Source organism: Electrophorus electricus, chromosome 15, assembly GCF_013358815.1.
Source record: "Electrophorus electricus isolate fEleEle1 chromosome 15, fEleEle1.pri, whole genome shotgun sequence".
In the NCBI taxonomy this organism is placed as follows: Eukaryota; Metazoa; Chordata; class Actinopteri; order Gymnotiformes; family Gymnotidae; genus Electrophorus; species Electrophorus electricus.
The window spans coordinates 9,332,330-9,396,716 of record NC_049549.1 but is presented as its reverse complement, the minus strand read 5'-3'; the positions used below and the strand labels follow the sequence as shown (position 1 = coordinate 9,396,716).

General features: G+C 42.6%; 1 protein-coding gene across 1 annotated transcript; it reads right to left on the bottom strand.

Moving 5' to 3' along the window:
- Positions 1 to 4,948: 4,948 nt before the first annotated feature.
- Positions 4,949 to 39,156, bottom strand: zgc:153039 (uncharacterized protein LOC767698 homolog). Its single transcript, XM_027014897.2, has 13 exons — positions 38,566 to 39,156; positions 33,606 to 33,740; positions 32,890 to 33,027; positions 32,405 to 32,710; positions 31,204 to 31,311; positions 31,019 to 31,130; positions 24,451 to 24,608; positions 23,482 to 23,564; positions 18,426 to 18,550; positions 10,052 to 10,244; positions 9,254 to 9,428; positions 8,823 to 8,969; positions 4,949 to 8,671 (listed from the first exon to the last, which is right to left on the bottom strand). The coding sequence occupies exons 1-13, from the start codon at positions 38,783 to 38,785 to the stop codon at positions 7,746 to 7,748; spliced, it is 2,826 nt and encodes a 941-aa protein (XP_026870698.2). The 5' UTR covers positions 38,786 to 39,156; the 3' UTR covers positions 4,949 to 7,745.
- Between the last annotated feature and the right edge of the window lie 25,231 nt (positions 39,157 to 64,387).

Genomic DNA, 64,387 nt, shown 5'->3' with positions numbered 1-64,387 from the left:
ATAAATGTGACATTGCAGAAGCTTGTGGAAACGATGCCAGTGAACACCTGCCATAATCAAAGCTAAAGGCAGTACAACAAAATATTAGTGTTTGTGAATTTTTTTGGCCAGGCAGTGTATATTAAAATTAAAAAGAAAATGCTGGTTATTGTGCAATTTATTATGCAACTATATGCAATTACTAAAGATAACCTTCTTGAAATATTTGCATATATAACTATGAAGAATGACCTAGTGTGCATGTGTGTGTGTGTGTGGTTACAGTCCCATGCACACACACCTGGCTGTAATGGACGCTGATTGACGCTCTCCATCACATTTATCATCATCTCCTAACATTGTGAAATTATATACGTTTATTCGTATTTATTCCTACTGTTTTCATATTTTAGGATTTTCTGTCTCTAGCTCAGCAGTCTCAGTGATCACATATTCTTTCCTCTCTTGGTAACTAGGGCTGTTTGAATCTGTTTTTCTCTGAGTCTATGTGTGGTCAGAATACGTCTCTGCTCCATATCTTGGACAGGAACAAGATATTTGGCCAGTCTCTATTCTTATTATTAGGGTCAGGAAGCAACTCCATTTGCTCTGTGAAGTAATTTGGCTTTTCTGGTGTTCCGGGTTTTGCTGTTTTTAACAATGTGGCTTCTTCTGACTGCTGTTTGGGAAGCAGTGCAGGTCAGAGTGTTTGTGTCATTAAGGGCTAGGTAGTCTCATTACCAGCTGACAGGGGACTCGTTTCAGTATTGACTTCTTGAGATCATAGTGGTAGAGATGTGGGATTTGAGAGAGATCCAAAATCTAAGTGTTCTTTTTTCAGTGTTCATGATTATTGGGAATCTGCCCAATTCTGTCCTGTATACATCCATTGGTGTTTTCCTTCGGACATTAAGATCATTCTACAAAATTCAACACCCCACTTCAGTGGGTAGAGTGTAGCATATAGTAATATAGAGCAATGTAATATGTAGTAATATAGTAATATTGAGTAATATAGAGCAATGGGTGGGATCGAAGATCTTTGGCCAGATTCTAATCAGAATATGAGTCTTGAAGAACTTTGGTTTGATTGAATACAGGCTCTACAAGCCTTTTCCTTGCTTTAAACCCAGGCCATTATAGGGTTTGGTCTAGAGCGGAGGGCCCTAGATTAAACATGTATCTGCTCTCCTGAGATCTGTCTTATTATTTTTTTTACTGGTTACTTTAGGTTTATGTGGGTCTTCTGCCAGCTCCCATTTCTGAGGGAACACCTCCAGCTCTCATTTCTGAGGGTACACCTCCTGCTCCCAGGTTTCAGGGTACACCTCCAGTGACCAGATCTGAAGGAACACCTCCTAATCCCAGGTCTAAGGGGACACTTCCAGCTCCCATTTCTGAGGGAACACCTCCAGCTCCCATATCTGAGGAAACACCTCCAGCGACCCGGTCTGAGGGAACACCTCCTGCTCCCATTTCTGAGGGTACACCTTCAGCAGACGCAAATGCTTCCCTTTTTTCTGTGAGAACCAGAAGCACCAGGTTGTCAGCATAAAGCAGAAATGTAACTTCGGTTTGGTTTTGAGTGAGGCTGGGGCCAGCAAAAGATCTAAATGACCCCTTCACCCACACTCCCTACCCCTCACCCACGCTCCCACCCTCCCTACTCCTTGCCCACACTCCCTACCTACCCCCTCACCAACACTCCCTACCCCTTTACCCACTCCCTCCCTCCCTAACCCTTCACCCACACTCCCTCCCTAACCCTTCACCCATGCTCCCTCTCCCTTTACCCACTCCCTCCATCCATAACCCTTTACTCACACTCCCTCCCTCCCTAACCCTTCACCCAAACTCCCCTCCTCCTCCCTAACCCTTCACCCACACTCCCTCCCTCCATACCCTTTCAACCCCCAATCCCCCTCCCTCCATAACCCTTCACCCACAATCCCCTCACTCCCTAACTCTTCAACCACACTCCCTCCCTCCCTCCCTAACCCTTCACCCAAACTCCCCTCCCTCCCAACCCTTCACCACATCCATCCTCCCTAACCCTATCAACCCACTCCCCTCCCTTCACCCACACTCCCTCTCTCCCTCCCTAACCCTTTACCCACACTCTCTACCCCTTCACCCACACTCCCTCCCTAACCCTTCACCCACATGCCATCACTCCCCTATCTTCACCCACACTCCCTCCCTCCCTAACCCTTCACCCACACTCCCCTCCCTCCCTAACCCTTGCACCCTACTCCCCTCCCTCCCTCCCTAACCTTCACCCAACTCCCCTCCCTCCCCTAACCCTTCACCCACACTCCCTCCCCCTTTACCCACTCCCCTCCCTCCCTAACCCTTTACCCACACTCTCTACCCCTTCACCCACACTCCCGNCCCTCAACCCTTCACCCCTCCCCCCTCCCCAACCCTTCACCCACTCCCCTCCCTCCCTCCCTAACCCTTCACCCACACTCCCTCCCCCTTTACCCACAATCCCTCCCTCCCTAACCCTTCGCCCACATCCCCTCCCTCCCTAACCCTTCACCCACACTCTCTACCCCTTCACCCACACTCCCTCCCTCCTCATCCTTCACCCACTCCCCTCCCTCCCTAACCCTTCACCCACTCCCCTCCCTCCATAACCCTTCACCCACTCCCCTCCCTTCCTCCCCCTTCACTCACACTTCCCTCAACCCTTCACCCCCTCCCCCCTCCCCAACCCTTCACCCATCCCCTCCCTCCCTCCCTCCCTAACCCTTCACCCACACTCCCCTCCCTCCTAACCCTTCGCCCACAATCCCCTCCCTCCCTAACCCTTCACCCACTCCCCTCCCTTCACCCACACTCCCCCCTCCCTAACCCTTCACCCCTCCCTCCTCCCCTAACCCTTCACCCACTCCCCTCCCTCCATAACCCTTCACCCACACACACCTCCCTCCCTTCCTCCCCCTTCACTCACACTTCCCTCAACCCTTCACCCCCTCCCTCCCTCCCCAACCCTTCACCCACTCCCCTCCCTCCCTCCCTAACCCTTCACCCACACTCCCCTCCCTCCCTAACCCTTCGCCCACAATCCCCTCCCTCCCTAACCCTTTACCCACTCCCCTCCCTCCCTAACCCTTCACCCACTCCCCTCCCTTCACCCACACTCCCCTCCCTCCCTCATCCTTCACCCACTCCCCTCCCTCCCTAACCCTTCACCCACTCCCCTCCCTCCATAACCCTTCACCCACACACACCTCCCTCCCTTCCTCACCCTTCACTCACACTTCCCTCAACCCTTCACCCCCTCCCCCCCTCCCCAACCCTTCACCCACTCCCCTCCCTCCCTCCCTAACCCTTTACCCACTCCCCTCCCTCCCTAACCGTTCACCCACTCCCCTCCCTTCACCCACACTCCCCTCCCTCCCTCATCCTTCACCCACTCCCCTCCCTCCCTAACCCTTCACCCACTCCCCTCCCTCCATAACCCTTCACCCACACACACCTCCCTCCCTTCCTCCCCCTTCACTCACACTTCCCTCAACCCTTCACCCCCTCCCCAACCCTTCACCCACTCCCCTCCCTCCCTCCCTAACCCTTCGCCCACAATCCCCTCCCTCCCTAACCCTTCACCCACTCCCCTCCCTTCACCCACACTCCCCTCCCTCCCTCATCCTTCACCCACTCCCCTCCCTCCCTAACCCTTCACCCACTCCCCTCCCTCCATAACCCTTCACCCACACACACCTCCCTCCCTTCCTCCCCCTTCACTCACACTTCCCTCAACCCTTCACCCCCTCCCCCCTCCCCAACCCTTCACCCACTCCCTCCCTCCCTCCCCAACCCTTCACCCACTCCCTCCCTCCCTCCCCAACCCTTCACCCACTCCCTCCCTCCCTCCCTAACCCTTCACCCACACTCCCCTCCCTCCCTAACCCTTCGCCCACAATCCCCTCCCTCCCTAACCCTTTACCCACTCCCCTCCCTCCCTAACCCTTCACCCACTCCCCTCCCTTCACCCACACTCCCCTCCCTCCCTCATCCTTCACCCACTCCCCTCCCTCCCTAACCCTTCACCCACTCCCCTCCCTCCATAACCCTTCACCCACACACACCTCCCTCCCTTCCTCCCCCTTCACTCACACTTCCCTCAACCCTTCACCCCCTCCCCAACCCTTCACCCACTCCCCTCCCTCCCTCCCTAACCCTTCGCCCACAATCCCCTCCCTCCCTAACCCTTCACCCACTCCCCTCCCTTCACCCACACTCCCCTCCCTCCCTCATCCTTCACCCACTCCCCTCCCTCCCTAACCCTTCACCCACTCCCCTCCCTCCATAACCCTTCACCCACACACCTCCCTCCCTTCCTCCCCCTTCACTCACACTTCCCTCAACCCTTCACCCCCTCCCCCCTCCCCAACCCTTCACCCACTCCCCTCTTCCCAACCCTTCACCCACACTCCCCTCCCTCCCCAACCCTTCACCCACTCCCTCCCTCCCTCCCCAACCCTTCACCCACACTCCCCTCCTACCTCCTCATGCCTCTAATCCTCTCCCACTCACCTTCTCATGCCGCTTCCCTCACCTCCAGTCTGTTGAGGGTCAAATCATTCGGGATCTGTCCTTTCTTTTGCCAGAAAAGCCACATTGATTCCTTTAAACCAGCATAAGATCCAAATTACTCTCATCTCTTAGCTTACCTGCGGCAATGACTCAAGCACACGCAGCTCTGTGTGCGTGTTATGTAGCCCTCACAAAACTCCCATAGCCCTCTATATCTTGCTGGCATTTTTTCCTTTTAAATTGGGCCATCTCTCCTTTCTTCCTAACTTCGTCTTTTCTTTAAAAACAAAGAAAAGACCCATTCATCTTTGCCAATTCTAGAGCAAATGAAAAGCAAAAAAACCCCCAAAAAACAGCAATTGAATTTCCACAAGAAACAAAATAAATACACAGATGGCAACAATCATTCTTTATTTATTTAGGATTACAAATATGAAAATTTTAATAAATACTTTGCACAAATCATCTTCCAAAAGCAAAAAATAAGCAAATAGCCCACCAAAAAGCCCACCCAATCCCATTGGAGTGAGCCAATGTACATGGAAATGTCTCATCTCTATAGGCATCCCTTTAGAAGCAGAGGTGATGTGGTAGTCAAGAGGGTAAGAATAACTATCTATTAATATTGGAGGTAATACACGCACCTGCTTGCACACGCGCACACAGCCCCCCCCACCCCCATTGCACTTTGGTTTTATAATCGATCATTTTACTGCAAGACATTCGAGAGGGGTTTTAAGCAACTAGTTATCAATCAATTTTTTACAGGATAAACGCGCCTTGCCAACACCCAGCCTGCCACCACATACTTGCTTAGCTGGGTCTTCCTGACCTTGAGTATGGTCAGGATCACCACCGGTCATCGCTCATGTGGACTCTGGCCTGCCCATCTGTTACACCCACAATCCCAGCACTATCTACAAATTTCTTCTGCATGTGTGTCACCTCTCACATACTCCACTCACCGTGGCTGACGACATCTTTCATGGGGAAGAACCAGATTATTCCCATCCCAAGAAATCAATATTTCACATTCTCGACTAAGAGGAGTTTCTCCCCAAATCTTTCGATTGACCCTGTGCACCTAATATCCAGAAGAGACATGAAAAACAAAGGTCCCTGTTATTTAAGAACGCACAGCCCTGACCATGTGGAGTTCGGCTTCAGGAGGCTATGAGTAGAGCAGGAGTTTCAGCCTGTTATCTGGTCTGTTTAAACTCTATGGCCTTTAAGAGGAGTGCCCTACTAGCACATCTCTTCAAGAGCTGAATGGCACAAACACCACAGGTCATCATTAGCGGAAAAGAAACCAAGCAAGAGCTCTTGGTCTCCATCAAAGTGAGCTGCAATGCAGTCAATCGAACATGAACTACACCAATACATAACACTCACGACCACTGTTAATGGCATTAAAGGCCTCGCGATGCGTGAAGCTGATGGCCTCCAGGGTGCCTCCAAAAGGTTACACCCGGTAGGGACTGCATCTATAGCTTACACGAGAACAGACCGAAACACTGTCTCAACTTTCCTCTTCTCTAAAGTCATGTACAAAATACAACTTGGCATTCAGAGGCGACCCATGCTCCACAGCAGAAGTCCTAGCCTGGCCCTCCAATCAGAAACTGGTCCTGGAAATACCCATGATCTTCAACATCAAATTACCCCACAGTGATTAGCAAATCCAGGACTGGATTGGAATTCTGAGTCTGGAGTTGAATACCTCCACTCTGGTTAGGTATAATCTAAGGAGAACTTGTGATCATTTAAAAGGACAAGTTATCAATCCAGATGGCAACATGCTCAGATTAATGATAATCTGTCAGATTTTATTTATTCACTTCTTTTTATTTTACATGCATTTCAAAAGGATAAATGTGATTGATATACACTACAGGCTAATTGCTTTTTGCTATATTATTTAGCTATTCACAATTAGTTTTGTGTCAGCACCAAATTTCATATAGACTGTTCTTGTTCCTTGTTTCTGCAATTCTCAGCAAATGAGTATGAGCTAATAATAATAATATTATTATTATGATTATTATTATTATTAGTAGTAGTAGTAGTAGTAGTAGTATCACCACCATTACTACTATTAAATAAAAAGTTCATTTTTACCACGATTTCAAACATTTTTGGTCAGCTTCAAAGGAGACGGATCAAAAAAAGAAGAAGCTGGAAACGTAGAACACTATGTGCACAAAACTTGTAATTCTATAGTCTTGGGTCTGAATTCAAGAAAGGTTTTACTCTGAGTGACCCTGCTCTGTGATGTGGGAGAGGTGGAGTTTCCAACGTTTAACCGTGTAATAGCTGCACCTTTAACACTCATGTGCAAATCAGTGTGGCGTAGTCAGGTGCTAACAACGTAACGTGAAGAAAACTTTAAATCCCCTCAAAGTGACAATGGGTCCCCCTGCCTCAGGCGGCTGTGGTACTCGTGTAAGGCGGCTTGGTCTGGGTCTCCAGACCCACCTCCCAAGACCTGCACAGCCAGTGGGACCACCTCTGGGCCTTTAATCCAAAAGCCCTCATTACAGCAAAAAAAGAAAACATGTACCATATAAGTGCACTTTGGACCAGATGCGCAGTGTATTCTGCATCACCCACTGCTGGAGACACGCTGACAGTTTTTGACTGGAACGTCAAAACAGAATTTCTAAATAAATCATATGGTGATTATTTATACAATATATTGGCTAAATGATGGTATGTTTCTAAGAGAAGAATTAATGAAACAAGAAGCAGGGTTCAAAAGAGGTCACTGACTGATGTCCACATCAAATATTTATAATATATGCTAGGGACTTAAAAGGAGGCCAAAGGTTAGTATCCCTGATCAAGATCTGTCTTTATAGACCAGTATTCTGCTAGTCTTTGCATAGTCATCCATTTCTGTCTCTCTGTCGCTCTCTTTTCTCAATCTGTCTGTCTCTCTTGCTGATGGAAAGGAATGATCAAGTGTCAGAGCTCCAAAATTGGCACAAAAACATCCATAAATTGTAAACAAAAAGCAAAAGGAATGAATGAAAAATGTAGAAAGAGATGAAAAAGTTTGCCTTTGCAATCTGCCCTGTAGCTACTCCCCCAATTCTATTGAGTGAATTTGAAAGAGCTTAGTATTGGGCTAGAAAGACCTTTACATTTTTTTTTTTTTTTTATCCACACCCGTTAGGAGAGCACAAACAGGGGAGTGTTTATTCCATCCTTGATTTAGTCCCAGGTCAAAGGTCAGTGGTGATGACAGGCGTGACCCCGTGGATCAGCAGCGTTGGCCCAAGGTCACGACTCAGCAGTTCCAGCTGGTGCAGGTAGTCGTGGTAGCGGCTCGTGTCTGCAGGGGGGCGGGGTAAGTACAGGAAACGCACAGCTGGAGGCTGGCAGGGCTGCTCGAGAATGAGCTTATTAACAGCATGCAAATACTCGTCCGACAGGCGCATGGTGTTGCTGGGGTAGCTGTTTACGTACTCCTCCTTTTCCGCTTCCTCCTCCAAGTCTCCCCCCTCCCTCTCTCCTTTCTCTGCCATGCCCCCCTGCCTCTGCCAGTGCAGCGCCACCTGCGCGTCCCAGGAGACGGTGTGAATCTCCGCCTTCATCCGCAGCTCTTTCAGGAGCAGCCTCAGCTTCAGCCCCGCCCCCTTCACGCTCCGCCCCGCCTCCACGCAGAGGAAGAGGCGGAGCTTGGCCTTCTGCCACGCCCGGGTCATGTTGAGGATGCAGGCCAGCTGCAGCAGGAAGAGGGAGCAGGTGTCTACGTAGGAGCTGCTGTCGGGCCGCAGCAGATTGACGGGCCACACGTCCACGAACACGGGCCCTTGGCGGGCGCACGCGCGCTCGAACTGGCAGAAGTAGCGCGCCAGAGCTACGTTCTTCAGCATCTTCACCGTGTCGGCGATGATGCAGACATACTCCTGGGCACCCAGGGCCTTGCCTCCGCAGGGCTGGCTTGGCTGGGCCCCACCCTCCCACGTGCCACCACCTCTCAGGGGCGGGAAGTGGAAGAGGGGGTCTTCCTGGTCCTCGGACGAGGCTGCGTCGTCCGCGGGTCTGCCTGCGAGTCTGCTCGCGAGAAAGGAGCGGTCCTGGAGCTGGTCCTGAGGAAGGACATCATCGTAGAAACCCAGGACCAACGTGTTGGGTCTCATCCCGCCTGCGTTAAAGGAAAGTGAGAGACAAAGATTGTGCATGTTTACAGGGTTTGTTACTGATCAGTTGGGCTCTTATTACTGTAATGAACACCAACAGCTTTGACCAATCATGACCAGCAGGTGGGTGCCCTACAGGGCTGTGTGTGTACTAACCGAGTCCAGAGATGAAGAGGAGGTGTTGTACACCGTGTCGTACAGAGTCAGACAGAGTGAGATTAACGAATGCTTTAATGTTCAGATGATCCACCAGAGACAACCAGGAATCATACTGAGACTGTAGGGGATCAGAAGGGAGGATTGCTATGGCGAGAAAGACAGGGAGAAAAAGGGTAAGACATTTAAGATTCAAAGTTGTAGACATCCGGGATTTGAAATGAACACTTGTATAGGTCTAAATCTGCACGTGCACACACAGTCCAGGTATGGAGATGTTCATGTTACAGACAAACGATTCTCACATTTCACACACAAGCACAAACACTGCCACTATTCCTATGACAATGACGCAATAATATAAAAACACAGGCCTTACAGAGGCAGCATTCGAACACTGCACAACCACGCACACACCGTGCGTCTCTTACCCAGTTCTCCAATCTGCACGTGACCGAGCACGTACAGGCCGCTCTTCTTGATGTCGTTGATGAAGGTGACGAGGCCGACGCTAGCCCGAGGGTTAGCTACCATCAGCAGCACCTGGGGCCTCCAGAACTTCACATGATCCTTACGCACGTCCAGCATCAGCAGATACTTGCGCACCTGAGAGAGAAAGAGAAAGAGAATCCCTCAATAGCTGTCATTTCTGTGACACTTTGGCAACACTGGAACTGGCGTCAGGCAAACGACGCTTACTGCGCTGAATTAAATCAGGACTGATGGAGAAGAAGAAAGAAAGAAGCGAGGCAGAGAAACAGACAGTGCAGCAAATTCCCAAAGGCCGCCCTTATGCGCGTATAGAAGTGAGAGCGCGAGAACGGAAAGGATAACTTTTACTGAATGTTTGTGTATGAGCGTGAGACAAAACAGAGAAAGTACAAAGTATAAATGTGTGCTTTGGCCCTTGTAAGTATTACTGGGACTGTTTTGCAGTGAGTGTGCACGCTTGCATGTATGCGTATGTGGTTATATTGTGTGTGTGTGTGTGGCTGTATAAGAGAGTAATAAGTTAAGTGGCTGTAATAATTCTGCTTGAGCGCACAGCCTCTTAGATGCGGGGCTGGCGCCTGACTGCCTGCAACCGTTTCCCTGGCAACAGTCCCTACTGGCAACTCCCCAGAGGGAGGGGCATAGTCCAGTAGTTGGGCCAGAATGTGAAACCAAGTGTGGGATGTGCTCCCCAGCTGCTGGAAGAACTCGGTGTGTGTGCGCGCGCGCACTTGTACCTGGTGGAATATAAGTGCTTGGCTGATATAACCCCAGCTGCTGGTAGGACTCAGGTAGTGGATGACTAGTAATAGCAGTAACATGAAGGCGATGCTGGCAGATGCATAGATGGGATTAATGAGGAACATCATCACCGCACAGCCCACAATTCCCAGCACACATGTATGCCAGGTAAAGTACCGAAACGTAGGCCTAGAGAGAGAGAGAGAGAGAGAGAGAGAGAGATTTAAACTAGTCAGAGAACATCAACCATGATTATAAACGATGTTGACATCTTGTTGGCATCCTGATAGCATCCTTGGCAGTCAGAAGGTCCCAAAAAGGCTGGGCAGAGCCAATTTACACCAGCTTGTAGTTGTGTTTAGCCCAGAGGGTAGGACTTCAGATGGGTGTGGAGTTACTGTGGGTTTGTCAGACTTTTGTTACAACAGGCTCTAGGATCCTGAGATGAGCCTTAATATCCAGCTAATTAGAGCCTTTATCATAAATCAAAAGTAGAGACAGGTGTGAAGGCCCAAACTACATAAGTAGAAGACTCCCAATCAGACCACACAGACAGACAGAGAGAGGTCAGTCAATGAGATGAAGGCCATGTATCTTGAGTAGAGAAGTTAATGCACTAATGGAAGCAAACAAAAACAAAAACACCAGCACAATTAACCTTCAACTCAAACCTTGATGCTCATAGACCAACATCACACCCCCACCCACCCCACCATATCTGGGTTCAGTCTAAATGGGAACAGGGTCAAAGTAATTAAGTTATAAACAGAAACAAATCAAAGCAGTGCGGCTGTGCACGAACAGGTATTTAACTCTCTGTAAGGAACAAATGTACCTATAAAAGGTAAAATGTTAGATGAAAATTTCAGGATTGTGAGGGGCATTTAGCTGGTTTCTACAATAAAAACACCCGTGTTTTAAATAAACCAACATTAGCTGTAGGCATAACAAATCAACAACAGTAATACACATGTCAATGGACAAACTCCATAGGGAGTTGGGGGTGTGTTTGTAAGATGTGGGTACAATCTCCCAGATGTGACTTGTAAAAGGAATGTGTTCACACTTACATATGTACAATTAAAAGGTACAATTTAATGAACTGAATATTTAATGCATTAAATGTATAATCCCTTTTTTAAAAAACCCCCCCACAAATGGTGTGTTTGCATCTGAATGACATTTACGCTCGTAATTAAGCATGTGTGCTCAGGTTTCGTTTCAGGGCTTTTATGGTCAGTGCTTTAATTCCATTTAATTATCTGACATGCTGAACGCATTAGGCATTTTAAACGCTGCAAGCAAGAAATAATCAACAAGAACTGCAGCTTGCCAGCCAGCTTTTAGTACGGCAACTGAAAAAGGCTCTCGAAACAGTGTCCTGAAACACCTCCTCCATGTATGAGGGTCTGGGCCCACTTCAGCCGCTTAGGTGCCGACAGCCACAAAGGGGAAGCTGTTCATAACCGGGATCAGAATGGGTTCACCAGAACTTTCCAAATCACTCTATAAGTAATTTATATAGCGCCTTTCACAGACTCATGGTCGCTTTACAATGTCAAAGATGGAGAGGGGGAAAAAAAAAAGGACATTAACAAATACGAGTAGAAAGAGAAGTTATGAGAAGAGGGGTGTTTAACGTTTTAAGAGCAGAGACGGAGAGATTGAGGTAGTGTTTCATAATTTTGGGGCCACGACCCTACCATGACCCTACATACTATCTAACATACATTAGCTGAGTATGAGTATATATAGTAATAAACAGAGTGCGAGATTTAAGTGATCATTTAAGTCACAAATGTGAGAAAAGTCAAAAACACCGAATCTGATTTTGTATTCTCTCCAGTAAATAAATAGTTTTACCCTTATTTTAACTAATAATAAACTCAGATTAATGACACCCACAGAAAATATAGACAACTTATTATAAAATGCTTAAACTGCTGTAATTAGGAGTTAATATTCATTAATATTAATAGCAATGCTTTCATTTCAAGTCACAAAAACATTTCAAACCAATCAAACTGGAAAGAAAACAGCATGATCCTGCAAATCATTGCTATAAAAATGCATATATATGCAAATGTGAATGTCTATGGGTTAAGACTAATTGGTATTTAAATATATGGGTGCAATGAATGTACTTGGGCAATAATGAACTTTAAGGTGAATGTGTGTATGTCATAGGAAGAAGTCAGAGTGACTTACCACCAAAAGTACTGCACAAGTGTGTCATTGCGTATGCAGAGCTGTAATAGCTCTGTATTTCTGACTGGCTTCAGTTGCCGTGCGTGCGTGCCTTTAATGACAGTGTGCACGCTGCTCTATATGCTCCCATCCACACATGCATGTAGAATACATGCACACCTCTTAGCACTTAGAGAATATTAGCACATGGCCGTAATTACGCACACATGCACCCAAGCACACCAATCAACACCCATGTTCAATACCATGCTCTCCCTCATCTCTGCTCTTTTACGGACACCTGTGTCCCACCCCCTCGCATCCTCTCTTCACCCCCCAGGTCTCCTTCACCCATCTCAATCTGCAAGGGGGGGGGGGGCAATTAGATTAAAAGCCATCAGATCTGCCCTGCTCTCTCCTTCTGATCTTGCTCCTCGGTAGCACAAAGTCTTTGAGTGATGTCACCCTGCTGATGTCAGCAAGACAAAGTTCTGTAGCTGCCAAAATAAACTCGGACGCCCACACACGGACTGAAGTTTTGTGGTTTATTAAACAGTGTCTAATTAGGGCTGATAGAATGTGTCGGGGACCAATTAATCAATTTAATTGCTTTCATCAGTTCAATCAAACAATTAACACTTGAATAGCCATGCTGCCAGACGCCCTTCTGAAAAATAATCACACATGGTATCGCATGTGTACTGCCAGCCATACACGGGGAAGAGATTCTAGCAAAGCGATTTCCGAATGTGACCTTTCGCTTTGATTTGCCCCTGCATTTCCTTCTTGCTTCCTCCTGTCTTCTCCCCTTGATCTTTCTCTGATGAGGTGTTAATTGTGATTGATAAGCCAGTCTTGTTAGACCACTCTCATGGGACACTTTCTCCCTCTCGCTCATATGCCCTCACGCTTTCTCTGTCCATCTTCAGTTCCATCCTATTTTCTCTACGTATTAGAGTCAGATTTCCCAGACTAAAAGCGATCAGTCGTAAACTTCATTAGATGTGGTTCCAGTCAGGGCTCTGATTGGACGCTTTGTCGTGGGTAAAGCTCTGGGCATTCGTATGAGAGACACAGTGGCGTGTGACCTCTGAGACGCCACTCAGCCTACACTGGTATGAGGAGCTCGAGATGGAAGCGGCTACGTATTCCAGACAGGCCGGTGAGAACACGACCCCATGCTGAGGTTTCCCCATCATGCTGGAGTCAGTAAGGTCCTGCCATTTGGGTCTTCCAGAAAGCAAGAAACTGGCACTCATCTTGGCATGAATTTCGCAAACCAAATGAGCATCTGAATGGAGCTGAGCTCTGGTGAGGAGACTGCGTTAGAAGAAGGTTCCAGCATTGTTCAACCTTCATCTATAGTTAATGTATTACTACACCTGAAGTACTAGGGAGAATAATTTCAACCCGTTTCCCTGTACTTAGGAAAGAAGGGAAGAACTTAATGACTCAGAACACTCATAATGAAAACCCAGGGGAGGTTGTTGAGGAAAACTTGCAACTGAGTATAGTCTTATGATGACCTTAAGATGTTATAGTAAACCTCAAGGCCTAGGCACAGCTCAGACTTGTAACCTCAGGGATTACAGAGTATGCATAACTGAAATGTGTGTGTGCACGCGCATGCATGTGTATTCGCATGCTGAGGTACCCTTCAATGGCGCTCAAACTGAAATGAAACAACCTTCCAATACTCATACTCACACACACACACACGTCTGAGTTCCCCTCAGACCCTACAGCCTCCTAGGGCTCTCAAACACAGCAAAACAAAGAAAATGCACACAAACATCAACCCCCACACAAAATACTTTTAATGCAGTAAAGCCCTCTCTTACCCAAAGGACAAATCTGGAAAACCAAAGTCATTTGCTGATAAAATACTAGCCAAGAAGGAGAGAAGAAAAATGCATGCATGTCCCTCACACACTACATAATCCACCACCTCTTACAAACCCCTTTCAATCCCAACACACTCACAAACATCTCTCCCTTGCCCAATTGCCTCTGGATTCCAAACACCCTCCTCCCCCCATTATAATCCCTGCCCAGCGTGTTGATGGCAGGTTTGTGGTGGTTTCTGCTAAATTAGCTATGTTAATCACAGCATGCGTCTCTGGGGACCCCAATGCTTAATGGCTTTTAATTTCTCTTGCCTCTGCACAGACACAACAAAACAACAAATAGCAACAACTGAACACGCCCCGACACCAAGCACTCAACAGCTAAAGGCCTGAACCATCAGAGGCCCTGCTGGCTCAACACTTCCAGCCAATCACAGGCCACGGAGAAAGCACAAAAACCCAATGGGGAGAAGGCTATAACTTTTTTTTTTTTTTTTTTTAAAGCGCACACAGTTCTCGCTCTTCAAAACCCTCCAGGACACACACACACACACACACACACTTAACCTTTAGTTCCTGGTGACAGTTTAGGAATAACACTATAGCTGAATACACACATTATGGGGTTCATTCATTCACACACACACACACACACACACACACGCACCCCCATTCCCTCACATGCACACTCTTGCTAGCACACAGACTCACTCTCCCACACACCCTAAAGTCACACATGCATGTGATGCAATTTTTTTTACTTTCAATTTGTACCCCTTAAAGATGAAGATCTCAAATCCATCATTCTAAAATCAAAAAGATGAAGGCCTGTCTGGGGCACATTGCATTTAAATGCATATTTTTATCCAAAACAACAAAATAATTTCACATATATTTGTCTCTTAATGGTATCATAGCAACACGGTCTGGAGCAAAGGGGCTCAATGGGAAAGATGAACGCTAGCGTGCATTGGATTCTGTAACACTGTGACTGGACCCAGTCTAAGATAGCAAGCCTCACTTTGGACTATCAGCATAAAATGTGGACCACATCATTTAAGTGTCAAGAGCCTTTTGACCGACATGTAAAATGACCAACCAAGAGACTATGGCTTCTGCATGACTGTCTGAGGGGTGGTCAACACAAACAGCATAACATATGAAAGACTGACCAATGGAACGAAGAGTTGGAAGCCTGGAAGACGAGGGTTTTACAGAAGGTTGGCCAGTCGGCCATATCTGGCATGTCATGTAGAACCCAACATTATTACAATGTCCCAATAATTTAATAATATCCAGAAAAGTAATACAATTGTACGCTTGGTCAAAAATTGTAATAAAACCTAATTGTATTACATTACTGGGCATTTATTACATTTTTAGGTTAATCATTTGTTGTTGGACAGCATCGTTTTCATTTTGTGTGTTAACACTAATTTGAGGCAAGTTAGTTTTATTTGTACCCATGGGTCAGAATCCATTGTGACGCATATTTTGAGAACAAACAGACAATACTCCTAGTAAATAAAAATGAAAACATATGGTTCCAGACCTCTGCACAATATCATTATTACAAGTTCATCTGAGCAACTAGAAAACAACAGTCTCCAGTCTCCAAAACAACATTTTGGAGTCGAAATACCAACAATCAGAACAATACAGTCAAAACAAGGATCAGTAATGGGAAAGCAGAAACAAGGTCAAACATACCAAGAACACAAGAGAGATGTGATTACACCCACGCGGCTTTAAGTCAAGGTGTGATCACAGGTAAATCAGCTATACGTGTGAGGAATCCAAGGGCTTTTAAGTGTGGTCTTGCTGAGTGGCGCTTCAGGAGAAAAGGAACAGCTGAGGGTCATAATTAGGGGACAAATCCAAATCCACAGGGGTGTGATTAGACAAACAAACAAACGCATGCACAGAACATTTAGAAAACGATGCCGACGGGCAGAACGGGGCGGCATGCAGCCCCGACGATGGGATTGAGTGAACATCTGAATATACCCAAGTAAATATCTATGTATTCTTGATACGTCTCATGACTCATCCCAATTTGCACGAACCCTAACCTGGCCCTAATCCTAACCACAACCTCAATCCCAAACCTAACCCCAACCCAAAAATCCAGTGGCGGTTCTAGACCGTTTGTTCTCCAATTAAAGTATATTAAACAATGCATTGCATACATTAAATCAAATGTTCTACATCATTCCATATTCGATATTCATCAAGGCCTATTGACTTTTTTTTGTCATCAGAAAAAGATGCAATTTTTACCATAATGGAATATTCACATCAAATTTGATGTTAAATTCATTTAGCTTATTAATATTCATGATTGCATGAATGATTTTAGATTCATATATATATTCCTTCATTTATAACATTTTTTATTCATTCAGTTCTCCATCTTTCATAAATATATGGATTTCACCATGTTTTAACATCAACTAAACAAAACAGAACTGAAAGAAAACTATAAACCTGCATGAGTTTCAATAAGCAATAGAAGCTAGCTGCCAACTGTGGGGTGAACAGACTAGGACACACTTAGATAAACAAGAAACAACTTAACAGTGTTATAAATGTACTCACTGCTATGCTATGGTCCTCCAAGTATTCTCTATAACTTCTACAATTTTATAGTCAGTGTTTCGCTTTTATAGCCTCTCTGTTTCAAATGGTACTGAATGTAGATAGCAAGATGGTGGCCCTAGAGATTGTGGGCTAAAAAGATTAAATGTAATTGAGAAACTTTCCAGGTAGTCTGTGTGAATCTACAGTTTGGGACAAGATCAAATCAGCCCACCTTTATTTTTCTTATGACCTTTAGGTGGTGCTATTGTTCTTAGGTGCAAAGAAGCCCAAAAGAACCTGCTTCAAGGCATTTCTTAACAGTATACATGATGGTACGGATAGCAAAAAATGATGGATTATTCAGATGTTTTTATTAGTTGGAAGACCGGGAGTGCCTAACCCCATCAACCCATTTATATCAGGTGCACCTACCAAAATCTAAATCCTAACGTTTATTTAATCTAAAGAAAACACTACTAAAACTAAAGTGTCACCAATATAACAAATTCCCAAAGATATGGTATTACAAATAAAATCAACCTGAAAATGTAATACATTCCTAATAATGTAATAAGGTATTATATTATTTGTAAAACGTTATTACAATAATGGTTAAAACAGTAAACCCAATGTAATAATTTGCCTAAAAATAATTACATATTTAACTAGTACAAACATTTATTACATTTCTAGGACTATTATATTATTACAAATTCCAAGAATACTGGGTTCTTCTCACCTTAGGAAAAAAATAAAAAAATACCGAATATCATTCAAGGTCGGGACACCCCCCACACTTCTGTGCATCATTTAACCCTGGGTCCAACAGGGAAGGTAGAGTGATGAGCAAAAGATTCTTTCATAGTGGCCTCACAGAACCCCAGTGTGACTCATTTGTAAGCAGTGCATGCACACTTCTGTGATTGGCACTGCAGAAAGCCAATAAGAGTTGTGCTATAAGATTCTCCAACTGCTGAGCATGCATTCCTCAGATGGTTGGTGAGAGGGGTCCTTCCTGGCTGTTACTACAGAGAGCCTGGTCAGTATGTGATGAAGACAGCAGAAACTTCCACTTCACTGGCTCTTCATTTTGCAAGAGGAAAACGGCGCTGCTCACTTTTTGTTGAAATCGAGCACTGCGTTGCCTTCTCTCCAGAAGATACTGGTGCCAGTAAATCGCAGTTCTGAGACAGTCAGCATTATACTGAGGCCAAGCACACCATGTCTGGTTGATTGTATGGGATCATCCCTTTCAAATTTCATGCCATGTCATAAAGAAACTGGGCAAGTGTTTCACTGATTGGCTTTGGGTTAGCAACGAGAGGGGCAACCAATCGGAGTCCGCGTCATGGCACAGCCCATTTCCCAGACTGATCCCCAACAGCAACTTCTGATGCACAGTTTCCAAACAATGCAACCACTGAACGCAAGAGCCACCAACAGGTGTAGTTCGATTTATTATTTGCATTTATATTTTACCTTCTTTGCACCAAGTCAGACATGAATGCGGCTTTTCTTCGATTTGTGTCCAGCTGTTACGGACTTTAATATAGTTTATAAGTATAGGTTTGACTCCCATTATAAAGATTAGCATTCAGGAAAATCCTCTACTATACAATGCCTGGTAGTGCTTTTACTACAGGGTGCATTTGCAACAATAGTTCAATGGAAGGTCACTCAAACACGACCGTGGGAAGGAGACGTCCGAGCTTCTGTAAACCTCACTTTGAGCAGACCGTCATGACCTTTGGCTTACCTGAAGTTCGGGGCTGAAGCCCACTCTAGAGCCAGGCAGGCCAGGTCCACAGCAGCATAGACCAGCAGGAAGAAGATGGTCACTATACTGGCTATGGTGTTCAGCTTCCCAGAGAACAACACCAGCTGTGGGGGGCAGGGGGGGGGGGGGTTGAGGGCAGAACACAGGAGAGAGGAGAGATTAGTACTGACTGAGTAATTAATTAAATAGCCGAGTTGCTTGACAGCATGGGTTTCAGAGCTCAAAGTGACCTACAGGACTACACTTGGGTATGCGCCCACACACCTCCCAACCCCCCCCCCCCCCCCACCACCTCTCTGTATCCCATTTTATTTATGAATTTAACTCTCTCCCTCAGACATACGTCTGTACATTGTTAGAAATCACATTTATAACAAACCAACCAACCAAAGCAGTCACCTATCCATCACCCCTTACATGCACCGAAGCAGTTAGCAGGGATACACTAGAGCTCCACATGTTCTTAAAACAGGTACCTCCTAGGAATGGGAGAACCAGTTACTACCTGAAATTACACTTAAACATTTAAATGCTACATGTAAAAATTGGGTTCAATGTTTTGAGCTGAAAAACTCTTCCAGAATTTTCTCCAGGTACACAGCTTTGTTAGTGAGAATCTTGCCACCCATATAGTTTTCTGGTTCCACACCTCTCCTGTCTTGTTTCAGGTATTTATTACCAGTAGACGCACATTTAATCACATGCTGCATGTCCCCAACTCCCCCACACACACCTGATCCTTGATCCAGCTCATCAGCCGGGCTCTCACAAGCATAACCCGGATGAGCTGGGCCAAGGGTGTTAAGGGCAGGAAAGCTGTAAACCACTTTAGACTGCATTTTCATGCATGCAGCCAGCTGTGCTTAAGACCGAGAGCTGAAGACTGAATGAAAAGCAGTAATGAAAACGAACAAAAACATGCTCATTTCTGCCAATTAGCGTGACCAGGATGAATAAAGTAAATAATAAGGAATAGAAACTGGGTGTGTAAATTTGATGGCTATTTTGTCATCGTTGTTACTAGTAAATGCAACCCTCAAAGGAAATGAAGGAGAGTACAAATCCTGGTGTTACACTCAGTCACTTTTGGGTACAGGAAAACTGGCCCACACCTTAACATCTCTTTAGACCAGATCTTGAGCAAATGGGGTGTTTGGGAAGAGTTGTCATGGCAACGCTTAGCACATACCAAAGTCATTGATGGCAGTGCTCATGCTAAACAGTCAATAACACGTATACACACACACGGGAGTCAACAACATGTATATACACACACATTTTCATAAATTGAGCCCGATGAACCCTGGCATTGTCATCTCGGAATATGCCTGTGCCATCAGGGAAGATAAAAAAAAAAAAAAAGAAATCCATTGATGGAATAACCTGGTCATACAGTATATTCAGGTAGTCAGCTGGCCTCATTCTTTGTGCACATAACATTGCTGACTTGACCAACTGCAGCAACCCCAGATCATAGCACTGTCTCCAAAGACTTGTACAGTAGGCACTAGGCATGATGGGCACATCAGGGTAAGAAGAGAGGCGGCTGAAGTGTTGCACCCATCACTCTGGAACAGGGTAAATCTGGACTCAGACCACAGGACCTTCTTCCATTGCTCCAGAGCCCAATCTTTTTGCTCCCTAGCAAATTGAAGCCGTTTTTAACGGTTAGCCTGACTGACAAGTGGTTTTCTTAAGGCTACACAGCTGTTTAGTCCCAATCCCTTGGGTTCCCTTCGCATTGTGCATGTGAAAATGCTCTTACTTTCAATATTAAACATATTCTTCCCCCAGAGTTCTACTTTTGTTTTTCTACAGTTTGATTTCACCACACATTTAAGTGATCCCTGATCACGATCATTCAAGATTTTTTTAAAGGACCACATTCCTTCCCTGAAGATGTTTCCCCACTGTCCTTCCACTTTTTAATAACACGTTGGACGGTTCTTAACCCGATTTTAGTAGTTTCAGTAATCTCCTTGGACGTTTTCTCTGCTTGATGCATGCCAGTAATTTGACCCTTCTCAAACAGATCAACATCTTTTCCATGACCACAGGATGTGTCTTTCGACATGGTTGTTTAACAAATGAGAAGCTACTCACTGCATCAGTTAGGGTTAAATAACTTGCCAGTTGAAAATCACCCATGCAGTAATTATCCAATGGGAGGCCCTTACCCATTTGCTTATTTATTTATTTCAGGTGGTGACCTTTTTTTGGGCCAGGCTCTGTTGCGCGCGTGTGTGTGTGTGTGTGTGTGTGTGTATATATATAAAAAAGTGTGAGATAGAATTTCATGTTTTCTAGCAGTAGAGGACATTCTTGCTCTCTCTCACACACAAACTAAAGAAGTGCTGAATCATCTCCCATTTATCATTTCAGGCTAAAAGCTCTCTCCCAAGGCATTATGGGTATTTAAATCTTTTTGCATTGGTGTGTGCACACGCGCGCACACGCCGAAACATTTTCCCCCATTTTCCTATAATCAACTGTCGCATAGCTTTGAAGGGTGCAGGCACAGAGACAGTGCAGGGCCCTGGAGCCTGTCTCATGAGGAGTAGGGTGAGGTGGCAGGGTGCTGGAATGCAAGGGCCAGTGGGGGCCTGATGGATACCTGGCTGGTCTGAACATTCAGACGGTGAATGTAAAAACAAAAGCAGCGAAACGGTAAGGCCTGTGAAGCTGACAAAGCTTTAGCAGAAAGTCCAGTGGACTGGAAGCACTGCAAGTTGGTGTGCTCTGACTGGCCGGACTGCGTTAGAAACCATGTGGAAAAACTTCAGGCTTGTCACAATCATGCCATTTTAGTTCAGGACTGTCAGAAATATTTGCAATTGATAACTTAATAGATATTGAATATCTGAAGATATAAAATAATGTTTCTGTGCCTGCCTTTTAAGCTTTGTAAACAAACAGCAGACATAAAAATTATACAAAGCATAGTGCATTGTGGAATGTCATTATGTAAATAAGGCTACAGAGCCCTAGGACAATGTCACTGGGACACTGGGGGGGGGTGTAGGAGGAGGAGAAGTTCCATTTAGTTTACTACTTACCCCGAGTTGGTGTCTAGGTTTATTTTCAATAGTTCATTTCTTAAGCACATATCCAATGGTAAAAGGTGGATCAAGACAGTTAATGTAGGAACACACTTCATTTATACCAAATAGATACAGAAAGCTCCATCGGACTATAAACGCCCACAATAGCACTAAAAAGAGATATCACACCTTGAGCTTTGAGGCAGTTTTCCCCTTTTTGCTGACAGTGTGACACAGTCAATGCGTTAGACGCATATAAAACGATCTGGAGGTACTACATGACATGCAGTTTGGTCAAACGTGTTACACAATGACAAAGCAGTGTATAAGCAAATTGGAATAAAGCATTTATTTCTTCTTATCTACCATCGCGTGTTCCTGAAACACTGCTGAGTTTCTGCTAGAAGAGATTGGTTGGTCCATGCATATCTACTGGCACCTTTGCGATCATCATCTTGCTTCCGAAGGTCAATGGTCGTTTTGGATCAGCCGAATTGCTTCATGGGAAATGTTGCCACATTCCATAATAGTATCAACATCATAGCGATGATATACTATGCCAGATGATCGCAGTAAGATCAAAGAATTGTGATCAGATCATTACATAATGCTTCTTAAAAACTTTAAATGAAACTTTAGTTTGGCCTTTAAGACTTAGTTTGGTGGCTAAACTATGCTACAAACATCTCTAATACAACTTGGTAACAAAAATATAACAACTAACTGAGGTCAAGTGAAGTGGAAGCAAGTCATAAAAGAGTTAAAAACAGCAAAAGTATGAATGATGCATTCATTCACATACCAGTCCTAAAGCCAGTGCAATAACTGAACAAGTGCTCCCCAAGGACAGATGGTCATCTTTGAGCTCCTTGTTAAAATATAAGAGCTATTTTTATATGCCTCAATTCAGCCTTGTCTGGGTGTGCGCGCATGCATGCGCGCAGATCCTGCTAATGGAGGTTATCTTGAGTTTAACAGTGCAGACGAGACCGTGTGACAGACCTGTGATTTTGTGTTAATGCCCTGGCAGGTGTAGGTTGGTGTGTGTGTGTGCGCGCGTGCGTAGGTAGGTGTTCCAGGTCATGCCGCTGTGTCATACCTGGCTAATGGGCATTCCTCCCTTGCAATAATAGAACTATTTGGGGCCAGAAAATAAATTTTTAAAGTAACACTTCTAAAACAGAGAGCAGGCAGGTGGACGGCTGGATAGAAGAAGGGAGGGACAGAGAGGCAGGACAGAAAGTGAAAGAATGAGAGAATTGAGGAAGAACAAGAGGAGGTTGAGTCATATTTGGCAAAATGCCCAGGGATGCAAATAGTCGGAGCAAGATGGATAACGGAGCACAAAAACACAGAAAGAGAGAGAGAACGCTTGGAATAAAAAGGGCAGGGCGTAAAAGGGCTCAAAGGAAATGAACATCCTCGAGTAAGGAGTTGATATGCTAATGAAGGGATAATATGTGCTAATAGATTATTTAGATTAAAGAAGCATTTGAGAGTTTTCAAATTTGAATAAGGACAAGAGAAGATTCAAATGAGCCTTCTGTTAGAGAGGGGCTGGGTCATACCTTTTTAGGATTTGAATCTCAAATGCTAATGAGGTGAAGCCAACGCAGCGTAGGTTCAAACGCACCTTTATGCTGGGCTGTGTGTTGAACTAAAACGGTACCTCAATCGTGTTTCCTCAGTCCATCCTAATATCTACATGCTCATCTAATTGACCTCTATTCTGGCCCTTCTGCCTCCGTTTGTTCCTTTCCCGCTCAGGTTCAAATTAGAATTTCACCGTTGTCAACATATAAACCATTAATTGAAAGCAAGCAAAGCGCAGCGTGGGTGTGGGGGATGGGGGGTTGCCATGGGAATGAAGAGCGTCACTCCCCTGGTGCTTTCCCGTCATGCGCCTTTACTCCGTTCTTCCATCGCACACCCTGGTTCAACTCTGCTTTTACCTCACCGCAGACCATTTCATTTCTGCCCCGTGTCTCCCTTACCTGCACGAGGAACCAGGAGATGAGCACAGAGACCCAGGGATTCCCACCGCTTGAAGTCTTCTTAGCAGGAGACAAGACTGTACCTTTGGGGTGGGGGGGGGGAGAGAGACAGAGAAAGAGACAGAAAGAAAAATAAATACAGAAAGGACAGACTGACTAGTTTAATACCATCTTAACAGAGACAGTCCATCTTTTTCAGAACTACAGAGAATCTGCAAGGATGGCCACATAAGACCAGTGAGAGCTGGAGACCCACACACCACCGTCCCCCACCCCCACACATCTCCCCTCACCAGACACCCCACCCACTAACCCACACCACACATCCCCAAATACACCCAATCACACCAACGACTCCCCTCCACTAGCAACACTGCCCCAAAAAAACCACACTTTCATTCCTCCACTTTGTGAGTGTGTAGAGTATGAGAGAGCATGAGAAAGATGAAAAATATGAGAATTACATCACTTAGTTACTTAAATATTTATCCTCATTCACCCATGCATGCACGCAGATACACACGCACGCGTGCGTGCGCGCGCACACCCCCCCTGCAGAGAGGGAGACAGAGGGAGGGCTCTACGTTTGTGTTAGACCAAAATCACTGATTCAACTGCGGTTTCATTATTTCAGCCAGTAATTATGCTGTACAATTGACTATAATGAAGTGTGAAATACACAGGGAGAGCAGGTGCATTTCCCTGCTAAGCTGTGGTGGGCAGAGGGAGGGCCACCAACCCCCACATGGCCTGGTGGCCTTCTGACAACACAATTCTTCTCCTCGTGAGCACACTGGGACCCCATAGCTAATTCCACCAAAACTCCCCTGCTTAACTACATCCAGCATACTTTTGGCCACAGCAAATACGCATACACGCACCGAGCGCACCCTCACACACCCCCATGCAGATGCACAAAAACCTTCGGCACGTCTGGCGATGCGCAGGCTCCGGAGGGGTGTGGCTCACCGAACAGGTCGTCCTTGGCGAGGGCGTAGAGGATGCGTGAGGCTCCGATCAGAGTGCTCATGGCTGCAGATAACGTGGAGGAGTAGATGCCAATAGGAACGAATGGATGCCACACGTTGATGTCCCTCAGGAAACTGTAGTCTCTCTGTAAAAGGACCCTGGAAGGAGGGAAGGTTTGCAGTTATTAATATTACCAGCGCTGCTTATCTTTCCTGAATAGGTTTAGCCAGCCATCTGATTTGTGAACCGAATTCGATATAGCTTGGCAGTACTTCGGCTGACCCAGCCATGCTAATAGAGCTCCTTTAAATTCTGTTAAGGGAGATGGAGTGAGCGGAAAAAGAGAAACATGAGATAAAGATGTTTCTTTGTGCGGGGCCCCTCCTATAGGACTGCACTGCAGCGTGGCAGGCAGAACCATTCCACAGACACCATGATGAGGCCTTCCTGGGCCCTCAGACTCCAAGCAAGCAGCCAATGATCAACCCATCTGTGGGCTGCTGGGCAGGGCCGGGACAGCGGAACCATCGAGGCGCAGACCCTCTCCTGTGTGGGTGGAGGTCTTACGAGCAGCCCTATCCACCGTGAATGAAATGAAGGATTTCTGGACTTTGGCTCAGTAAAGGGGAGCATGTGTAATGCATCAGACAGAGAGAGAGAGAGAGAGAGAGAGAGAGAGAGAGAGAGCTTTCCTGTACCAGTAAGAATGAAGCAATCAAATCTGCATTTCGTCTCCATTTCACTTTCTCTCATCATCACTCCCAGCACGTTCTCTTTCAGGTCGAACAGTTTTAGTACTCATCATCACAGGCCTATTAATTACTGTTCAGACCAACCAACGATCTGAACACAATTATTTCAGTCAGCCACACACCCCCACACAGCTTTAATGCAAAAGATGTGGGAATCAGGTGAATATCACCTCACAAAATGGAAAATGCCAACGGGCTTTCTTGCAGTACCAAGCGTGTGCGCGCGCACGTGTGGTCAATATCTGTTATTAGAAATTACTTTCATATGGAGGTGCAGAATTCATCTTACACTGACGGCTGCAAACACAGTAATTAGAAAGTGCGCGTTTATGAGTGAGAGAATGAGCGTGTTGGGTTTTGACTAACCTCTTGTATTTCTCTTGGTATTGATTTAGAAGGAGCTTCTGGTATAAAGGAATAGTTATAAGCGAGTGTGCGTTTCCGCGCGTGAGGAAAAAACCCCAGGAAAAGGGGAAGTGAGCTGTACAGTGTGAAAAAGCTTAAATGTAATACCTGACATGACAACAATGAGACGTCCCTCCCTCCAGCCCTACCCCCAACTTCTGGTATATACTCTTCTGCAGGGATACGGGTCTTTCGCCACCGATTCGGTACGTAGAGAACGCTAGGCCTGTGTGCGTCAGGGGCTGGGCTACCAGTGAATGAGTGAGTCAGTGCAACCTGTGCCCCCATCTGTCTGGATCATCAGACTATTAAGGTGGAGTACCATCACAGGAGGAAATAAAAATGACAAGAATGAAACAAGATCAGCGAGAGATAAAGAGGGAGGGAGAGGAGGCTTAATGCCAGACAGGAAGACTGGGACAGTACAGGAGCGAGCGAGCGAGCGAGCGAGAGAGAGATTTAGGGTGGGGGGGGGGAATGATTTTTGAGTTAAGTGCTCCCTGGAGAACTCTAGCGCTGGATCATTAAATGGGATCAATAGTTAACAAACCCAGGAGATCTCTCCACTGCACTCTCTCCCATCATGCCTGCTCTCTCCCCATCCTATGCCTCTCTGCGTTACCCTTCTTTTATTATCCCTCTCCTCCTCCTCTTGGTGCTCCGATTCCCTTTCTTTCTGTAACTCTGCAATTCATTTATTTCTCTTGGTCCCAAACAGTAGTGCGTGTGTCCCGGGGAGGCTGAAGGTGTGTGCGGGGTGTGTACATGTGTGGAAGCGCCGTTTCTCCTCAATTCCCTCATCTCCCCTTGTTTAGTTTGTTCGGAATCGCTCTTCTTTATCCTTCGCCATCTCTCTTCCTTTGCCTTCCCAGTCTCCCCCTCAGCCCTGTGCTCATTCACGCATCAGCAACACACACAGAGAGAGCGAGAGAGAGAGGGAGAGCACGAGCGAACAAGGGGAGAAAGGGGGGGGGGGCAGAAAGGAGGAGAGGAGCCAGATTCTAGTTTTCTGCAGCAGTGTGATAGCGGGATGAGTAGAGAGGCAGAGGGAGGCGGAGGGAGCGAGGGATTGAGGAAAGATGCGTGGAGGACTGGAATCTGACAGCAGAGCAACAGAGAAGGTAAAAGAGGAAAAATTGCTGGACTTGTTGCTGCGCTTGGAACCAGAGAGAGAGTGAGAGAGAGAGAACACAAATCAGAGCAACTTGTGGAGCAGAGAGCTGTGTGTTAGAGATAGCTGAACAAAGGAGGGGTGGCAGATTTTAATTATTACAATTAAGCACTGGCTCCGTAATGAACATATAAACCTCTACAACACACACAAACACGATTAACATAAGGATTAACTGAAAGGCTTCAGACTCATGGTGTGTGAGCGCGCGCACGCACGCACCACTAAAGGGGCTCAGTTGTGCAATCAGTCACAAATGTACTATAAGAAAGTAACACATCCATCATCTCTAAACTCTAGTATTCCTCATTATCCATATCAGGTGTTACCTGGTAACACAATCACATTTGGACCAGTAACGACTAGCTTTGAAAAAGCTATTTGACTTGTAAGAAGACTAAGAGAGGAGTGAAGTGTGTACTATAGACCATTCCTACACTATGAAGTTTTGGCTTTGTTAAAATATGTTAATATAAAAACAGCTGTAAACAATGTTGTTAAGAGGTCCCAACATAAGGTTTGAGGTTGTGGTGCTCCACTGGAGTGTGGGCAAGTCCAGGGATTCCAGGGGTCTGTGGGAACTGCTCCTCCAGCTTAGGGATCACTGCCCCAAGTGCCCCAGTCACCACTGGGACAACCTTAGTGTAGTGTTAACCTTGCACCTTCTTGCTATTCCTTCTCGCATTTCTCCTGGTATTTCTCCTACACATCATACTCCTTTCTTTGGATGTTTCCATCATTGGGACCACCATATCTATTAACACTGCAGTTTTCTGCATCTTACACCTATAAACAAGCAACAAATTGAAATGATAAGTGTTTACTTACTCTCACACACACACACAGAGACACACAGACACAGAGAGAGGAAAAAAAAAGACGCTGCTTCAGACTACAAGAGAATTCAGACTGGCCACATGTGTTTTGACAAGCCTGGTCAAAAATTCCTGGTCAAAATCAGGAAGTGAGTTTTCATCATCTTCCATATGCATCGTTTCCTCATATCTGTGGCAGGCGGCTGAGGCAGAATATTGAAACTGAGACAACGTCGAAAACATATTGTATTCTGAATCGCCCTCAGGCTCCCATTAAGCTCCTATAGCTCCAATTGTGCGTTTGTCTATGTGCGCATTTGTGGGGGGGTCTAAAAAACAGTAAGCGTGTGTAAGATGTGAGAGAGCAGTCAGATTCTGACAGGCAGTAAGAAACACTGCCATCTATTGGTAGCTTTGTGTGCTCCCAGCAAATTTCCCCAACGGCTTTTACCATAAAACAATCAAAATTAAGAAAATCTTTACAATTTTTTTTCTGCTCCATTGAGGAAAGACCATTAGATCTTAATCACCACCCTCATTTATGTTGCTTTAGTTACCAAGACGACTGGCAGAGGGCCTCCGTTGCGTTCGTCAACTGACATGTTGAGACCCCGCTGATGAGACGCTGATTGATGGCTTTAATAAAAACTCGCAATTCTTCATTTCTAATATTTCATCCGGACTAATTGAACCGCACTAATCAAGCAGAAACCCTTTAGTCGCTCCCATTGGCTCGCTCATTCACCCCCCCCAACCAACCCCTTTCCTTCCTGTTAGTATAGCCTGTCCTTTTCTTTTCCAAAAGTCTGTGACATTGTGATTCAATGATGGGCAGGGGTCTTTTAAGGCTACAGATGTGTCCTCCAAACCCACAGCATTGGGGGAGTAAGGGGTTGGGGTGAACGGTCGGTGACACACTCAGAGAGCCCCTCCCGAAACTGCAGCAGGTGTTTGGCTTCACTTCGTAAGATGGAGTTTGTAGCGGTAGTCTGCAAATCAGCAGGGCAGGACTCTGCAGGAATTCTACAGAAGATGATGAGATTTCCTTCTGTCAGCAGTTCGACAGACTCCACCCTGAACATCCGTCATTGCACTCCACAGCTGTGCCAGCTCCACCCATGCTGATCTCCAGCTTCAGGTGTGCGGAGGTTACAACCAAACCACTTCTTTTACTCATAAATCTGCAACAACCAGCTATGCAACCATAACCACACACATTATCCTGTCCTTTTTCGACTCTACTGTTCTCTGACCGAGGACAAATGAGAGGAACAAAACTTGACCGACTGCTTTGGAGAAAGCAGCAGACGAGCCCACAGAATAAAGCAAAGCCTGCTCCCATTTCGGGGTAATAAAAGAGGAAGTTTAATACTGTGCAAGACACCAAGCTGCACTGAACTTGTGACTGAGTGGCAAAACAGTGGATGCACAGTTGCAATGTGTGTAGTCTGTGCAAATCCATGCTGAATTTTAACCATGCACACGTACACCTACCTCAATTGTGCACAAGTGAGTGTAACGGCAGAATACACAGACCCAGATACGCTCACGAGCACGTGATACACAGACATGCAGATTACCACCTGCAAGCAAGACATCACAAAAGTCAAACACCCACATGCATACACAAATGACCACATGCAATTACGCCGCTGCACTGAAGTTAGAGATCGGTAATTGTGTGCATGTGTACGTCACTGGCTTCATGACATTCATACCTATTAAAATTGTTGAAGGAAAAAAAAAAAAAGCCTGAACAGGTCAAGGGATGTGTAATATTGCATGCTCAGATTACTGGCTGGTCTGAACTCTTCTGTATCAGAAGAGTACAGCGAGCCAGCAAACCCTCAAGTGCAGCTCTGAGTCCCAGACTGCACATTCTTGCCAGCCTCCGCCACTGCTATTAGCACGCCAAGCGATACTACCACCATCTCCTGCAAGCACTCAGTGGCTTGTAAATACAGTAATCCAGCCATGATCTCACTACTGAGTGCAGCGAAGCAAATGCTGAGATCACTTTTCCCACGCAGAGCGAGGGTGTGAAAGCTGCTAGTGGTGGTGGACGCGGAGGTGTCGGCCCGGCCCACGACTGGAAAGCCGTGTGCTGGGCAGAACAAGTCACGCCATCATCCCCGGCTCTCGTGGGTGCGCGTGCGCCAGTGTCCAGGTCAGGAAGACACGGTCTTGCTACGGAACGATCCAGGCGCGTCTCCTGCCCAGGGATACTCCACCATGAAGTATAGGGCTGAAGCGGTTAAATGCCGATACGTTTACGGGGTTACGCTGCTCTCCTGAACAACCAGTTCAAAGACTGTACAACTGGAAATAGTTCCAAGTTTATGAACGTCAAAAAGAACTCGTTTCAGCTTCAGAGCGCCACGTATAGCAGAATCGGGCAGCAGTTGGGATGCCATGCCTACATAAGAACCCATACAAACAAGCAAGCATTCACACGCGCACACACACAGCCTCTTTTCTGACAAGGTCATATGAGAAGCAAGTGATTTTTTTTTTTTTTTTTTTTTACATAGGGGATAAAACTCTCTCTCTCACTCACACACACAGTATGACTGTAATTGAGCTCTTTAAGTGATTCATCATTACTGCTTCCTTTACGAGCAATGGCACCCTCACTGGACAGCTCAAACCTGACACGCACGCCTGCAAAAGCAAACACACACACTTATCCAAAAAACACTGCCACCACAGTTCCAAAAAACATTCTGAAACCCTTTCCATGCCCACACAGAGGATGACAACACGATTTTGAGACGCTTCCTTCCTCATTCACCCCGCCTGCCTCTCTCACTCCCCCTTCGTCTTGCTGTCTGCCTCTCTCTCTATACTATTGACAAACCAGTAAAGCAAGTGCCTCAGGAGTACTGAGGTGACATAAAAGCTTTGTAAAGCGAGAAACAAAGGTCAATAAAGACATCTGTTCTGCCCCTCGCACTCCCAATGCATCTCCATCTCTCACATCCACATTCATCAGCCGGCAAATTCAGGTTCAAATGTATAACAATTGTACTTTCGGCAGCTGGTCTTCTGTGGGTGGACACTTCCCACCCCTGTTATAGACTTTACAGCTCTGTGTGCGCGCGCGTGCATGTGTATGCATGCTGTTTTATTTCTGTATTCAAAACCCAAGTCGATTAAATATCAATATATTCATATGCTTAATTTGGGAAGATGCAACAAATCCTACAGTAAAGAGTCCGTGTGTGGGCATAAAGCACAGCACATTAGGAACTGTACAATAATAGTGGATGGTTTTTGTTGGTCATCTTGGTTGTCCAACACAATGCATTTGAAATGACTGTGACCATAACGTTACAGTGCAGAATGTGAGGTGCGATACATGACATTTAAATTGGGTCAACAATATAGGAAAATCTAATGCAAAAATCGTCTGTGCGCGCACTCACCTGTCACAGGTACAGGCCACCAGTAAACTGAGCAGGTTATACACGATGAAGGTGAAGATGACGGCAGTGATGGTTCCACGAGGGATGGAGTAGCTGGGGTTTTTCAGGTCACCTAAAACACACATAGTTATACGACATTCCACCTCAGAACAGCAGTGTTTACAGACAAACGCACACATGCTTACCAGACATGTTGGAGCCAGCCATGATTCCTGTACAGCCATTAAACATCACAGCAAACACTGTAGCGAACGTCATCATCGTTCCTGTGGTGTAATCCACTGTGTAATCAGCTACAGACACAAAATTGTTATATAAAAATTATATTTTTTTACAGAGGAACGCGTGTATGCATGATCACAGGATCCCACCTTCTGACATTTCCAGTACTGTTACCCATGTTGAGATCAGGTCTAATTAAAGAATCACTCATTTATTTCAATGTTCAGTGTTGCAATAATGGACAGTAACCATTATATTTAAACTCAGGAATACCAGAGTTCTGATTGTGCTTCATTATGAATCACTATTCACATGATCCCAAGAACATTTTGGTGAAAAGGTCAATTTTCGACCAGGCCATCATTGAGCGTGTGTTTTAACACAGCATATCATACTCGCAACATGGAATAATACAGCAGCAATATAGAACTATTGTCTGCATCAACGAGTTCTAAGTATAGTGATCTTTAAATCAACCATTTGCAAATAAACTATACAGTCATATAAATACCAAATAAACACCAAGCAAGCCCAGTGGGTGAGGGGCATAGTGGTTACATGGTTTCTTGCCTCTGTGCACATGAGTTTTTATAAGCATTGGGCTCCAAACAGCCTTTTGAACCACCACAAAAGCAGCTGGCAAATAATGACTACGTTCTCGTGAACCTTGTTTTGAAGATATCATAGTTCCGGCTGTTTTCCCTTGCAATTTAGATAATAATTAGCATATAGATGTGAATATGAAAGGTGTGAGGCTGCCCAGGGACCGAGATGAATGAACATAAAAACAAAAACAGCTGGAAAAAATCTCGCTGGGCTGGAAGCAGGTGGTCTGTGCGTGCAAATAAAGGCTTTAACAATGGCGTGAAAGCGAAAAACGTGAGCAACAGCACAGCAGGTCATTTTGTTTCTTCATACCACGTGACCCAGACCGAACCGCACTAAACCTGCCAGGTAACAGAAGCCTAGCCGAGATACTGCCAACCTGGAGTCAGCATAAAGAACCAGACAAACGAGAAGGGAGGGGGACTCATCATCATACATATACAGATGCATAATCACACACACACACACACAAAAAATACTCCGGCAAGAACAGAGAGAAACCACATGCTGGAGACACATGCACACATACCTCAACCCCTCCCACACACACCCACCCACCCTGGAGGTTTCCGAGTAGAGTGTCCAATTTAAAGCCGGTGAAGTTGGCGGCAGCTTGTGCAAAGCTGCTGTTGGCGAAGGGTCTGGGCAGATCCACGGTGTGCGGCCTCACGGCGAAGAAGCTGATGAAGATGGTGGCCAGCACCAGCATGACCACCAGGAAGATGAGGAAGGTGGCTCTGGAGTAGATGTGCGCCCCCACCAGGCACACCAGCAGACACACCAACAGGATGACCGTGGCATACAGCAGGGACCACCAGTAGCCCACGGGCATCACGGCGTACTTGGAGCTCGGCAAAGAACCATCTGTGGGAGGGGATGGAGAGAGAGAACGAACATGAGAAAAAAAGAAAACAATTACAGATAGATTTTCCTAACCTTAGTGCACTAGACTTGATGTGACAATCAATATGACTAACAGATTGCTTTTATTGCTTTATTAACCAGACTAGTAAACAGTGAAACCACACACAGTCTCTACCTACCTTCAGGGACACCGAAGATTGCGAGCACGGCCTCTACCAGGCCAAGCACATAGAGGGCACTGCCGCACACATTGGCCAAGAAACACATGATGCCAATGCTGCCTCCAAACTCGGGGCCTAGAGCTCGGCTGATCATATCTACACAGGGGCTGGCTTAAGGAAAACAGCTCACACAGAGCAGTTAAACATGTGGCACAGCATACATTCCCCCCCACCCACTTTGTCAAATTATTTGATTCAATATTCATTAAAAATCAGGAGCTCAATTTTTTTTTATATATCCGATAGGATGCCCAGTTCTTTATACACGATTAAGACGTTAGTGATGCACAGGTGCACAATGAGAATTATGGACTTTTTCTGTGATGTGCTTCTCTCTTGTTGGGTTAGACTTCATGTCACATATTTATAGGCCTACAGCTTTTTTTTTTTTTTTTTTTTAAAATCATCATCATTCATATTATGAAATGTAAATTGGAATAACTGAAGGATTATTAAGGCTTTCTGTGTCCATCACAGACCGATGGAAAGATGTATTGTCTTAAGTCAAGATAAGCTGATACAAATGGGATGAAGAATATGCAAGCAATGCATAACTCCACTGAACAATTAGCTAAGGGCACAATATCAATCCCTATGATAAGTGTAATGATAAGTAATGAAAGTACAATGTGTGTGTGCGCGCGCACACACACACACATGAGAGAGAAGGATACAGTAGGCTCCTCCAGCGTCAAGAGCTCCATTGGTAGAGATGGCGCATAAGGAGAGGACAGTCATGCTGATGATGAAATAGGCCACAATAAACATTGCAATGGCCTGGTACAGGCCACACTGACCCACCACAAACCCTACACACACACACACACACACACACACACACACACACACACAAATATTACTTTGCCATTTTTTTTTTGCCAGATTTCACACTAAACATTTCGAACTTCAACTCTGCGGGTGGGGGCGTCCTTTGACAATAAATGGCAAGATTTAGTGCAATGCCTTCCATTGTTAAACATCCAGCATGCCATAGAAGAACAAAAAGATACAGCTGAATACGTTTTATATGCTTTGAAATGGACGCAAACAGCAGTATTGGCGGATGTGCTGAAGATGAGAGCAACCACTTGCAACAAGAGAAAACAGAATCCAATGTAATGTGGCAAAAAATAAATAAAAAAAAAAAAAAAAAAAAAAAAAAAAAAACACTCACATGCACACACCCCACACAACAGGCACATTCAGCATAGACAAGACGACTCCACACTTCCACGCCTTAACTCAAGGACCAAGACAATCTGAGTGCCTCATCAACATCAGCAGTCATTATATACATTTTTGGAAAATGTTGTCCATTCAGCAGCATTATGATGCGTTAAACATTACAACCAACAAAGTTTCCTCAGCATCTAAAAATGGATGAGGGGGAGGCAAAAGAATCTCTCTTCCAGGTCTTGAATATGCTTGAGACTTCCCGTTACACTAAATACAACCACTATCAAGTGTTTTATTTAGCTAGCTTTCTAGTCACTCAAACATATCCATATGCTACCTTTATACATTAGAGGCGTCTTGTATAAGAAAATCTAGAACATTGGTGAGAAATTCTTACATATGCTTCTTGGGGAACTAATTTTTCCACCAACTTAAAGCACACTTAAGAATACAGTTGTACATTTATGGCATTTAGCTGACGCCTTTATCCAAAGCAACTTAATTATGACTGACTGAGTACAACTTGAGCAATTGAGGGTTAAGGGTCTTGCTCAGGGGCCCCAACAGTGGCAACTTGGCAGTCGTGGGGCTTGAACCAGCAACCATCCGCTTACAAGTCAAGTACCTTAACCACTGACTCACAGAATCAGCCATGACGTACATATATATGTGTGTGTGTGTATATTCGTGTTTAAAAGGTGTTCCTCAGGATTGGGATTTCACACGAGCCACAGACGAAGACTGGAATGACTCCGGAATTAAAGTTATAGCATCTGCCTGCGCTCCAACATGCTGCTCCTCCAGCTGTTTTCCGACACCCCCACCCCTCACCCGCCGTGACCTACACAGATCAGAAGGTTCGTGTTAATCTGAGGCAATTGGGTAACCCCAGTTTAAATACCATACCTGTTCACATTACTATGTGAATGAATGTATTTAAATTAACAAATTGATTAGTTCCTGTAAACAGAAAAAAAAAAAACCATTTGCATAGCACCCAACTAACTAAACGGAATATAAAACAATTCAAATTATTTATCAAACAACCAAATCATTATTTAAGAATAATAATAAAATAAATAACTCAATCTCTGAGGGACTGTTGGAGTCTGCCTTCGTGGGTTTGGAAACTTTTTGAATTTGTGAAATCAGGGGCAGTCTGCTGCGATGAGGCACTGACCACAGTCGCTTCAGTCTGCTGACCGGGTCCGCCTTTCCCTGGAATATTTTACCACAGCACTGTGTTCCCTCCTGAATGGTACAGTGGAAATCTGTAGGGCAGTCTTTCCAAAAAGATAAAACAAACAAAACACACACCAACCCACTTCACACATTCTTGAATTTCTTAGGCAGATAAACCTGCTCAGACAGAGGTCTCATTCACAGTGTTTCCCTATTTGTGGCAAATCCCCAGAATCAATAACCGAATAATTAAATGTAAAATATCCATATCTATAGACAAAAATACCTGCATGAGTCAATTATGAATTAGTACTCTTAATCAAATCACATTCGATCAGAAATTGGTTTCTGGCCTGGTTTTTGTTCCACATCATTTAATTCCACTTCTGAGAAGTCTTTCCAAATTATTTTCTAATTCAGCTGGTTCACATTCCCACATAACACTCCCATAAAAACCGCACTGATTCCTGACATGTCTTCACACGAATATGGAGAAAATTGAGATCGCTCAGCAGAGCAGTTCCATACAGGTTAAGGCCTGAATGATAAAAAGTGCTTGCATTTAAATGGCACTGAAGTCTGTATCTGTGGCTTATCATTATGATAATGATATGAACTATGGCTGCACAACAGACAAAATATGATAGAAATATATTTCTACATATTGTGACCATGACATGCCATGTAATACAATAAAATACACAGGTGAAGACAATGTGACATGATTTAAACACTACCTTGCATTACTCATTGGATCATACGAACACCTTACTTTGAAACAGGCATAGAACAAACATCTGAAACACCTGAGGATCATCATCAGGGAGCTTAACTATTTGTTCAAGGGTTCATTTGCATATTGCAACCATCTGCAATAATCAGTACTGCAAACACCACTACTGCGATAATCATAAACGGTATATTGTGTGGCCCTAGTGCATACTGCAACATGCCTTCTGATCATTTAACTGCATGAGCACTAGCTGCGACATAAGGAAGCCTTTTTTCACATGTCAGCCTGCAATGTAATATTGTCATTGTATTCTAATTGCAGGAAATACCCATAATGGTGGTAAAACATCGAGCTCACAGAACAAAGTGTGTTTAGCAAACACCAGGTGGCAATCAGGTGATTTTTCATCTGTTGGGGTGTCAGCTCCGGAGTTGGCAAACCCTGACGTTAAGGGAACTGAGCTCTTCAACAATCCTTCAGAGGTCAAACCAGCGATATTCCAGGCCTATGACCTGTTACACTAAACTATAATCAAGACAGCTTATATCAGAAGCCAATCTCACAGGCTTTAGCCATATTCAGACAGGACTAGTTTTACATGGGAAGGTGGGGTAACAAATATTACCAACATTCCTCAGTGTTTTGGTCAATCCGAATTCGCCATATCAGACATTATTACTGACTGCACTTCTGCATCAGTAAAGATTACGTGCTTTTACTTTCTATAAAATGACTCCAAAAATAACCCCAGGCAGGAATGGGTGTAACCTTGCTTTTAAAATTTCGGGGGACAATAGGGACCGGTGTTGCATTCAGTTCAGCTGCCCTGCAAATTCGTTTTCCTTTAAGGTTCTTTGACACGCATGTTCAATTAAAATAAATAAATAAAAAGATAAGAGCTGGAATTAAGGTTCATAGCGTTTTAATGGCAACGATCGTCAAGCCTACCAGCGTGGAACAATACAGAAGATATGAGCACTATGAATTAAAATGTATTTGTAGTTATTTAGTTGAAAAAGTTTGTATTTCATGAAATCTGTTGGGCCACGCTTATTAGCTATGTAACCTTTGACAAAATCACTATTGATTTTGATTGTCAGCATTAGGCTAAACATTTCATTTTACTGACAATCATTATTAAATTATTTTAAAATATTTTCAGAATACACCTTCAATGTAAGAACAAAGCCAGCCATTTCAGAAAGTGGTGAGGACATGTCTCAATCTTAAATGATGTCCATGACCACCGTGATTTTAACGCGGTAAGAATATTCATATCGGCAAATATTCCGACAGAGCCTGCGAAAAAGAAGCATTTACTGTTATATACTTTAACATTTACTTGCAAAGGCCTTCTCAAAAATTTAGACCAAATTCTGTCTCCTCGTTCATAATGGCACAAGACAAAGTGTAACCAAGTCATGCAGCAATATTGTTCTGCAGTTTGGGCCAAAAACCCACAAACAATATGCAGATTTATTTTATTTATTTGTATGACAGCAATGTGTAAATCAAGTAACCACTCTAAATTACAGACACAAGATTTCTTATCCCATGTAAAGTGTCCATAAGCATTACAAAAGTTCTTGTGGTAAAATTACTTGAATGACTAATCTGGTCCAAATAGTAGACTTGGCCTACTTTTCTCTTCTTCTCACGTTATTCAGTCATTCACTGAGCAAAAAACACGGCAAGGGGGACTTTGCTTCACCAGAGCATCTCGGATGATTAATAATCAAATAGTTGGTATTAACAGGATAGGTGCTGCAGTCACAGGTAAGGTCAGAATTGTTGGTTGTAAATTGTACAGTGATAGACTAAATGCAATAGAGGAACCGCTACACGGAAGCAGAAATGGTTTACAGAAATACCCAAATTAGAATTAAAGGTTAAATTTATTATTAAAAATCACATTTAATTGGATGCAAACAGTTAAACTCTTTTCCAAGCAATTCCCAGTGAACAGCATGATCTGGTGATCCCTCGTGAGCTCGAAGCACAATCAGGCTTTATGACCTTTCCGGTAGTTGTGTAATCCCCTAAAACTGCCCTTTTGTTTACTCTTAATTAAAGAAATCCATCCCCAAATTTTCTTTCAATGATTCCATTTCTGAATGTTCATCAATCAATCTCTGTATCTTACAATAAAATTCATACAAGAGTTTTCATAGGGCTTCGAAGGTCACTGCATTTGGCGCGTCTAGGTAGATATTGTATCCGGGCCAGGGAAACCGCTGCATTTATCAGTGATAATTTGTCCATATGGCTTGTAAAAGGTTGGCCAAGAGCTGCTGCCCCAAGACTGGCAAAGCACTTCCTGCACACCTTGGAACTGTTCTCGTGCCAGTTGAGGTTCACAGAGCAACGGCAGTTCAGGGGCAGCAACTGTTGTGGTAACGGGCAGGTAACGTGTGTCGTGTTATGAAGACAAACAGTAGGTTTGTGACTACAAAGCAAGTGACTAGTGTGTGTAATTATACACACACACACATATACACATATACACATACATACATATATATATACACACACACACACCTTACCTATTCGTAAGAAGACCACGACGCTGAACATAGACAGTAAGGTGGGGATAATCACGCCGAAGAAGGTGGTGAGTTTCTTAGGCTGGCTGTAGGCCGCCTTCCTCCGCACTGTGGTGGAGGTTTGCTCCACGGAGTTCTCGACTGGACACGAGTGCTGTTCGCCGGAGTCATTGACGCTCCCGGACAGCCGGTAGTGCAAGAGAGGAGTCCGCTCACTCATTCTGGTGTTAACACGTTAGTTTGATAACCAGGAACACACCATCCACTATTCAGCGGACTACTCTAAGCGGTCCTTAGCCGAGTTCAGCGTCAGGCTAATTTAAATAGCCACTGAAAAAGAAACCCACCGAAACAGAACCAAGCAGCCTAGGCTACTCCCACAGTCACCGCGCTCAGTTCTGCTCGTCGGCGTCGCGAATATTAGTCGAATTCCATTGTCTTACGGTTTTCCCATTGAAACGAAACCAAAGGTACAACAAAAACAAGGAAGGAAGAAGGCAACTCCGTTTCAACAGATAGTGATGCTAAAACAAGAAACTTCACTTTGTCTGCTCTATGGACACGTAAAAGTTAGCTGGGTTTTCTTCTGGTTCGAGGCCACGGTCATGTGACAACTAAACGAGCCTCGCGCCCAAGGTCACGTGATGCAGCACGCACAGTCATTCAGTGGCTTTTGTTGGTGGCGGTAGAAGTGCGAGCTGTCAGTGGACTATTTATTAATGACTGACAAAATACAACCGTTCACTTTATTGAAACCACCGTCGTCATTCTTGGATGATGAAAGTAGAGATTAAAAACGAATACACACTGAATTTCTAGGAATTGTTCTAACCGACTGACGCGCTACAAATCTTGAACACAGCACCAAATCTTTCAATATCGTTGCATTTTATTAATTATAATTACTACAGTATTTGCATAAATGTGCAACAAACTATATTTGTCGATTTAAATGTTCACATAACGTTATATAAAAGAACATGAGCAAGACCCAAATGATCATCTTAACTATTATAACAAAGCTGGTAAACTGATCTCAGATCAATGAAAGATACTCTTATTATCGTTTCCCGATCCTTGGTCCTGAAGTACCACGTTGTTGCGGTCTCCCATGTTTCCTTATCACTCAGCTCATTAACTAATTAACAAAACTAGTCTAATGAGTTAAAGTGTACTATATTATCTTATGAGGTGAATATCGATACCGTAGTCCAGCGGGGTCACCAATTTACTTCCAACCCCAATCAGACACACCCAAATCCATCCAATAATAGCCTCAGAGGCCTTAATTGTCTAGGGCAGGTGCGGCTGATGGCAGGTGATCTGGGTCGAAGTTGTAACCTGTAGGAAAATAGATCTCCAAGGTTGGTGGCCACTGGATTAGACACTGGACTAAGTTGTCATTCCCTACTGGTTGACACTCCTCTTCTGCCCATTTAGCGTTACGCATCTTTTAACTTGATCAAGCTCTTCAGCTAATGACAAAGCCCTTTATGTGGCTAATGGCTATAGCACATTAGAGCAGGGTGTTTGCATAAATGTGAGCAACATTGATTTACACATGGGTTCTCTGGCCCTGCTTCTGAAGAGCTACCATCCTTAAAGCTTAGATCCAAATTCTCTACAGAGGAAAAAACTTCAGAAGTAGAGCTAGGCACCACTGAACTACATGCTTTATACATGCTATATGTTCAAATCACTAATGGGAGCAAGTCCACAGGGCTTTCTGTGTGGTAATCTTGTAAACATTAGGGAAGCTATATCAAAACTCTCCCTAAATGAAAGACACCTGTTAACATTGCATAGAAAAACAAAGGACTTTTCCAATTGTCATGACAACTAGGGTTACACATTTAGAAAATAAAACTATCACGAGTAAAAAAAGAGAGAGAGAGTCATCAAGTCACCATGCACATTTTCCATTCTCTTTCCTGTTTGTTTACTTTCTTCTGAGGTACTCTTCCATTTTGTTCCAAAGCTTCACCTCCCCCAAATTAGCTGTGGGTATACCACTGTTTTACTAGCATGTTATTCAAAATGAGCAATTCAACAAAAGCCTTTATATAGTAAAAAAGTTATCAGAATTAGAAAACAGTAGCAACTGGAGCAGACAAGAAGTTTACAAATTCTATTTTTGATGGTTATAGTTTTCAGAATTAGTAGGAACCTTAGAGGGCATTGCTCTGACTGACTATATAAAGCAAAAGCACTCATCCATGACTTAATAGAAACCCCTACCGTCACTCACAACTTTATTGTGTACACCTGTCTACACCTGCATGCAATATATGATGCGTTATGTATTAACTTATATATTTACAGACTGTATCCAATCAATGCCCATCTGACATTCAAAAATATCCAACTAACAGTGGTCCTTTGGTCAGAAGCGGACCACTTATACAGAGCTAGAGCACAGCTAACAGAAAGTTTACTGGTATCTACAAGATGTTTCTAATAATCAAATGTTTCTTATAGTGCATATTTAGTGTATATGAGAAATATATAAGTATTAAACATTATCAATGTCCATATATTTTAATATACTCGCATGTGGTTTTCAACTGAAAAAGGCTCGTCATACCTGCTTTTAGGTTTTCGTGTTCACACCTCATTCAAAATTATACATGCTCACATGCACACCGAGCAGATGCCATAATTTCAGAGTTCAGTATCCTGTATTCAGCCAAGACTGGATCATTGACCCTGGTGCAAACAAGGTTTAATCTTTAATCTTGCCACTTTAATATTGTGTGCAGTTGTCTGAGAACTCCACCAGGAGGAGATCTAGAGTCCCTCTCAGTAGCAGGTTGTAGAGCTTCAGTGTCTGCCCTAAGCTCTTCGTTTGCTGTTTTTTACAGCTGGTGGCCTGTGGCCCCAGTGTGCCCTGCAAAGAACAAACAGGAGATAAAGTTAACAAACATGAGGTGTAAACACTTAGTGGTACATGTATGAAGAACCCACAGCATCTCCCACACACATTGCCTTCTATAAACTTCCAGGGAAAATACATTCTGAGCCACAAAGTCCTCTGATAAACACCAATAGCTTTATGATTTAGAACAGTGTTATTTTCTGATTTCTGCTACTATTTGCTCATCTGCTGTTTACCAATCCAATACCTATATCTTCCTATTCATGTCACCCAATACTGATGCTGATCTGATATAGTTTCATTATCAAAATGATAGCAATGCAAGTCATCACATGTGTGCATGTACATGGATATTTGCATTTGAACAATATTATTATTAAACTAGCTGTTATTATGTAACCTGCTCTAACTAAATTAGCTGTTTTCATGTGACCTGTGGTCGTGCTATTTTCTGGCTGGATTGTGACGGTATCAGATCAGTTTCCTTAAAATCAGATTGGAGCCAGATCTAGTTGTATATTGCATATTTCACACTAATTGTTAAACATTGTTTTTATTGCACCTTGAGACTATTTTAAAAGGTTTTGTACAATGGCAACTACACCCACACCCACACACACACACACACCCACACACACGTGCACACAAGCCCACCTGTGAGCAAGTGCTGGTTTTGGGGAGGTCTAGATTTCTGAGTATGTGCTGGTGGTTTTGCACGTTATGCTCCAGGTCTTTCAGTATGCGGCTTTGGCAACAGGGGTGCCCATGACCTTGGAATGATCTGAGACCCTGCAGTAGAACACCCAGAGAACCACACACCGAAGACAGCTTCTGCTGGAGCTACCACAGGTGGTGGGGGTGGGGGTTAGGGTGGGGAGGGGATTAAAGAAGAGAGGGTAAAAAGTTCAACAAGATAGTATCTTCACAATTTTGAAAAGCTGACTGTGACATTTTCCTGGACATCTTCTCATGTTTATATAAACACAAATCAGAAACCAGTTTTGTCCAAATCCCACAGTACTTACAAACTTTACAACCAAAGTAGCCCCAGATTTCATTGGTTTGCTGTTCTTCTCTCATTTTCTCTCCATTTTCATCCTCTGACCCTACCACTGATAGATTTATTTCCATCATTGGTGTGTCAGAAAATTCACACATTAGATAATTAACATTTACATGTGTGGATAGAGACTTGTATGCTGTATAAATGCTGTATTTTGTGTTCAGTAATTTTGCTGTTTCAGGAAACATATGCACTGGCAGTCCTTAATGAATTTAACATAATAATGAATAATATAATTTCATAAATTTAATTCCTATTCATTTACACACATTACATTTCTTTTTTGGGGGTGGGAGGAGGGGTTTCCACTCTATTTTAACAATTCCTGCCCATCGGGTAATTCTCCACAGCAGCCAACCAAAGAGGCAAAGGGCAGTCACATGTTACATACAACCAATCACCACATCTTTTCAAGCTGCAGCTCATGTAACATCAGGGGGAACAATAACACACTCAGATGATATGACTAGCCATTGGTGCTTGACCTCACAGACACCCATGATTGGTCAGTGTCACTGTAATTGACATGGGAGGCAAAGTATGCTACCTCAGCCCTCCCTGAGAACAAGGCCAATTTTGCTTTCTCAGGCTCTCAGCATAATATGAGATTGATCTCTTGATGACAGGGCAAACATCTTTCTCTTTCATCAGTTTTTGTGTTTTGGTGGAGGACCTGATTATGGTCTTATCTGAAGTATACCTGGCATAACTGAGACTGTAAATTGAGAGAGCAATTGTAGTTAAGAGTTACAGTTAAAAGTGCGATAACTTACTGGAAGGTAGCAGTTGAGAAAACCTGCTCTTTTCCCTCAGTATTATAAGCCATTAAATGGAACATTACTTACTGATTTGTGACTTGCCATGTCTGGTCCTCAAGCATAGCTCAAACATTTAATGTAATAATAAGTTTTATATTATTGCTACTCATCATGTCACTTTTACAACCTTATCCCACAAATTGGAGAGTCGAGTTGATGTAGCAAATGGCTGAAACAATTAAGGCCAATCAATATTCACAATTTAGAAGAAAAAATGTGAACCCATTGTGTGTGGGAGAGGTGTGGCCTAAGGACAGTCTGAGGTATGGTTTTGGCCTAAAGTAATGAGCGGTGTTACTCACAGACTGTTTGTCCCATGATGCTTTGTGAATGCGGATGCAGGGAAGCTGGATAGTAAAGGCGAGGTGATCAGAACCATTGCAGTTTTCCTGAGTTGGAGGGAAGTAAATATCACAAGTTTGTTGGTGTCTTTTTTTTTTTTTTTCTTCCATATTTGTATTGAAAATTGAAATTAAAAGTATGTCATTTGTCCCTAAGAAGACGGTTCATTTAAAGGCTGACATTTTTGGAATGAACAATGTTTGGTGAAATGTTCAAAATGTTCTGTAGGCATAAGTGCAGCTCAGGCTCACATTGGCCTATATAAAGGCCTAATGAGTCCTCCATCCCTCTCGTGAAACCTATGATCCTCACAGTAATCAGAGGCAATCCGCTGCACCTGTCATCCTTCTTAAAAGCAGCCTATTTTCCAGAGTTCTGGCAAAAGACAAAACCAGTAATATGGGTAGAGACCTCCAGGGATGGCTCTTGCAGCTCCTTTCTTCTGCTCCTCTACAGTGTTGAGTTGTACCTTCCATCTCTTGAACTGCTCAACGTGGCTTTCCCAAGCAAGGAAGGATAGAGAGAACTCAAGTTTTTCTTTTGTTCTCATTGCTGTCAGTGTGTTATTGCCTTCACCTGACAGCCTTGTGGGTATGCATACTTGGCTGGTTTCCCTGAGGGTGATGGTTTGGGCTTCCTCTTTTGAGAGGCTCCTCTAATCATTCTCCAGGCTCCAGGCATGAATTCCCTGGTGGGCCTGGTTATTTGTTTTCTTTTTGGCTTATCAAGTTCATTAGCTGCCCTGCACTTGGATACTTTGGCCCTTGCTGGAGGTGCACTCACTTTTACCCCAGTTCCCTGTATACAGGAACCTGGATTTGAATCTAGTTTGGAGTGAGTAACCATATTGCAACTCTTTTCTGATCAGAGACTGCTCAGTTGCTACTTTACTGGATTTTGACAGGTGTATATGTATTTAAAGTCATTAACAGCATGGTCAACTCGTTGTATGTCATTGACTGTTTCTCTGGCTTGCCTCATAGCTGGAGTGTGAGAGACATCTTTGCTATGATGTTAACTGACTCAGCTGCTCTCTTGATCTCCATGCTGAAGAGGCTGCTGAGATGGAGAGCCTGTGGGGATTTCCATGTTCTCTTGGGAATATATTGACTGCCTGATTCTCACTTTTTATGTTTACTTTTCTTAGCAGTCCATCTGGGAATAGCATTCACAATAATTCCCATTGGTCACTGATTTATGTAACTGTCCTTCATGAGAACTGTTTCCTTCTTTGAAATGGGCTTTCTGTGATTTCAAATTCTGTCAACTGTAGTGTGCTCAAATATTCTTGCCATCACCTAATCCAGAAGGTCTCTGCTAAGTCTCTTCCGCTGGTTCTTGATCAGATATCCTTTTTAGAACTCAATGGCAGCCAATGTAACTGTTTTCTGTTAATCCAGAAAAGGGTTAGAATGGAAAGGGTTAGAATGAGGGGAGCTTCTGGGTCAGTGGATATGGGAATTTAGTCTAACATTCACAATAGCACTGACCTCTGCCATAAAGGTGATTTAGGACTTCAGGAGTGAATTATGAAAGGACCAACTTGGAGAAGCATGGAATCTATAATTTGTTGGGTGAGTCCAATCCTGCACTCCTAAGTGCCAACCATAGGAGAGGAGTGTGTAAGCCTGAAAACCCAAGTGCATTTTTGTAGAAGGAGGTAGTCTTCTATGCTGCAAATCACCAGGCCTTTTAAATGTAATTAATTCTAATTAGCTCTTTTAATTAATTGATAACTAATTAAGGAATTTCCAGCTCTTTAAATGCTCCAATAAAATTGGTCCCACAAAATAAGCATAGGTAATCTCTAGTCTTTGTGCAATACAAAACAGTAAAACATCTGTCACTGCAACAGGCTCTCTTCTGAATCTGAGGAGCACCCATATGAGGCTGTTAGGGTTTGGTCCAGAAAGCAACACTTCATTGAGTGAGAGACCTTCATACCATGCACTAGAATCAACACAACAAATTCAGACTGGCTTTTGAGGGAGATGCCAACATTCGTTCTCTTCTTTGAGTTGAGGTGCAAGCTCACCATGTTCATTGTCAAGCATTTTTTGCATGAACTCGGGGAAGTACACCTTCATTCCAGGTTTCTTTTCTAACATCTGTCTCAGTGACATATGGCTGTGAGCACTGTTTTTGTTGTTATTGAGACATACACTATATGGGCAAAAGTATTCTCATCCAAATCATTGAATTCAGGTGTTCCAATCACTTCCATGGCCACAGGTTTATAAAACCAAGCACCTAGGCATGCAGACTGCTTTTACAAACGTGTGTGTAAGAATGAGTCGCTCTCAGGATCTCAGTGAATTCCAGCATGGTACCATGATAGGATGCCACGTGTGCAACAAGTCCAGTCGTGAAATTTCTTCACTACTAAATATTCCATAGTCAACTGTCAGTGGTAGTATAACAAAGTGATTGAGAATGACAGCAACTCAGCCATGAAGTGGTAGGCCACCTAAAATGACAGAGCAAGGTCAGCGGATGCTGAAGCGCAGAGGTCGCCAACTTTCTGCAGAGTCGCTCGTTACAGATCTACAACCTTCACGTGGCCTTCAGATTAGCTCAAGAAAAGTGCTTGGAGAGCTTCATGGAATTGGTTTCCATGGCCAAGCAGCTGCATCCAAGCCTTGCATCACAAAGCGAATGCAAAGCGTCGGATGTATTGGTGTAAAGCGCACAGCCAAGGGACTCTAGAGCAGTGGAGACATGTTCTCTGGAGTGATGAATCATGCTTCTCCGTCTGGCAATCTGATGGATTAGTCTGGGTTTGGTGGTTGCCAGGAGAATGGTACTTGTCTGACTGCATTGTGCCAAGTCTAAAGTTTGGTGGAAGGGAGATTATGGTGTGGGGTTGTTTTTCTGGAGTTGGACTCAGCCTCCTAGTTCCAGTGAAAGGAACTGAATGCTTCAGCATACCAAGAGATTTCTGAATAGTTTTGAAATAGCCCCTTCCTGTACCAACATGATTGCACCAGTGCCTAAAGCAAGGTCCATAAAAACACGGATGAGTGAGTTTGGTGTGGAAGAACTTGGCAGGCCTGCATAGAGTCCTGATCTCAACCCGATAGAACACCTTTGGATGAATTGGAGCAGAGACTGCGAGCCAGGCTTTCTTGTCCAACATCAGTGTCTGACCTCACAAATGCGCTTCTGGAAGAATGGTCAAAAATTTCCATAAATACACTCGTAAAGCCTTTCCAGAAGAGTTGAAGCTGTTATAGCTGCAAAGGGCAGGCTCATATTAAACCCTATGGATTAAGATTGGGATGTCAATCAAGTTCATATGTGTGCAAAGGCAGATAGTGTATCTGTGGCTGGCATAAAAGAGCAGGAGCAACCCTGCTGTTTGTATTATTCTGGAAGAACTCTTGTTCTATGATCTGAAGAAAGGTTACATTCTCAACAGAGTTTGCAAGCAGCTTGTCATTATCTGGAGACCACTGAGGCACTTTGTGTGGGTTTGGACATGGGAGGACTCTTGCTATTACCTTTTGATACACATCTATTTAACTCATATTTGGTTCTTTTGATGCATTGGCACAAACACCCAAGGACTCCCTTACCTCAGTGGATTTTGTGGCTCAAGAGCTACTACATCTTCTGACCAAGCCATTCAGCTTCCAGGATAAACATGGATGATGACCAAACCATTCAGCTTCTGGGGGACATCATATCCCCGTAAAGACTCCTCACTGACCTCTCTCTCCACCCCCCCCCCCCCCCCCCCACCCCCCACCCCCCTCATTTCAGGAGCTAATGGAGAAGCTGGTATCAGCTGGGATGAGGCTGTCACTTTCCCTTGTCCCAGCCTATGCTGCTGCTTCCAGCACTGCAGACTCTCCGTGGCCAGCTTCAGCTTTCCAATGTAGATGGATTTAATTCATTCTGGCTTCCAGCTTTGCTCTCTCAAATTTGAGTTTACTCTCCTTTCCTGTCTGGTTTTGACTGCTTTCATGGTGCTTACTCACTCTAAGGCTTGTTGAGCACGAAGAGCAAGATTTTCTGGAGTGACTGTGAGACAGGATTGAACCTGTTTCAACATCATCTTGCAAGTCTTTTACTTTGTCTTCAACTGGAGCCTTTACTGACTCGACTATGGTTTTCATAGTGATGGGGTGCAGTGTATCTTGTCAATCCTTCTTAAATTCCATGATAAGTGTTCATCCTTGTACTATGTTGTCCTTGCTAAAGTTTGTTGCATGCAACATGTTCTCAGCTATACAGTTAGCGTAACATTATATTCTCCAGTATTGCATCCTCCATGGAATAGGCTGTTGTGTTTGGCAGGATCCAATGAAAGGCAGGGAATATGTAATTCATAAAAATGTAAAAAAAAAACAAAAACAAACCCACAAAATTAAAACTAGAAACACGTAAATCCCTTTAAGTACTAAATAACATTTTTGGTATGTCAGTAGAGAAAAAATTACTAACAAACTGAACAGGTGCTTAAAGGTAGGTTTGTCAACTTAAAAAAATCACCTATAGAAATCAATCATATTTTCAGAATCTTTTTGAGAAGATATATTCATCAGATCATGAACCAAAATAGAAGACATCAATAATTTTCTGAATAACATCAATCTTCCAAAAACTAACAGAGAAAAAAACATAAATGCTTAAACATACAATACAATACAAGAAGCATTTCACAAAGCCTTAAATCGCATGCCTATCAATAAAGCTCCAGGACCTGACAGATTCCCTGGCGAGTTCTACAAACATGTTTGACCAATCCTAGCTCCACTTTAACAGACTTGTACTAGAAATTAAACAAAATGAAAATCTACCTGCAAACATGAATAGTCATTATCTCTCTCCACCTTAAACCAAATAAAGACCCCACAATACCCTCTAGTTAAAGGCCCTTATCACTCATGAAAACACATATAAAAATTATAAGTAAAGCTTTAGCCAACAGAATCCAAACAGTAATGCATGACTTAATACATCTAGACCAAATAGGTTTTAACAAAGGCCGATATTGCTCCACCAATATGCATAGGATGTTGAATATAATTGAATACACCTCTCATTAAAAAATACCAACAGCAGTGGTTATCTTGGATGCAGAAAAATTGGAAATTCTTATTCACCATGCTATGTAGATTTGGACTTGGAGACTCATTTATTAAATGCATCCAGATTCTTTACACTGCACCTAAGGCCACAATTATTACTAATGCGATAATATCACAACTTTTACATTGCATCGAGGCACTAGACAAAGATGCTCTCCTTACCTCGTCTCTATTTTCATTGAACTTTTAGAAGCAGCAATATGCTAAAATATAAATGGAATACTTTGGATAACATGATAACTACTGGAAAAATAAATCACCTAGAATTATACTTACATTTACCTGACACTTTTATCCAATTATAACTGAGGCTAGCTTGACCAATTGAGGGTGAAGAGCCTTGCTCAGGGGTGCAACAGTGGCAACTTGGCAGTGGTGGTGCTTGAACCAGCAACCTTCTGATTACAAGTCAAGTACCTTAACCACTGAGCTACTAACATAAACTCCTGCTTTTTTTTCATTAATACATTAATCAATCAACTACAATATGTAATAAAAAGGTTAAAGCCCAGCATATCATACAGATTATGGATAGACATAGAACAAACTTTTATACAGAGATGTATCTTGTGGAAATACCACAAGATAAATCCACACTCACAGAAACTATTCACTCCCCCATTTAGAACATTTCAGACTTTACCATCAACAAAAAATATTAAACTTTTCATCTTGGATAGAAAAAGGCATCACACATCTTAAACATATTTATCATAACACTACTTTCATGTGCCTTCCACAATTAACCCAAAAATGCGGTATAGAAAGCATCCAGTTCCTACAATACCGCCAGCTAAGATCAATTATGTGTTCAAAAATCAATTCAAATAGGCTATGCTTGTCTACATCCATATCAGAATGTATAAACATTCCTACTACCAAAAACTATTTCCAAAGATGTACAAAATAATAGGTCATACAAAATGCACAATTACACTCCCAGTGATACAATGAGAGAGATTTATTACTAGCCTCCAGTGCTGAGTTTTGAATTGGTGTGTAAAAATAATTACCACATGATCAGCAACACTAACCTACAATAAACTCAGTACAAAAATAATACTTAGAGTACATTACACTACACATAAGAAGATTGTTTAAAATGGGATTTACAAGCTCAGCAACCTGTGCATGCTGTATTCAAAACCCACTGAAAAAATCTATTAATTGACTCTCTCTCTCTCTCTCTCTCTCTCTCTCTCTCTCTCTATATATATATATATATATATATATATATATATATCGACTTTTTAATAAACATATCTTCAGGGAACAAACCTTACATTAAAAAATCTAAAATGTGTTCGTTAATAGTGGATTTCTCTAGTCATTAGATGTTTGGTTTCACACTTCTTCTACAATTTTTGTTTTTACCAAGCTGCACCACATCTTCCTAAGATGTGAAAACCCTACTGTTGTTAAGAATGAGGGCTTTGAGGGTCAACCATGATTACATACAATTTTAATGATTTATTTATTGTGTTTATACCTAAGGACACTTTACAATCAAAACTTTTACATCCAGGCAACACTTTGTCACTATGTCTTGCTTTCCTTATTCACTACACGATTTATGATTGTGCATATATCATAATAAAATGTTACTTGTATCATTGTGTGCTGTGAAATGAACCGCTTCCTCTGAGATAAATGAAGTGGTTTACAATTTTGCAATTTTGAAAAAAATATCAGCTGTAGTTTAACCTTGTCAGCTGGGCTAGAACCTATACCCATAACTTTCACATTTTATGGACTGCTAAACATGCACAATAGGACTATAAATGTACGTGAGCTAGATCTGCCCATGGACAACTATCAATGTATATGTATGTTAACCTTTTTGTGTGTGTGCGCGCGTACACGCGCATGCTTACCACTGCTTCCTTCAACACTCCTATGATGTTCATACTCTGTCTGACTGCAGGGTTGCACACAAAATCCAGTGGTCGAGTGCAACAGTGCTGCACCTCACAGAACACCACACACAGCAGCGGCAGCAGGAGACCTAGAAATCACACAACACAGATGATCACACAGCATTGTCAGGACAAGCTGTTTGATGTGATGTGGTTAAGTAATATTTCAGTATGAAAAACATTCAACACATCAAGGAGTGAAGGTTAATAGATCAGGGGTACCATACTCAAATGATACTGTTTCACTCCCACCAACCACAACGCTGAAAGTATTTAAAAATCCAGGCCTGACCCCCCGTAGTTTTGTGTGCTTGTTTTCCACCCCTAGACACTCCCAAGGAGATCATATCACAGGTGTACCAGGTTCTGAGAGAGAGCGAAAAAAATTAAGTGAGCAAGTTTTCCGTGGATTAGTTTCAATCCATAGTAGAATGGAATGACTTCAAATGAAGTATGATCATCGGTGCTAGACTAGGCAGGGATGGGATTTCAAAAACTGCCAGTGTTGGGGGGGGGGGGGGGGGGTGTTTCTTGTGCAATGATGTAAAGAGTATACTGAGATTGGAATGATTGAGGATCGAGGAAGTCGAACAAATTGCAGCCAAATACAATGCTGATGCTCCAACTAATGTGCCTGAATGTGCAACTCACCATTCCTTAGTACGGATCGGCCAGTTCAAGTGCTATTGCTGTTTAAGGGAAACAAAAATGCAAGTCTCCAATGGGCAAAAGGGCACAAAAATTGGATCAATGAGTGGAAAAACACCACCCGGTCAGATGGATCCAGATTTCTATTACATCAGGCTGATAGAAGTGTCAGAATTTGGGGCAAGCAGCATGAATCAATGAACATTTCCTCTCAGAAATCAACAGTTCAGATTGGTAGAGGTATAGTAATGGTGTTGGGAATGTTTTCATGCCCTGGGTCCTCTGATAGCTGTGGATGGATATTTAGACAAAAGGGCTTACATAGGCACTGAGGATGACCAAGTTCATCCCTTCATGGCAGCTGGGTTACCCTATAGCAGAAGGACACTTTCAGCTGGACAATAAACCAAGCCACAAAGGTGGTTTATAGGTGCATCTCAATAAATTAGAATATCATCAAAAAGTTAATTTATGTCAGTAATTCAATTAAAAAACTGAAACTCGTATATTATATAGATTCATTACATTGCATATACTGTACATACTTTTCAGTAGGCCAACATTTATGTATTAAAAATAATTTTTTGAATTTCTATATTATAATTTTCTGAGATACTGATTTTTGGGTTTTCATTGGCTGAAAGGCCATAATCATCAATATTAAAAGAAATAAACACTTGAAATAGATCACTCTGTGTGTAATGAATCTATATAATATACGAGTTTCACTTTTTGAATTGAATTACTGACATAAATTAACTTTTAGAAGATATTCTAATTTATAGAGATGCACCTGTAGTCATGGTTTGGCTCCAGGAATACGACAGCAATTTATTTCTTGTTTTCCTAGCCTTCATAGTGCCCAGATCCAATAGAGCATCTCTGTGACAAGATAGAACAGGCTGTTCAGAATATGTCACAATGAGTATAAATTAAGACAAAACCAAAGGAGTGGAGTGGAGCACAAACCAAAGTTGAAGTCATAAATGGGTAGACAGAAAACAAAAGGAACTGCTCAGAAGTACAGACTACTAAGTAGGGGCCAGACTTGGAACTAGAGGGAGAGAGTGAATATGCAAGAGATGATTAGATAACAAGGACCAGCTGAGTCTAAGTGATGATACCTAGGGGGAGGGGACTCGGAACTCCCATGCCAACCTCTAGTGGCCAGAAGCATCATTGCCAGAAACCAAATTAGACGTGAAAAGCTCCATTTATAGAGCTTCCATTCACAATATCCATTGGAATATTATCTGCATTGTTTGTTAGTTGGTTTTCTTTTGTCTGCTTTTGAAAAACTGTGCCTAAAAGCCATCTGGCATTTCACCCATCCACTCCAATCATCTGCTGTACTGTTGTTGAATAGTGCGAAATCAAATAATTAATCTGTGATAGAGAGCTACAGATCTTTGTTTAAACATACACATGATTAACTGTCACTTATCAAAGAAATCAAAATGAAAAATTCAGAGAAAGCCCGAAAGCACCATGAAAACATCTCTTGGGATACTATATACACAGAGACTTTTGCTAATTTAAAGGTGTAGTCGACTTTAAAAAACGTTAGATGAAGATAGGTGTTTTGAAACTGAGTAGTCAAGCAGTCCCCCTGCCCCTTAAGCGTACTTATGACTTAAAGGCAAATAGATGCCTCCTTGCCCTTTTTGGTTGGATATTACCTTTAAAATCATTTCTTTATTTGCTTCTTTTGCAATTTATTGTAACACTGGACTGAATACATGTCCAGGAAGCCTATTCAATGATTCACCAGTTTCTATCAACTCACCTGAAATAGTTTTATCTCAAGAGAATTTGCTTTAATTACAGCACTAGGTTCTACTGTTACTCTTGAGCATATCGAAAATGCAAACCCTCTATAGCACCAGAATGGTCTGTTTCTCTCTGCTCTTTATGTGTTTGTTTAATTCATTTGACAATGCTTTTACATGAAATATGAAAAGGCCTAAAATAATTCATGTAGACTTTTACCTGAACTATGGCCTTATTTGAGTTCTTCATATTTTTCAGATTATGGCATTAAGAATCCACCTGATAGAGATTTACATTTACACATTAAGAGGAATATCTACGTTTCATCTACATGCACAATGCATTCCTTGTATGCAGAGGAGGTATCTCCAGATGACAATGTTTCTGTATTTTCAGTTAAGGTTAAAATTCAGTTAAGGTTTTTGTTATCCAGTTAAAGTATTGAAATTAATGGAATTTTGGGTTCAATATGCAGGGTTCAGCTCATCCTGACTGTAAGATGAACTCATTACCTAAACCCACAAACTGCATGCAGAGTAAAGTAGCCATATGAGAACAATTTCGAATTATTAGGTAAGATTGGTGTAAAATATATTACAGTCAATAGTTACGTTGCAACAGGTCAGTTGGTTATTTTCCAGCACAACCACTGATAGGCTGCAGACTTTGGTCTATCTCTAAGGAGTACAACTAAACCTGTACAAGAGCAGCAGAGCTAATGTGATATCATGACCACTACCTCATTGTTAATTCAGTCAGAATCCAGGAATGAGGTCAGTATGTTCTGATATATATCAACATAGTGTAAACATAGTTTAAAACAATTGAGCAGATTTTTATCTAACAGCTGATTATTACTACTACCACTTATAGTTTATTTGAATGAATACTCATATTCATTAGAAATGCCCAAATCACAAATCACTAATGTTAAAGTAATACTTATGGTGTAACTTTATTATTCCCAGATGATTAATTAAACTAAATCATTTGAGAGGGAGTACTGTTATACTGATTATCTTTGGTATTCAGTCCGCAGCCTAATGCCTATGATCAAGTCACAGTCATGCTAATATCTAAGTTTTTCTGACTGCAGCTTTAACAGTAATAAATGACAATAGATTATATTTATCTAACAATTTGTTTGGCTCTGCCAATACAAACAGTTCCACAACTAGACTAAGACATTTTCCATTCACACTAGCTTGCTACTTTTTGTAGGTATGTTATATTGGAGGTCAGCTACTTTGTATCATGTACATTTATCTGTATGGTTCCATGTATTGTGCAGCCAGTGAAGTGTCTGCTGACAGTTGCTTTGGTGGCATGTGTGATTCTGATTAATTAATAGGAAAGTTTGCTACAATCTATGACAGATAATGATCGTTATGTAATTAACAATTAATAGAACACACATGTAAAGCGGAGTGATGCATGTTTTGTCAAAGTCCCAGTGCTGTTATACTTTATATCAACACTAATGGAAACAGCTCGATCTTGATCTAGCAGTTTAGAAATGACAATGACATAAAACAACAATCTACTCACTACCCAGTCCTCCATGTACCTGAGACACCGAACACCTCAGCTGTTCCATCTTTATGTACTTCCTCAATGAACCTGTGCTCTCCTCATCCACAGCCACTGACAAGCCCTTTTAGCTACTTCAGATGCCTTCACAGTTATTCTTATCTTACAGCCTCTAAAACCAAATTTCACAAGTAAGGATGTGGCAGATCAAGCTACAAATCACCTAGTATTATATATGCCTGCCACCCACATTCTCTGATCTCAGCCACCTGATAGGCATACTTCAGCTTCTTCCTTTTGAATGCTTCTTCCACAATATTCTCGAATGGAATGGTTAACTCTACAAAATAAACTATCCATTTACTTTCAGTACAACACCATATCTGTTTAACAGCCTCTGCATCAATATCCAGTAGCATATCTGGCCACACCGTGGAACCTGTAGTTTTTCTACATACATCTAATACCAATTTTCATTCCTGCACTTCAACCCATCCACAGATAGTTATAGCCTGTGTTCACTCTCCAATACACTGCCCCTTGCACACAATCCTAATATCTCTATACGTATCATTATTAGGCAACAAGTTGAATCTTACACCAGTGCATGAAAGTTTGTGAACCCTTTACAAGTTTATGTATTTCTGCATAAATTTGACTTAGAAATTCAGATTGTCACACAAGTCCTAAATGCATACAAAGAGAATTAAATCAAACAAACAAGACAAAAATATGTATAACTGTCATTTATTTATTGAGAAAATGATCCCATATTACATATTTGTGAGTGGCAAAAGTATGTGAGACTTTATGATTTGCAGATAATTTGAAGATTAAATTTGAGTTGTGTTGTCAATCAATGGAAAGACAATCAGATGTCAGTGGACACCATGTTTAATTTAAAGAACAGGGATCTGTCAAAGTCTGACCTTCACAACACATGTTTGTGGAAGTGTATCATGGCACAAAACAATGGAGATTTCTGAGGATCTCAGAAGATGAGTTGGTAATGCTCATTAGGCTGGTAAAGGTTACAAAGTAATCTCTAAAGGGTTTGGACTCCACTAATCCAGATCCAGACAGATTTTGTACAAGTGGAGAACAATCAAGACCATTATTGCCCCTCTCAGGAGTGGTCGACCAACAAAGATCACGCCAAGAGCAAAGAGTGTAATAGTCCTTGAGGTCACAAAGCAACACAAGGTAACTTCTGAGCAGCTAAAGGTCCATCTAACATTGGCTATGGTTAATGTACACTGAACAACAATGGTGTGCATGGTTGCAAAAAAAAAAAAAATCCACTGCTCTCCAAAAATAACACTGCTGCCTGTTTGCAGTTTGCTAAAGATCACATGGGCAATACATAAGACTATTGGAACAAATGTTTTGTGCATGGATGAGACCAAAATAGATATTTTTGGCTTAAATCAGAAGTGTTATGTTTGGAGAATGGAAAACACTGCTTTCCAACATAAAAAACATCCCTTCTGTGAAACATGGTGGTGGTAGTATTATGGTTTGGGCCGGTGTTGCTGTATCTGGGCTAGGACAGCTTGCACACTGAATTCCAAATTATACCAGCAAATTCTAAATGAAGATGCCAGGCTATCTGTCCATGAGCTGAATCTTAAGAGAAGGTGGATCAGGCAGCAAGACTATGACCCTAAGAACACAAGCCATTCTATCGAAGAATGATTAAAGAAGAATAAAGTTAAAGTTTTGGAATAGCCAAGTTAAAGTTCTGAACTTTAGACAATAGAAATGTTGTTGAAGGACCTGAGGCAAGCAGTTCATGGGAAGAAACCCACCATCATTACCAAGTTGAAGCTGTTTTGTACAGAGGAATGGGATAAAATTCCTCCAAGCTGATGTGTAGGACTAATAAAAAATTACTGGAAACGTTTAGTTGCAGTTATTGCTGCACAAGGAGGTCACACCAGATACCGAAAGCAAAGGTTCACATACTTTTGCCACTCACAAATATGTAATATTAGATAATTTTCTTCAACAAATAAATTTTGTCTAATATTTTTGCCTCATTTCTTTGATTTTGTTCTCTTTACCTACTTTTAGAACTTGTGTGACAATCTGATGAAATTGTATGAACTTCTAAATGGTTCACAAACTTTTAAGCACCAATATACAGTGATGTGAAAAAGTGTTTGCGCCCTTCCTGATATCTTACTTTTTTGCATGTTTGTCACCCTTAAATGTTTCAGATCATCAAACAAATGTAAATATTAGACAAAGATAACACAAGTAAACACAAAATGCATTTTTTAAATGAAGGTTTTTATTATTAAGGAAAAAAACCCCCACACCACTGTATGTGCTTATTATCAAACGGACATGCCATCACAGTTGGCCCCTCCTAGTGTCCTGTCTCCTTAGTTACCCTCTCTCCTTTGTTTTTGCCCCAGGTTCTGTTGTCTGTTCACATTCCCTTTGTTTCTGTCCCTTTACCTGTCCATGTGTCTATTCCGGTGCCTGTGTCCATTTTTCTTCCTGTCCCATTGACCCTGGCCTCATCTATCTTATGTTTTTGTTTTCCTCCTCCTTTTGTGCCACCGGTCAGCCCTCATTTGGCTATTTTTATTATGTCTCCTTGTCCTCTTTCCCAGGCATTTTATCATCCTCAGTCTGTTTCTGTTCAGTGTCCTGCTCCTGCTCCCTCATCTGCTTCTGCATCTATGTCCTGGTTCTTGTGCTGTTGTGTCTGTTCCCGGTCTTGTTTCTCTGCTTTTGGTTCCTGTGTCTGCTCCAGTGTCTATTGCTTTGTTTGCTCATGTTGAGTCCCCAGTTTCTGTGTCTGCCTTTTCTGTCCCTGCTGATTCTGTTCCTGATTTTGTTCCTACTCCAGGTTCTGTTCCTGTTGCTCCAGGTTCTGTTCCTGTTGCTCCTGTTCTTGCTTCTGCTCCTGTCTAATTCTAATTCTGCCTCATTTCCAGTTTCTGTTCCTGCTCTTCGCCCTGCTCCTGACCCTGCTCCTCATCTTGCCCAGTCTGTTTCTGTCTGTGTCTAGTCTTGTTCCTGGTCCTGTTCTGTTTTCTGTCCTATTTTGTGTTGTGCACTTTGGAGCAGCACATTTTGGGGTGGCAATGTCACGGTTTTCCCTCCTAGCATCCTGTCCCTCAGTTACCCTGTCTCATGTCTTCCTTGTTTTGGATCAGTTCCTTAGTTTTGTTTTCTCGGCCCCTCTTAAATTTCACCTGTCGTGTTTAGTTCTCATTAGCCCATGTATTTAATCCCTGTGGTTGTCTCAGCGTGTTGCCTGTTATCCAAGCCTCTATCGTGCAACATTACATACCAATAAAATATGCTTCAGCGTTTTAACCCCAGCTCGTAATTTACAACAAGGATCTTCACCTACCCACTGTTCGAGGTTCTGTGGAATTGGAATGATGTAGTAAGTTGCTCCAAGAAAAAAATGTAAAATGTAAACTTCTTCTTCCTGATGATGAACACTACCTCCTTCATCTTAAGCAGAAGATTGTTATTCCCAAACAACTCATCACAGTTGTTTACCAGATCCCTTCACTTCTTTTCCTGCCCAGTCCTGATTGCAACGAAGCACCTCAGAATCATATGAAAATTTCTGAGGGTGACACAGATTAAACATTTATTGGAATTCTGTGGTGAACAGTGTGAATAGGAATAAGGAAAGCACAGTTTCCTGTGGTGTTCCAGTACTGTTCAGTAACTGCTCAGAAAGACTGCTTCCCAGCCTTACAAACAGGTTTTCAAACAAGTAGTCAGTGACCTAGGAGATCATGAAGGTGTACATATGTATTTTGTCCATCTTGGATAATATTGAAAGCATTTTAGAAATCAAATAATGTAATTTACATTTGAAAGGGATTGAAAGGGAAGTAGTTCTTGTGCAGTAAGTAAATTACTGTATTGTCCACTCCAACCTGTGGCTAGTAAGCAAATTGCAGAGGGTCCAAAAAGAGCCTAGCTGAGATCTGAGGTGGGCCAAGACCAGTATCTCCAGGAATTTAATTACATGTGAGGGCAATTGGTCTGTAGTCATTTAATGATAAAGGAACAGTCTTCTTTGAGACAGGAACCAGAGAAGATGTTTTCCACAGCATTGGCATCCTCTCCTGATGAAGGTTCAGGTTGAAGAGATGTTGAAGGAACTCGCACTCCTGTTTGGTGCACACACAGTACACTGGGGCTAAATCCATTTTAAGTAAATCTGTTGCTGTAGGTGGGGGAGGAGGACATCATGCTGAGCCTGTTGATAAACCCATTATCCAAGATGCCACCCCCTGGCACTTATTTAATCCTGAAAACAGATTTCCTTCATGCTAGCCCACATCTCCTTTGTTCTGTTGAAGCTTGTCTTCCAGCTTCCTTCTTTAGACTTCCTTTTTCTCCCTCAGTTTCACCTTCAATTACTTCTACTCTTTGTCCCTGCTCCTTCTTGTTGACCAGCTCCTTTAATTCTATGGTGATCTGGGGCTTGTTTGGAAAACACACACTGGAACAATGGTATCTGTGATGCAGTCTGTCATACAGTTCATTTCTTCCCCAGCTGACTCACACAACACCACTCAATCTAAGGTCTCAGAGGAGACCTGCAGATCACTTACTGTTTCCTGGGACCATGAACTTATATTTATTGTAGACTGCTTTCAGACAACAGGCAAGCTTGTGGGTGCTCAAATCTTTCAATTACGTGTATACATCCGGTACCTTTGCAAACAGGATGTCCAGTATTCTGGGCTGTCTGGTTGTACTGTTTTCTTGCTAGGCAAGATCAGATTTCACAAGAATCCTCATTATTTTCAGATACTGAACCAGAAAAAAAGCAGAAGCAGAAAAAAATTAAAGTCGCAAGCCTTGGTGAACAAAAGCAATCAGAAAATGTTTTTGCGTAAGTTTAATGAAGAGACATCCTACTTGAAGGGTGATCTAAGACCAATCTAGTGATGTGTGGCTGGAGTAAACAAGAATTTAGGTGCATTACCATGGCACTCTGAGAAAGGACCCTTGTAATCTCAACATTTCTCTATATCCAATAAAAGAATCAAAGTGCAATGCAATGTATATGTGTGACACCACCTTATAATAAAATGGAATGTTGCCATTGTGAACAACTGGAAGACCCAGTGGATAATGACTCTAATGATTCAAATTCAGTTTCAGTGTATTTACAATCTTGGCAATTATGAAGATATGAACTTGGAAGATTCTGATGCCAATTCATCATCCTGAAACCCAACATTGTCAGTGAGCAATTCAAGCATTCTATATGGCAGACTCGTTACTGGTACAGTAATGTCCTGGAACAATAAGTACAAGATATCCTCACATGTAACACCCACTTGTAACACTTGGTTGTCGCAAGTTGAATCCAAATGCAAGTTTATTACAGGAATACAAAAACATGAAGCAAATACAGTACAAAACGGGAAATCCAAAACTCAGAGCCTATTTACACCTTGTATTAACATGCAATTTTGCGGAATACACCCAATATGCATTGCAATCTGTTCACTCAAATCACGTTTGCATTCAATACAAGTGTAAATGGAATGTGTTTTTGATATCCGCATATAGTTATGTAATCATAAATGATGTGTGGGTTGGTGTAATTTTTACGTGAGGAATTCATTTAGTCACACTGGGCATGTCTTTTAGTGAAAAGTGTAAATGGAATTGGGCCAAATTATCTTCAGATACAATTTGCATATGAAATGCATGTTAATGTAAGGTGTAAACAGGCTATCAGAGTAACAAAGTCAAGGTACCAAAAAGACAACAATAACTAGAAACTAACATGGCTCAGAAATTAAGACATTGCACTGAGGGTTCAGTGCAAACCAACAAGACTTTGTACTGAGGGTTCAATGCAAAGCCCTTAAATAACCAAGAAAATTAGCATAAACCAGGAACAGGTGTCACAACCTTAATCAGAAAAGGGGAGATTGTGACCTCCTCAGGTGTGAAGGAAGCTCACTGGGACAATCTGTGACACCGGCCTGCTGCCAATGAACAGATCAACATGTGTTTGAAAGCAGATGAATAAACTGGTCTGATGTCCAGAAAACACAAAACATCAGCAGATACAAAGGGAGCTTTAGTCCAGTAAGAGGAAATATTTTAGCAGATACCTCTCTGAAAGAGCCAAAAGGTTCAGAAGTAGTTATGATAATGACAGTGGCAAGAACAATGCACTCACTGACATTCACGGAGCACTTCTCACATTGGCCCCTCTAACCCATAGAACTTCAATGTGACACTTCCAAAACAGGAAACCTGGAACTTGATGAAAAATGGAGCAGCAAATTGCAGAAACAATATTTGGCATCAGAGAACAAAATTGATGGGTCCTGATTGCTTATCACCCTATCTAGATAAACAAATCTAATCACAAGCACACATGGAGTGGTCCACCAGTTTAACAAAGTTTGGTAGAATTCCACATTAAATCTAAACATACCACAGGATCCATAACTCTGCCATCTGTGAGACACAACTTTCACAAGACAGGAACATAATTAAATATGAATCTAATAATACGACTAAAGGTTGCAAATCTCTTCAGGTGGTAACAGAGAATATTCAGTGTCAAGGCAAGAGCTGAGTGATAGGAGGCAGGACACAAATGCTGAGTAGAGCAACGTTTATTAGGGCAAAATGTTTATTAGTGTCCTAGGTTGAAAATCCAGCAAAATCAGAAACAAAAAAAATCAGAGTAGATATTAAACGCAGAACATGGACGCTAAACATGAAACACAAAGAAGGCTACCTAATAAAACAAGGGATACAAACACACAAAAGCAGGAAAACAGGATAACCTGTAAACACACAGAACACTGTAACAATAAACAAAAACACAGGATTTAAATATCCACTGGAATGACAAGCAAACGAGGAACGCCTGAGGCCAATAAAGGGCATAACAAAAACAAAATGGGAGTGATGACAGCTTGGAAGAGCTCCTTCCAATTATGTATTCACAAAAATAGAATTAATAAAGGCTGATCAAAAAGAATTAAATTATTAACTGTTGAGACATTCAGTTCTGACAGGTACCAAAGCTGCAGCCAAGCCTTTGTGGGTGTTTATAGTTATTTTCTTCCATTGTTAAAGATTCAGATTTTTGCACCTGATTCAAAGTTTTGATAACCAATTAAACATTCATTCTTGGTGCAGCTTCATAAAGGTAATTTCACTTTATGTATCTCTCATTAACAGATGGACAGATCTGCAGACCATCTTGGGGTATTTTCACAGCAGCACTTTTTAGTTTGGTTAAATCTGACTCTGGTTCGTTTTCACCCTTGGTGCGATTCATTTGGGCAGATTTGAGTTAAATGGCTCCCGTAACCATGTTTAACTTGTAACAATACAGGTAATATACCAACAGCTATGAACAAATGCCCTCTCTACCATTGCTTCATGTTCAACTGCATAGATATATGCTCTAGTCCAGAAAACAGGTCCTTGTGATAAATGTATCACACTCAAACTAAAGTTCTCCTGCACCAGACAGGTCTGATCGCTTACAGTTACAGCATTTGGCAGACGCCCTTATCCAGAGCAACTTAGAGAGGTCCTCTGCAGTCTCTAGCAAATATGTAGCCTCATGTGAGTATAGATAGGTCAGTGTTAAGGATACTATTGTGTTATGTCCCTGGATGTAATGTTGAGGTGACAACGTTAGGTTGTTAGACAACGTTAGGTTGTCACTTAGCGGGGGGGGGGGGGGGGGTGGGGCATTCCAGAAAGTGAGTTTAACAAACCTTAAACTTAAACTTGAACTCTGAGTTGAACTAACTCAACCCAACATACCAAGAGTTATTGGATCCCGGACAACCAGTTTAAATTTCAGGTATCAACATCAGTCAACTGTGAATAGACTGAACTTAATTGAAGTGTGTTCATGGTTAACTTCGAAAGCCATCATTTACTGAGCTTTGATAATGCGATTCTACATGCTTGTGGATGATAAAATAGAGTGGATTGCACTCTGCATCGTAACTTTAAATTAACATTACATATGCATACTTATATACTTTAAAAGGTAACAGCAACATTAGCAAAGGAACAACACTCAATACAAATGCATAAAACTGTATTGTATTGCCTAAAGCCTATTTAATCATTTAACACGTTAGCTATTTCACTGGTTTCCGCTTTTTAAATCTGGGTTAATTGTGATGATTTTCTGTTTTAATATAGCCTATGTAATCCAAGGGTAATAAAACATTGCTGGCAGCAAAGAAAATGTTAAATAAATGTTTTAAGCATAATTCAAAAGGTTAAGCTACTTCATTGATTCAGTGGTAAGCTTATAGGGGGAGTCTTATAGTTGAGCTTCACACTATACATTACAGGAAGAAAGCCAATTTCCACAGGTTTTCCATATGAGTATTCTGAGTATCTTACATGCAGTTACATAAGATCATAACTTGTGTACAAAGTTGTAAGTGCATGAAAGGTAGCATATATGAAAAATGTTATTGTGTAAAAAAAGAGCAAGGGTCATATATGATGTTTACAGGCCTTTTGAAAATTGGTTCAAGGATTAAATAGTCACATGAAATGAAACAAATTTTTGCCCTTTTTAAGTAAAGTCTTTTCTACCATTTTCAAACTTATGGTTGGGGATGGTGATGGTTTTGAGCATTTATTGAGAATTAAATTTATGCCAGGTGTGTTTACCTAAGGACTTTACCATCTCTGCCATGATCTCTGGTCATTGTGCTGTATGGCAGGATGTCTGCTGTACCAAACAAGCCACAATAATAATAATATTGTGAGGTCCTGTCTCCTAAAAGAGAGCTATAAAAAATATTGGTCCCATTTAAAATTGTTGTCTGTATTTAGTGTGACTTTTTTTTCTTTCAGAGTTGTAGGGGTTCTCCTATTTATATTTTGTTAGGGAGTTAGAGAAGATGACTTGTGTAAAAAATATACACATCCGCATGAAAGGCTTTCCGATCCTTTAGCGCGCGCACCTTTTGAGCATTTGTCATATTCGTTATTTGACTTGTGTTTTCGGGATTTAATTGTTTTATTATGTACGATACATCATTTGTGACGATCAAATGTTTATTCTACTGGTGTTTTTGCGTCTCCGTGAGTTTTTATTTGATGCTTAGTTCTTTCTGGGTCCTAGATTCTAGTGGCTATAGTTCGGTGTCAGAAAAATTGTAACTGTAAAACCCCATGCCCTCGTCGTGGACTCCGTACTTGTCCCTCTTTGAACTTTTGTTAGCATGATATCGCGTCTTTTGTGTTTATCCTTCCTCTCCCTCGCGTTCCCACTCCGCTAGTTTCCCCATCTCTCCTTATTAGTTCTACCTGTGTCTAGTTAGCATTCCTGACGTGTAAAAACCCTCCCCATTACGTGGTCGTGGCTGTCGCTTTCTGTCTACGTTTGACTGGTGTCGCGCTTTTTCCCGTTTAAACGCATTTTAACTTTCGTTTTTGAATGAACGCTTGTGCTATACACGCAGACACTTGCCTGCATCCTGCCCCACTTCGTCACAACTATCAGGATAATAGTCTGAGACTATAATGCAGTAAAAGATTGAAATGCTTACCCAGATAGCAAGATTCTTTAGGCTGCATCCCTACTAAACGTTTTCTGATCCTTTAGCGCACACAGTTTGAGTAGGTAGGCAAGATCTGAACCAAACTGTTTTCATGTCTACAAAGCGCACATGTACTGAGTTCTGTGAAACAGACCGCAGCCGAAAGTGGCAAATCTTAGAGTTTAAGTGAACATACATAAAATAAGCAAATAA

Coding starts and splice junctions, on each gene's coding strand:
- zgc:153039 (XM_027014897.2), bottom strand. CDS start 38,785: ATGAGTGAGCGGACTCCTCTCTTGCACTACCGGCTGTCCGGGAGCGTC. Junction 31,312..32,404: donor TCTACTCGGAAACCTCCAGG/GTGGGTGGGTGT, acceptor TTGTGTCTGTAG/CTGATTACACAGTGGATTAC. Junction 10,245..18,425: donor GCTTCAGCCCCGAACTTCAG/GTAAGCCAAAGG, acceptor CTCTCTCTCTAG/GCCTACGTTTCGGTACTTTA.